The sequence below is a fragment of the Coffea arabica genome, chromosome 1c, assembly GCF_036785885.1.
Source record: "Coffea arabica cultivar ET-39 chromosome 1c, Coffea Arabica ET-39 HiFi, whole genome shotgun sequence".
Taxonomy (NCBI): Eukaryota; Viridiplantae; Streptophyta; class Magnoliopsida; order Gentianales; family Rubiaceae; genus Coffea; species Coffea arabica.
This window is the reverse complement of record NC_092310.1, coordinates 37,636,718-37,708,806: the sequence shown is the minus strand read 5'-3', so window position 1 is coordinate 37,708,806 and position 72,089 is coordinate 37,636,718. Positions and strand designations below refer to the sequence as shown.

Here is a 72,089-nt window from a genome sequence, read left to right as displayed (position 1 = left end):
CCCTGTTTTATGGGTCCGACAGCAGGCAGAGAGTTTAAGAGATTTTCTTCAATTCTTTCGGACGTCCGGTAGGTTGGTTTTCTGCGTCTGAAGGTATGATGTAAAACTGGAAATTTTTCTTCAATTCCTTAGGACGTCCGGTAGGTTGGTTTTCTGCGTCCGAAGATACTCAATGGTTGTCGGACGTCCGATGTAGTCTTTTTGAGCGTTCGACAGCTTTCAGCAACCTTTGTCTTCTTTCAATAGCACTTGTTCATGGAATCACATAACTTCATGACTGAAAATATTTCTTGGAGAGATATTAGTATCATCCATTTGTTTTGTAAACATCAAAAGATAGGGATTAAGATCAACATTCTCCCCCTTTTTGATGATGACAAAACAATGGATGGAAAGAAACAAAAATAAGTATAAGCTCCCCCTCAATCATCGCAACCAAAACTTTTAAGAGCCAAACTCATAATCTCAGAATAACTCCCCCTTACACATTGCATCCATCCCTCCCCTTGTTTGTCATCATAAGATGAGAGTAATAACCAGCAACCATAATCCAACAACAATAACAGAGAATTGATACCAGAATTCAGCAATACCAACATACCAACATATCACATAGAGATTAGCAAATCATCGTTAGATCAGAATAGTTCTTTTTTCTCCCTTTTTGACATCATACAGATTCAGTAGTATTCAAAAATATCAGCAAAAACTCAGATCAAAGTATCAGAAATATCAAAAGAAAAAAATATTGTGAACAAGAATCACTGCAATGATTAACAAAATCTCCTACTTGTTAAAGTTAGCATCATGTCTAACTATCCACATGCATTTCATGCCTTTTTTCATATTTTTTCTCACATAGCAATCACTTTTCATGTGACCTTTTTGACAACAGAAATTACACATAACCAAAGGGTTATTTATATGAACAGATTTAATAAATCTTACTTGTCTTCTCTTATAAATAGCAAATTCGTTGGAATTAGAATTCAATCTATTCTTTTGAAAACAGACTTGTTTCTTGTGTTTAAGCAACTCATTTAGACCATCCATTTTTCTTTTCAAATCACTTTGTTTCTTTTTGAATAATTCACAAGGCTTTGTTTTTCTATGAAGCTCAAAATGTAAAGCAGTTTCACTCTTTTTGAAAAAATCATTTTCAGCTTTCAACCTTTTATTTTGTTGAAAAATATTTGCATTATCTCGAAGTAAAAAACTAATTTTCTGTTTTAACTCCTTATTTTTAGCGTAGGATTCTGTCAAACTATCATGCAATTTTATAATGAAAGATTCAAGATCATCATCAGTTTCATCATCACTTTCAAACTGAGAGATAGAAGATGTTACCTCATCATCTCCAATGGCCATAAAAGCCAATTGAGCAGATTCTTCACCCTCTTCAAATTCACCATCGGAGTTGCACTCATTTCATGTGAATTGAAATTTATTGAATCTTGGTTTTCTTCCTTCATTCTTCTTCATCATTGGACATTCACTTGCATAGTGTCCAGGTTGGCCGCATTCAAAACACTTATCAGTTTACCTTTTGTTGAACTCTAGCTTCCCTTTATTTCTCGAGTTGTTGAACTGATTTGGGAATGAATTGCTAGGTCCACCTTTTCTGAATCTCCTCTTGTTGAGTATTCGTTTTAAACTTCTTGTGATGAGTGCGATATCATTGTCATCACCTTCCACATCTTCTTCATTTAGGGAGGCAGAATCATCTTCATCTTGTGAGTGCATCCTCTTTCTCTTGCACCTTAATCTTAAGTTTCAACTCATAAGAGAAGAAAATTAATAAGAGATTCAATAGGCATAGTATTCAAATCTTTAGCCTCCTCAATAGCAGTCACTTTATTTTCCCAATCATTGGACAAGGCATTCAGATTTTTTCTATTTTTCTCACCTAGAGAATATTCTTTTTTCAGCACCTCTAAATCTTTAATGAGATCATTGAATCTACAATACATTTCATCAATATTTTCATGAGGCTGCATCTTGAAAGATTCATACTTTGTAACTAGAATGGACTTCTTTTGTTCTCTAACATTCTCACTACCTTCATGAATTTCTCTCAGTTTATCCCAAATTTTCTTGGCTGACTTGCAGCCTTTGACTCTAATAGATTAATTTGAGTCTAAAGCACAATATAATACATTCATGACTTTTGCATTTAAGGTGAGATGAATTCTATCTATAGTAGTCAATTCACTTCTTGTTTTTGGTCTAGATCTCTGAGTATTTTCATCTATAAGAGAGGCATCATATGGACCTTCACTAATGATAAACCACAGTTCAATATCAATAGATTGTAAAAAGATAATCATTCTTTCTTTCCAACTCACATAATTTGACCCATTAAACATAGGTGGTCTAATGACAGAATGTCCTTCAAAAAACATAGCATTGTTGGTTGTCATCTTTACTCCAAAGTCGATTGAGCTTAATCTCTAGGAGACCAAGCTCTGATACCAATTGTAAGGCCCGAAAACAACCCTTTTCTAGGCGACCACACAATGGAGCAGTTGATAAGAAAGCACAAGTGCTTGTGAGTAGAAGAGATAAACAATTTAAAGATCATGAACGTAAGAATAAGTAAATAAAAAGGAAAGAATTGCAAATCAATTAACTACCCAACTCTTTTTAAGCTTGTAGATTGATTCAAACGAGCTATTTCAAGTTGATGAATTACAATTACTCTTGTGTACAAAGGAAGGATCACTTTCTCCTCGCCCCAAGCCGCACTTGGTCAAGCAAGAAAGTTTTACTATCACTCGGATAACCCTCACAGAGCTACACTTATGAAGTATTCACTCACAAATGAAAAGCTTACAATGAACCTCACACCACTAAGACTACAAATCTTCTTTGAAGAGTATTTTCTCACTAAAATTTCTCTAGATCTTTTGTATCTTCAGTGTACCAAAGTTGTTTGAAATATCTAACCAACCACTATTTATATAGAGTCAAGAAAGTGCCTCATAAATGCTTCCAACGGATAGAAAGTAGCTGAACAGTCAACTATCCGTTGGCAGTGTCGGACGTCCGATAGCCCTGTTTTATGTGTCCGACAGCAGACAGAGAGTTTAAGAGATTTTCTTCAATTCTTTCGGACGTCCGGTAGGTTGGTTTTCTGCGTCTGAAGGTATGATGTAAAACTGGAAATTTTTCTTCAATTCCTTAGGACGTCCGGTAGGTTGGTTTTCTGCGTCCGAAGATACTCAATGGTTGTCGGACGTCCGATGTAGTCTTTTTGAGCGTTCGACAGCTTTCAGCAACCTTTGTCTTCTTTCAATAGCACTTGTTCATGGAATCACATAACTTCATGACTGAAAATATTTCTTGGAGAGATATTAGTATCATCCATTTGTTTTGTAAACATCAAAAGATAGGGATTAAGATCAACATTCTCCCCCTTTTTGATGATGACAAAACAATGGATGGAAAGAAACAAAAATAAGTATAAGCTCCCCCTCAATCATCGCAACCAAAACTTTTAAGAGCCAAACTCATAATCTCAGAATAACTCCCCCTTACACATTGCATCCATCCCTCCCCTTGTTTGTCATCATAAGATGAGAGTAATAACCAGCAACCATAATCCAACAACAATAACAGAGAATTGATACCAGAATTCAGCAATACCAACATACCAACATATCACATAGAGATTAGCAAATCATCGTTAGATCAGAATAGTTCTTTTTTCTCCCTTTTTGACATCATACAGATTCAGTAGTATTCAAAAATATCAGCAAAAACTCAGATCAAAGTATCAGAAATATCAAAAGAAAAAAATATTGTGAACAAGAATCACTGCAATGATTAACAAAATCTCCTACTTGTTAAAGTTAGCATCATGTCTAACTATCCACATGCATTTCATGCCTTTTTTCATATTTTTTCTCACATAGCAATCACTTTTCATGTGACCTTTTTGACAACAGAAATTACACATAACCAAAGGGTTATTTATATGAACAGATTTAATAAATCTTACTTGTCTTCTCTTATAAATAGCAAATTCGTTGGAATTAGAATTCAATCTATTCTTTTGAAAACAGACTTGTTTCTTGTGTTTAAGCAACTCATTTAGACCATCCATTTTTCTTTTCAAATCACTTTGTTTCTTTTTGAATAATTCACAAGGCTTTGTTTTTCTATGAAGCTCAAAATGTAAAGCAGTTTCACTCTTTTTGAAAAAATCATTTTCAGCTTTCAACCTTTTATTTTGTTGAAAAATATTTGCATTATCTCGAAGTAAAAAACTAATTTTCTGTTTTAACTCCTTATTTTTAGCGTAGGATTCTGTCAAACTATCATGCAATTTTATAATGAAAGATTCAAGATCATCATCAGTTTCATCATCACTTTCAAACTGAGAGATAGAAGATGTTACCTCATCATCTCCAATGGCCATAAAAGCCAATTGAGCAGATTCTTCACCCTCTTCAAATTCACCATCGGAGTTGCACTCATTTCATGTGAATTGAAATTTATTGAATCTTGGTTTTCTTCCTTCATTCTTCTTCATCATTGGACATTCACTTGCATAGTGTCCAGGTTGGCCGCATTCAAAACACTTATCAGTTTACCTTTTGTTGAACTCTAGCTTCCCTTTATTTCTCGAGTTGTTGAACTGATTTGGGAATGAATTGCTAGGTCCACCTTTTCTGAATCTCCTCTTGTTGAGTATTCGTTTTAAACTTCTTGTGATGAGTGCGATATCATTGTCATCACCTTCCACATCTTCTTCATTTAGGGAGGCAGAATCATCTTCATCTTGTGAGTGCATCCTCTTTCTCTTGCACCTTAATCTTAAGTTTCAACTCATAAGAGAAGAAAATTAATAAGAGATTCAATAGGCATAGTATTCAAATCTTTAGCCTCCTCAATAGCAGTCACTTTATTTTCCCAATCATTGGACAAGGCATTCAGATTTTTTCTATTTTTCTCACCTAGAGAATATTCTTTTTTCAGCACCTCTAAATCTTTAATGAGATCATTGAATCTACAATACATTTCATCAATATTTTCATGAGGCTGCATCTTGAAAGATTCATACTTTGTAACTAGAATGGACTTCTTTTGTTCTCTAACATTCTCACTACCTTCATGAATTTCTCTCAGTTTATCCCAAATTTTCTTGGCTGACTTGCAGCCTTTGACTCTAATAGATTAATTTGAGTCTAAAGCACAATATAATACATTCATGACTTTTGCATTTAAGGTGAGATGAATTCTATCTATAGTAGTCAATTCACTTCTTGTTTTTGGTCTAGATCTCTGAGTATTTTCATCTATAAGAGAGGCATCATATGGACCTTCACTAATGATAAACCACAGTTCAATATCAATAGATTGTAAAAAGATAATCATTCTTTCTTTCCAACTCACATAATTTGACCCATTAAACATAGGTGGTCTAATGACAGAATGTCCTTCAAAAAACATAGCATTGTTGGTTGTCATCTTTACTCCAAAGTCGATTGAGCTTAATCTCTAGGAGACCAAGCTCTGATACCAATTGTAAGGCCCGAAAACAACCCTTTTCTAGGCGACCACACAATGGAGCAGTTGATAAGAAAGCACAAGTGCTTGTGAGTAGAAGAGATAAACAATTTAAAGATCATGAACGTAAGAATAAGTAAATAAAAAGGAAAGAATTGCAAATCAATTAACTACCCAACTCTTTTTAAGCTTGTAGATTGATTCAAACGAGCTATTTCAAGTTGATGAATTACAATTACTCTTGTGTACAAAGGAAGGATCACTTTCTCCTCGCCCCAAGCCGCACTTGGTCAAGCAAGAAAGTTTTACTATCACTCGGATAACCCTCACAGAGCTACACTTATGAAGTATTCACTCACAAATGAAAAGCTTACAATGAACCTCACACCACTAAGACTACAAATCTTCTTTGAAGAGTATTTTCTCACTAAAATTTCTCTAGATCTTTTGTATCTTCAGTGTACCAAAGTTGTTTGAAATATCTAACCAACCACTATTTATATAGAGTCAAGAAAGTGCCTCATAAATGCTTCCAACGGATAGAAAGTAGCTGAACAGTCAACTATCCGTTGGCAGTGTCGGACGTCCGATAGCCCTGTTTTATGTGTCCGACAGCAGACAGAGAGTTTAAGAGATTTTCTTCAATTCTTTCGGAGCTGATTTTCTGCGTCCGAAGGTATGATGTAAAACTGGGAATTTTTCTTCAATTCCTTAGGACGTCCGGTAGGCTGGTTTTCTGCGTCCGAAGATACACAATGGTTGTCGGACGTCCGATGCAGTCTTTTTGAGCGTCCGATAGCTTTCAGCAACATTTGTCTTCTTTCAATAGCACTTGTTCATGGAATCACATAACTTCATAACTGAAAATATTTCTTGGAGAGATATTAGTATCATCCATTTGTTTTGTAAACATCAAAAGATAGGGATTAAGATTAACAGAAGTAAAAACATTACCTATATGAGGTAGACATGAGGCCGATTAGATTGCCCTATGACTCGAAAGTTAAAATGCCTATTGAAAAAAAAACAAGATTTGATTGCTAATTGAATGAATAAAAATTGTGAAGTATCAGTCGGAAAAAGTAAGTTAGTGATTGATCTGATAGGCTTAACCATGAAGGGAATGATATTGTCCTAAATGTGAATTTTGAGAGCGAAATTCTTTTTAAGAAGGGGAGGATGTGAGGACCGGAAAAATTTCTTGTTTTTATCGAACATTATTGGTTTATTTAAATATTTATTCACCTGTTTTCTCCAAATAATTTATTTCAACCATTCTAAATCCATTCATATGAAACAATGTCTTCCTTATGTTTTTAAAACGTCCCGTTAGCAAATTTAATTTTCAGAGGTTCGTTTAAGTGAGAAATAATGAGTACATATGTTTCGAGGTGATAGTCTATTCGAGAGTGTAATTATCTTGGAAAAATTAAGAATGATCAATAGTAGATTAAGAAAAGTTAATTGAGGAATTAAAGGTGAATGAGTTCTAATTAAGTGCATACCGCTCGCGCATCAATAGTTTTTCGAAAGACGCGCAGATATAAATTTATTGAAAATTTGAGAAAGTAATACTAGACTCATGTGAGGACCCGCAAATTTACTTATTTTAAATTCCTATTACTGGCTTATTTAAATATTTAATTGGCCGTTTGCTCCGAATATTTTATTCCAACCTTTTTAGACCTAATTACATGGAACTATGGCTTACATGTATTTTTAAAATGGCTCGTTACAAAAATTAATTTTTGAGAAACTCGTTTAGTGAGAATAGTGAATTCGCGTTTGGAGATGATAATCGAATCGAGGATACAATAAACTTGGAAAATTGGAGACTTGTACATTAGTCTTGAAATAGGTATTTTTTTATGTTTAAATGTTCAATTATTAGTTAGTGATATTATCGTTATAAGAATTTCTTGGAAATTCTACTTTATCGCATACAATCCGGAAATACGCATTTTCGCGTGCGTGATTAATTGAGAGACTTTAGAACTTTATTTTTAGACTATTAAGAGTGAATAATAATAGTATGAATGGAAGTGCATTAGAGGTTTAGTGCACTAGTGAAACAAACCCGAGAAGAATCGGGCACGAAACGCGCGCGAACGCACACTATTCCTAGTTGACTTTTGGGACACTCTTAGCCATACATTTAAGCTTCACAAGGAAGGTTTATTTCAGCACAACTCTCTCTCTCTCCTTGCTCAAAGCAGTCGTGCACCATAGGAGGAAAAAAAAAAAGAAACCAAAGCTCTTCAATTCTTGCTTCATTCCTTGTCCAAATCATCTCAAAATTCACACATAACTTGCAAATCACTTGGTGATCAAGTTAAGTTAGGAAAGAGTCTTCATTTGCACGGTTTTCTTGAGTTTCATTGGACCAAAATTTTCTACCTTGCTCATCCAAAGAGGTAATGAACGATCAACCTCTTGATTCTTGATTAATGGAAGTTATATTACACTTCTGATCTCATAAATTCACATGGGTAGCTTTAGATGGTTGGAAATTTGGTGTGTGGGCTCTATGAACTCCTACTATGGCTTGATGGACTGATTTGATGAGTTTTGATATTATTAATGTTGGATTAGTGCTTAATTTAGTAGAAATAAGTGATATTGTGGGCGGAAACTCAAAGGAAGTGAAGAGGGGAATTTTTCCGTTTCTGCCCCTATCAATGCCGTGACCCTTAGAGCATTTTTTTGAGGTTCAATTGACTTGTTTACGATGTATATATGTTGTGTGGGTTGTGTGGAAGGTTTCCATAAAAAATTACGTGATTTGGTTGGCCAAATGTTGTGATTTCGAAAGTTCATCAAAACTGGAATTTTTCCCGTATTGCTCTGGCAGTGTTTTTCAACTAGCTCTAACTTTTTGCTCCGACGTCAAAATCGAGTGCTGTTTGAAGCAGTGAAAAATAGACATTCCCAGTTTTCCAACGGTATAAAATGCACATCCTGATTCCACTTGAGTAATCCGTACCAACCTTGTAAAGTTGCCTATTTTGTTTCTCATTTTACTGGAAGCTCTGTTTTAAGCAGCGACTTGATGCTCGAATATGAGCTAGTTGTGGACAGATTTTCAAAATAATTTCTTCTGAGAAATTGTATATTTATGAATTTAGTTTTCAACGCCACTAACTACACTCAATTCCAAGTTGAATTGAGTGAGTTGTGGTCAAAGTTCGAAACTAACTCAGGGATTGAAAACCCTCTTTTTGACTAGTAAATGCCTAAATCTTGATTGGGACTTGTTGTTTTGAAATTCTTGGTGTTAATCACCTACCAAATACATCTTGGATGTTTCTTTGACATTGTCTACATAAATAAACCATATTTGAGATGTTTTCATTAGCCGAATATTTAGAAAAGGAAAATTTACATACCAGGCAGATTTGCCTTGGAAACTTGTGGGACTTTAATGATTTTATTAATTGATTTCGTACGTATTTTTCTATGAAAGTTTGCAGAGGAATAGCCCTTATATGGTAGTGTAATACTGCCAAGTTTGGTATCATTCCGAGTCCATTTTGAAATTCAATCAAAGTCCTAAAGTTCGTGATTTAAACCTGAAATTTGCTTAACAATTTCACTTTTGCAGCAACTTTGAGCTATCATATCTTGGTGCTCAAAACTCTGATTCTTGTTTCGCTTATTTTGTTTTAAACTTTGATTATAACTCTAATTGAGTTCAAAATTTTAGAGGCTAGTTCGCATTGTGTGAATTTTGCTGAATTTTCAAACTTTGTCGAAAATCAACCCAAATCTGTCTTGGCATTCCAAAACAGCAACTTTGGGCCAAATTTCGAATATCTTTCAATTGGAATCATGGAAAAGTGTCTTCTAGGAACTTTTAGTACTTTGGAAGTAGCTTCCAACGGTACCAAGTTTTTCAATTTTGGACTTGTGGGGAGAGAGATACGATTTTTCAAAGTACGTACGACAAATCTGAAATTTCCTAACTTAAGGAGAATGGAATTTTTCAAACTCTCTCTCTTCCTTTGATATCACTTGATCGTTTTACACTTGATTTCAAAGATAAAAATCAGATTTCTTTTGTGTTTTAAAATCCCACCATTGAGTCTCGATTTACGAGTAATTAAGACTCGTACTTGCGAGATTTTCTTAGATTGCACGCTAGTGCAATCTTTCTTGATACTTAGGAATTTTAAGTGATTTTGAGTAATAATGCATTATTAATTGCTCAAACACCCAAGAGGACCTTCAAGAGGATCCCACGGTGGATGCCTGAACTTCGAGTAACATTTCTTCTTTGTCTCTTGTATTGGTAAGTGTCAAGTGTATGAGTACTTGATACATGCTTAACTGTTATAAATGATTGGAGATTTTGAAAATGGAGTCGAGTGTGTACTTTACCGCACTCGTTCTCATTTAAAATAAATGGAATGAAATATATTGAATGAAATGAATGATTGAATGATATTCAATGATTAAATGAAATGAAATGGTATGCTATGGCTGCATACGTCGTTGAAGTGAATCTCCTCGACTCACAAATGAACATGGGGGACGCCCAAATTCATAGGCCGACCTTGAGACTCGAGCTGGCATGGGTCTGGTCGGGAATCTCGGTAAGTCATGAGAACAACGTGATAAACTTGATCTATTGGAGAGATCTTGTTTGGCATACTCGTGGAGTATCGCCTTACAAATGATGTTCGGACCCGGTGCGGTGTACGGTGGATGGACATGAGAAGTAAGTGGATTTCTACGGATTTGAAATACCAACTCGGTTGATGGAGTGTCATCACGGGAAGGTATATGAATGAGACTAGTAAAGCAAGTGGAAATTAGCTCCTGAGAGCTACCATATCCTTGAATTGTTTCTGTTTAATTTCTGGCTCGAATTGTCAATTACTTAAATATTATGGTTTACTCGTTAATTGGGATTGTTACTTGGACAATGTGCTTGCATGTGTGTTCTTGGCCTCACGAGCAATCGCTCACCCCGTAGATTTGTTTTCCTTAACAGGAAAGGACCTAAAGTGAATCTTGATGGAACCCGTTGGATATACGTTTGTATTAGGTTTCAAATATAAGTGACTAGACCTTTTGGCTGTTGTATATTTTGGGATCCTGATGTAAGAATTGGGTACTTGTTATATTTTGGAACTCGTGGTGTAAGTTTGAATGTTAATTGTGGAAGCGACTTCTTTTTCTTACTTTATCTTGTTGTTATGGCTAGTATTGTATTAAGTTTGAACGGGAATTGTATCGAGTCCTGGCGAGAGTTGGGCAGACATCCCGCAGATACTCTTTGGTTTGCTTTAGGGAGAAGTGGGGGCGTCACACACACTCGCCCTTTGAAAATCTATTTAACGATCATTGAAAAACATTTAACATCCAAGCAAATATTCACAACATTCCACATAGTCATTGGAAGCACAACATGCAAAAAGCACTCATCGATATCAGTAAATTAAATGTCAACTCTCTGGATGATAACCTTGATCGCTACCACACCTTGAGGCAAGATTCACAATCACAATAGATTTAAACTTATTAGATTCAACTAGCCAAAACATGCGTGTCTAGTATTCCAAGGTATTCCATATGCTTCTCACTTTGAGCTCAAGACTTTAAGATAAAATCCAACACAAGCATTCTAAAAGTGAGGAGAGCAATTTAAACATCCAAAATGATACCAAATTAAGGTTTAAAACCTAGAAAAATTTTCCCAAAGTTTTCCAATTCCTAATCAATTCATTTGACAAAATTACCAGTTTTAGTGACATTTTTGGAAAAAGCATAACTTGAGGTTCGTAGGGCAAAAAATCACAAAACTTACACCATTAGAAAAAAGACTCGAAGTACTAATAGACTTTAGAAGACATCTTCAAGAAATTCAGCACATAGGTTAGTCAAATTTCAGTTCAAACTCACTGCCGTCTCATGTGCAAAAACAGAACAGTCATGGTTTTCAAGAAATTTTGCAGATTTGCTGGTATTTATAGGAGTTGAACCAAATCTTGAATTTTATACCGTTGAAAGCCCTATGAGTCTAGTTTCAAACGCAACAAATGGAATTCAATTTTGACTTTTTTATACAAAATTATAGCCAATTTCCCAAAGCTGTTCAGGGCTTCCTGTGAAAATTTTCCAGCAAGAAATTAGCTTGGAAAACTAGATTTTTCCCCTTCTTAAACCTCTTTGTTTTGGCTCAAAACTAACACAGATGTAAAGAAATAGATTGTAACAAGTGTTTTTAATAAAATCATAGGTAAGAGAAAAACAAAATATCCTAAATTCACACCTTAACCCTTACTTGACCAACAAGGAGAACATCCAGCAATATGTCTCCATATCTCTTCAAGTTAATCATCTAATTCAAATCTTAATTTCATAGTAAATGAATCTCAATCAAGGCCACAAAACTATCAACTTTGAACATATATAACAAGCTCCAAATCACTTACACCAAAGCTGAAATATTTTTATCTCAAAACTGGAATTTCAAACCAAAGCATGGAAATATTCATATCAAAACTAAAATTGCATACCAAAACTTGAACATCTTTTAATAAAGCTAAAATTGGCATTCCAAGGGTGTAAATTAACATAGCAAAGCTGGAAATTAACTACTAGAACTGGAAAAATCGTATAACAAAGCTAGAAATGCATATTCAAACTAGATATCTTCATATCAAACTCACATCTCCATATCAAAGCTGGAAACTCTCAACTCAAGGCTGGAAAATATCGATCAAAGCTGGAAATTAACCCTAAACCTGGAAATTCGAATATAAGCTTGAAAATCATGAAATCTTCCATAAAAGTCATGCCTTTTTCACCCTAAAGCAACATACATTAAGTAAACTAAAAATCTAGTAGTTCATCAAGTAAACTTAGGAAATCATCATATATCAAGAAAACCTAGTAGTTCCTCATGTAAAACTAGTAAATTATCATATAAACATCAAGAAAATTAGGTTTTCTAGCAAAGTTTACCTCTTGGCCTCCAACTCCAAAGATGACAAGCAGATCAAGAGGGATGCAAGATTTTCTTCTTCCAAAATTTCACCAAAAGCTTCCCTCCAAACTTACCTCAAGATTGATCGGAGTATATTAGGATTTTTCGTTGGATTTTTCATGATTCAACCAAGAAATCAAGGCTGGATTTTTGTGGTTTTCTTCCTCTTTTCTCATCTCCAAATTCGTCCAAGGCCAAGGAACAACAAGAAGAAATAGTGAAATGATAAGATGTCAAGTTGAATAAGAAGAAAACTTGGTCTTGGTCAAACTTGGTAGGCTAGTTGACAAATGGCAAGGAAAGATGTATTGTCTATCTTTTTGTCTCTCTATTTGTCTCCAATCACTAATATATCTAATGCTCTTCTAATTAACTCTTAACACCTCTTGTCACATAATCCCTTGTACACAAAATTCCTTCTAATCTACCAAATTTATTGCACACACCTCATTAGTTGGTCACACTAATGTTATGCACTATGAAATTTAACATGCACCAAGCTAAATAATACAATAAGAGAAAAATCATGATTCAACCATAAAAGCAACCAAGAATTTAAAACAAGTAATTTCAAATAAGAACTATAAAGACAAGTAAAATTTCGGGGCCTCACACTCTCTCCCCCTTAAATGAATTTTTTTCTCGAAATTCTAACCTTAACTTGCAAAAACTCGATTCTATAGAGTTTTCTCCGATTTTCAAGTAGCTTCACCTTACTCATGGTGCTATCACAAACTTGCCTAGTGAAAAATCTTACTGACGTAATAGCTAAATTAACATACTAAAGAAGGTCAATGAAGGTATCAAAAGGTGCAAGATGCTATAAATTTAGAACTCGATACCATAACTATGAAACTTAACTGCTCTTGCTAGATCTTGAAAACATACTCTACACATTGACAAAGAATCCACAAAATACATCTCCACTCATGTCTACAATTAAATTACTAGCCACACATCACCCTCTCTAATCAAAATTCCTTCCTTACTAATCACAAATGAAGAATCCCCACTTAAATTCGAGACTAAATTGCAGCAATTAACTCATGGGTAGGAATTTAATGCCAACAGAATACAAACATTTAATATTACTAATGCAAACATTAGACTTCAATTTCAAGGTTTATAATTGAAATCCAACTTACTACATAAAACTTTCGGTACATATAGTCCAACAGATACAACTCTTCCAGATAAAACACCATAAAGGGCTAACTTCGACTAGGGTAGCAAATTCCCCATAGCTTCATTCATTTATTTTGGGCAATCTCTCACTTAATGTCCAAGTTTACGACATTTAAAACCTGCACCAATTTTCAACTCACACATTCCAGTATGAGGTGTGTCACAGTGCCCATTCTTAACAGCTACAAAATGTTCTTGTTCTTTCTTTCCCTCCTCTGTTCTTCATAGCAAGTTCTTCTTCATTATGCTCTTTGCGTTTCCTTTCGATATCATTCTTGGTTCCATCGTCCCTCCAATGTTCCCCCAACTTTCTTCTAGACCTATCTCTCCTCCTGAAGAATTTCTATTTCCTCATATATATCTTCCCAATGTGTCATATCATCAATTCGCTTAATCTCATATGACAGCTTGCCAAACAAATTAAAGTATCCAATGAGTAACTAATCACACAATCATATACCTCGTAAGTTCATTCGATTCCAAGCCATCCATGAACAACTATTTTTTATTTATCAAATTAGCTAAGCAAGAAATGTAACACAAATAGGGATCTCGAGATACTATGACGTGTATTCCTGTTCTTGGTACTGTACGAAATGGTTACCCTTCTCGCATAGAAATTAATCCCATCTGCTTGATTTAAAAGGGTCTCACCCTAACTCACTCTCCACTTTACCCTCATTGTCAAAAGCCATGTCCAAAAGATACCATGGCCACTTACCCTTGTAGTGTCTTCCTTTATGCCCTTTTTCCTTAAGAAAAGTCTCAAAACTCTCAATTTTGGAAGGATAGGATTCAAAGCCCAATCCATACTTTTACATCAAGAACCAAACTACTGGTATCTAATATCACAAGAAGGGTAAAAAGACATATGTAGTTGCAATTAAACCACCCTAAAATAAACACCTAACAAGTCCGCACAGTCATAGGAGAAGGGATACAGGTCTACAATGCTAGTTTCTCAAACACACACAACAATCTAGCCACCATCTACAAAAACCCTAGCCAACTAGTTAATAGACTAGTTTAGGACGGCACTCCTCGATCCAATCCCCTCGATCAGTTCAATCTCAAGTCCAATACTAGAATCCTTCGTACCTTGACCTTTGCCATTAAAGCTTACCACAATTTCACTCATGATATCGACTCATCATAAAGGTATCAACTCTTTGGTACTTGGGTACAAGAATCCAAAAATAGGATAATTCACCACTCGAGCTGGCCAGTCCCAAGGGAAAATCAACCATATTTAAATTTCCTACCCGACATGCACATCTAATTTTCCTCATTAACAGAGATTCATTCCACACTTACAAGTCAATTCCCACAATCCGAAAATCCTCTCCCGACATGAGCTTAATAAGAGTTCTGATACCACTTGTGACGACCTCACCTCCCCTTAGGGTGTACCCAAGGGTTTGGCGGACTACTTGCCTAACTCTAGCCAGGACTCATTCACTTATATTTTTTAAATAGTCTTTCACGTCTCTAGATTAACATAAAAAGATTCATTCATCTAAGAATTTCAACTTAATTTACAACTCAAAAGTGAAAAATAGGAGTACATTACCAAAGATCCCAAATACATTTCATCTATAAAAGTACAAGTACATGAATATTATACACACTATTTTAAGCTTACTTGCTCCGGCCTCCACTCCTGTAAGGAAAACAAAACTAAAAGAATGAGTTAAAAGTCCAGTGAAGTTCCCAAACAACCAATCAGGTAGATAAAACATGGAAGTATTACATTTAACAATTTGCACATTTTGCACAGAAATAGATAGTCATTCAATCATTGGAAGGATACATGCTCATTTGGAGTCATTTATTCAGTCATTCAATTACCGACCATTTCTCCCTTAGTCCTCCGACATGTGAAAACATTTGAAAATAAAACTCTAATAGTGATCATTTCGTTTAGTCAGTCATTTCATTCATTGCATTTCATTCACTGGCCAGTACTCCACCAGACTTTATGGTCATACTCGAGTATACCAAAACAGTGTCCCATGGTCACCAGCTGCCGACCGAGCCCGCTTCTGACTCAAGTCGACAGGCAACAAAGGGCAAGGGCCCAGTTCAGTCAAAGGCTTGCATTCATGCACAAGTAATATTCAATCACTTGATCATTGAAAATTCGTATTCACTTAGATCGAGTGCGATAAAGTCCACACTCGCCCATTGAAAATCTATTTAACGATCATTGAAAAACATTTAACATCCAAGCAAATATTCATAACATTCCACATAGTCATTGGAAGCACAACATGCAAAGAACACTCACCGATATTAATAGATTAAATGTCAACTCTCTGGATGATAACCTTGATCGCTACCACACCATGAGGCAAGATTCACAATCACAATAGATTTAAACTTATTAGATTCAACTAACCAGAACATACGCGTCTAGTATTCCAAGGTATTCCATATGCTTCTCACTTTGAGTTCAAGACTTTAAGATAAAATCCAACATAAGTATTCTAAAAGTGAGGAGAGCAATTTAAATATCCAAAATCACACCAAATTAAGGTTTAAAACCTAGAAAAATTTTCCCAAAGTTTTCCAAATCCTAATCAATTCATTTGACAAAATTACCAGTTTTAGTGACATTTTTGGAAAAAGCATAACTTGAGTTTCGTAGGGCAAAAAATCACAAAACTTATACCATTAGAAAAAAGACTCGAAGCATTAATAGGCTTTAGAAGACATCTTCAAGAAATTCAACTCATAGGTTAGTCAAATATCAGCTCAAACTCACTGCCGTCTCATGTGCAAAAACAGAACAGTCATGGTTTTCAAGAAATTTTGCAGATTTGCTGGTATTTATAGGAGTTGAACCAAATCTTGAATTTTATACCGTTGAAAGCCCTATGAGTTTAGTTTCAAACGCAACAAATGGAACTCAATTTTGACTTTTTTTTATACGAAATTATAGCCAATTTCCCAAAGCTGTTCAGGGCTTCATGTGAAAATTTTTCAGCAAACAATTAGTTTGGAAAACTAGATTTTTCCCCTTCTTAAACCTCTTTTTTTTTTTGGCTCAAAACTAGCATACATGCAAAGAAATAGATTGTAACAAGTGTTTTGAATAAAATCATATGCAAGAGGAAAACAAAATACCCTAAATTCACACCTTAACCCTTACTTGACCAACAAGGAGAACATCCAGCAATATGTTTCCATATCTCTTCAAGTTAATCATCTAATTCAAATCTTAATTTCATAGTAAATGAATCTCAATCAAGGCCCAAAACTATCAACTTTAAACATATATAACAAGCTCCAAATCACTTACACCAAAGCTGAAATTTTGTTATCTCAAAGCTGGAATTTCAAACCAAAGCATGGAAATATTCACATCAAAACTAAAATTGCATACCAAAACTTGAACATCTTTTAATAAAGCTAAAATTGGCATTCCAAGGGTGTAAATTAACATAGCAAAGCTAGAAATTAACTACTAGAGCTGGAAAAATTGTATAACAAAGCTAGAAATGCATATCCAAACTAGAGTTCAAGTTAGATAAGAAGAAACTTGGTCTTGATCAAGGGTCTTGGTCAAACTTGATAGGCTAGTTGACAAATGGCAAGGAAAGATGTATTGTCTATCTTTTTGTTTCTCTATTTGTCTCCAATCACTAACATATCTAATGCTCCTTCTAATCCCTTGTACACAAAATTCCTTCTAATCCACTAAATTTATTGCACACACCTCACTAGTCGGTTACACTAGTGTAATGCACTATGAAATTTAACATGCACCAAGTTAAATAATATAATAAGAGAAAAATCATGATTCACCCGTAAAAGCAACCAAGAATTTAAGGCAAGTATGTTCAAATAAGAGTTATAAAGACAAGTAAAATTTCGGAGTCTCACGATTTACTCAATTAATCACTGATACTAGAAATAACTCAAATGTTCACAAATAAATTGGTTGTAGCAATTCAACAACTATCAAATCACCAATCTCTCCTTAATTTCTTGGTAATCAAGAGACACTCATTAACTACTTCCTTTGTAAAATAGATAACCCTAGAGACACTCATAGGATTTAATCTATTCACAGCCTTAAATATTAGAGAAATCCAATTCTAGTTAATAGACACATATGCAGGTTCATTTAAAATAGATTAATTATTTTCACAACACAAATTAAACTACTTGTGAAGTAAGGAAATTGTGTCATCTGCCACTAATATTAAACTATCAAGTATTACGAACTTGATGTCTTAATTGGCAATAAATCATTTAGACAATTAAATGGTTGGTCAAATTATTCAACTAAACCCAAATGATAGTAACTAGTCAAATACAGGAAATAATTAAATACTCATGAACATATAAAATTAAGCACAGAAGAAATTGAAAGATCTCACAATTGATCATGAAATCGTCTCTTGATTACTCGTCAACTAGACATATATTTAGTTCTGCTCTATGAAGAAAATGCAACCACTACTACGAAAATGACCTTTAGTCACACACTTAATATGGCATTTTCCTAAAAGTATCATAACAAAAAGTTAATGTAACATGCAGTAGGGAATGTCATTAAAGTGGCAAAGAAAGCAACGAGTACGACGTCGTGTCACTCTAACTTGTCCAAATAGAAGTAAAAAGTAAAATACAAAAGTGGGAAAGAAAATGGCGCTACACTTCAACGCCTTTTTTTTTCAGGAAAAATTCTAGCTACTCCAATGAACTTTACTATTTGTTCACCCTAGTTCTCTCTCCTGAAACCTTTAACCACTTTAACTCTCTGTTTTTGTAAAAAATCAAAATCCTTCACCCCTCTCACAACTGAATCCCTTGTTTCTTTCTCTTTCTTCCAGCCAATTTTTAATTCTCCCCAATTTGAAGACAAACATGTAAGCTTTTAAGAAGATAGCATAATCAACAATGATCTGTCAGGCCCAGAGTGCAACGGTGGAGCCACAGTATTCATTGGAAATCACCAAGTCTCAAGATTTCTTCTCTTGCTTACAACGGCATCTGAAGGAAGATTACTACCAGGTAACCGATACATTTTAGACAAAATTGATAGCTTTTTTTGCAACCTAATACTGATAATTACTCACATGGGTTTCTTCCAAGTTGCCATTTTGGTTCAATCCCACTACTGATAAAGCATTTCTTTTCCAATTCTGCATCTGGATTTTCTTCAATTTTTTGAATCTTTGTTGAAGGGATCGTTGACTAGGTTGTCAAAATGTAGCATTAGTAATAGCAGCAACAGTATTTATTTCTATTTAGTTGTTCATAGATCATCTTTTATTGTGCAAAAACCATTTCATGATGGAAGAAGGTTTTGTGGTTGATTATTTTCTATTGTTCCATCTTTTGGTAGTAGTGGCATGACTTTGTTGGTGTCTAAAGTAGAGAATAGCAGAGATTGTAAGAATATTGAAATTTTAAAAGATAAGAAGTGGAAATGGAATGGGCTTTATAGGATTTATAGACTGCAATATTGATTCTTGATTCTTGCTGTCTTACTTAATCAAATTGATTTGTTTTGAAATTTGCTAGGCTTAGAAAGTAAATTGCTTTAAAAACAGCATTTTTGGGTTGGTAAAATTCTTTTAAAAAGCTGCCTTTTGGTAGCTTTACTATTGTAATGTTTCATGAGTGATTTGTGTCTTCTATTAATCTCGCTGAAATTAGTTTTCTTATCTAAGTAAATGTTTCATGCAAAAATCAGTTATAGTTTATGTAGAATTATCTTGTAGATGCTAATGAAGCTTTTTTTTTTTTATAATTAGAATCTGTGTGAATATGGATAAAAGATGGATGAATATGACACGATCAAGTGATGAGTATAAAGTTGGTTTAGAAGATTTTCTTGATTTTGCATCTACGAATGAGAGTATTGACAGGTTGTCGATCTTGTGCAGTAATAAATACCTGCTCAAACAAAATATAATTTCTGTAGATGTGATAAAAAATGTCAAATCCACAGTAGCTGGGGATATTTGTCTTTTTCGAAATTCAAACTAACAAAGGGGGGGTTTTTTGATAAAAATGGTAATTATTAAATGGTTCATGTAAAAATAAATAGCCAACTAAAAATTAAATGACAAATTATTAAAACCAAATTAATAATAACTAAGCTCTAGTCAAGAAATAACTTCGGCAATAGTTCACCTAATTGATCATCGATGTAAAGGTAATTCCAATTATTGACTAATAAATAAGTTATAACTGCCAAATAAGCGATGACAGTTAACTCATCCTTACTGTGTCGGTGATTAAGGTACGCCCGTTATTTACTACTTTAATCGAGAAATAATTCTAGGCATGACCATAAGATTTAGTTCCCCAATTGCCTTACGCATTAGAGGAGCCCTATTCTAATCAAATAAGACACTACCAGGGTTATTTTAGATTAGCCTGTGTATTCCCCTGACACAAACCCAATCATGTCGGTTGTCACTATTTTAGAACAATTAAATAATTACGGATTTAACTGTCTAATTGACATTAGGTTGCTAAATTAATTCAACGTCCGGACCCAAGATACTCAATTAATAAAATAACCATAAGCACTACAATCAGAGAATATGCAAATACCAGTAAATAAGATGAATAAATAAAATTAATTCGATCTCACAATTTTTAGATGAACCAAAGCCTCCATTGTTCCTTGACTAGAAAAAGAGATTTAGTTCATTTCCGTCGAAACAATCTCATGTAAAATTGCAGAAACAATTGTCACGTACATCGTCTCTTCAATTGAGATGATTAGGTCCAATGGAAATAAGAATAAGCAAAAGAACTGCCAAGTCAAAAGAATGACCGATGTTCCTCCTAGTTGCCTACCTGAAGGAATAAGAAAAACAAGAAAAAGTCCAAGTTCTTCTATTATGGCCCTCTGATTCCTTTTTGAAAAGCTACCAAAAGAAGAAAAAGGAAGTGTCCTAATTTGACTCCAAGTTTGCCGCACTAGATATGGAAATAGAATTGAATTAGTCTCCTCCTTCCTACTACTACTCAAACTCCTTTACTTATTGCCATAGGAATTAATCCTGCGCATCTCATGTTCACCGAGGACATATGGCCAGCAATTGTATCAGTTAGCAGACTTTGTGACCCCGCTTTGCAACTCTGGATGTCCCGCTTCAATTAGCAAATGTAGCGGGAAATTTGCGCCTTTTTACCATGTTTTATTCCAACTCCTTGCAATAAGCACAAATGCCAAAAATGAATAGAATCCGCTAATTAATGCATATTTGTTAAGACAATAGGAGGGAATTAATTATAAAATAAATGACAAAATTGCGACCTATCAAGTATAGGAGAGATTATTTTATGCCCATGCATTAGGTGTGGAAATGGGATATTTGTCACGAGCAGGCCAAATCACACTTGATATGGAAAGGGTTTTTTAAGGGATATACTCAATGGTTAGCTCATGGAGAGCTATCATCGAGTGTGCATCGTACATCTTCACATGGCTCATCAAATGAAGTTCCACCACTCAATCCCATAGATGATATGTAGGGGTTGTTACAACATGCATTAGGAGTTCTAAACCAAGACCTAGATATGGGAGAAAGATTAGAAACAGAATAGCCAAATATTGATGCTGAAAAATTCTACAAATTAATAAATGATTCGAAATAGCCCTTTTATCCAGATTGCCCGCAATTCTCTAAACTATCTTTTTTGGTGCGCTTGTTGCATATTAAATGTCTCAGCAAAATGGCCGATTCTGTATTTAATATACTTCTTGATTTATTGAGGCAAGCACTCCCAGAAGGTGTAAATCTACCAAATTCTTATTACGAAGCAAAAAAAAAAAATAATGAAAGAACTAGGATTTGGATACGAAAAATATGATGTCTATCCTAATGATTGCACATTGTATTGTGGAAAAGATGAATCAAAGATAAAATGTGACACTCGCAAACATCTAAGGTGGGTGCCAACAAAGGATGATCCTACTGGTGAAAAAAGGAAAGTTCCCCACAAGGTTTTGTGGCACTTTCCACTTAAACCTAGATTGCAGCGTCTGTTCATGTCATCTAAAACAGCATCGTTCATGAAATGGCATGTTGAGGGCCATGCTAAGGATGGTCGCATGAGACATCCTACAGATGCTCCAATTTGGCAATCATTTGATTACCTTGCAAAAGAACATTGTAATGTCAGATTGGGTTTAGCTTCTGATGGATTTAATCCATTTAAAAATATGAATGTGAACCATAGTACATGGCTGGTAGTATTGATGCCTTATAATTTGCCACCATGAATGTGCATGAAACAGCCATATTTTATGTTGTCACTATTCATTCCCGGTCCATATGCACTTGGGAATAATATTGATGTTTACCTTTAACCTCTTATAACTGAGTTGAAGGAATTGTGGGACATAGGTGTGACCACTTATGATGCATCATCAAAGAAAATTTTTTAGATGCATTCTGCTTTACTTTGGACCATTAGTGATTTTTCTGGTTATGCTAAGTTATCTGGTTGGAGTACTAAAGGTTATTTAGCATGTCCAATATGTCATAAGCACACCGTTTCACACCATTTAAGGCATTGTTCAAAACAATGTTATATAGGTCATTAGTGATTTCTTGAAAAGGAGCATCCATATCGAAAAGATAATTGTTACTTTGATGGAAAGGAAAAACATGGAGTTGCAGCACCTCGTTTGACAAGAGATATGATCTTGGAGAAGTTGAGGTCTTATAAAATCAAATTTGGAAAGCAGTCAATGATAACACTGAATTACCCTTTAATTGGAAGAAACAAAGTATTTTTTTGACTTGCCATATTGGAAGAACAATTTGTTGCTCCATTGTCTTGATGTCATGCATATTGAAAACATTATTGAATGTGGATGGCAAGTATGATAACCCTAGTGTACGGCATGATTTGGAAGAAATGGGCATACAAGCAGGTCTTCATCCTATTACAGATGAGTTTGGGAGAGCATACTTGCCTCCAACATGTTTCTTTTTGGATAAGAAGGAGAAAGAGTTATTCTGTAATATTCTGAAAAGGTTGAAGTACTAGATGGTTATTCAGCCACAATTTCAAAGTCCATGCATTTGAAACCTCCCAAACTATCTGGACTTAAGAGTCTTGACAATCACATATTATTGCAGCAACTGTTACTATTATGTAATAGAAAACTTCTTCCAAAATCGGCATGATCTCCATTGATAAAGCTGTCAAATACTTTAGAGATTTATGTTGTAAAGCTCTTTGTCCTCGGGAACTGCTTCGCATGGAAAAAGAAATTGCTGTTATACTATACCATTTAGAGCACGTGTTTCCACCATCTTTTTTTTGTTATAATGGTGCATTTTATGAGTCATTTAGCAACCGAAACAAGAATAGCTGGTCCAGTTTATTATCGTTGGATGTATCCAATTAAAAGGTAACTTTCATAACTTTACAATTTCTATTTTATTACTATGTGAGTATCCTTATTAATCACTTACTACTTTTGTAATTGTCATAGGTACCTATGCACTTTGAAAAATTATGTCCAAAATGGAAGTCGGCCTAAAGGTTCAATTGCAGAGAGGTACCTAGTTGATGAGTGCTTGACATTTTGCTCTCTCTACGTGTCTGATGAAGTGATAACCAAGTTCAATCAACCAAGTAGAAATGAAGATGAAGGTGAACTTGGTTATGGTAATATGCCGTTAGCTGTTAGCTATACATTTTCTTGATGAATTTTCATGGTAATATGCTGTTAGCTGTACACTTTCTTGATTATTTCTATAAATTTACAATTTAAAATTTTAGTTATACAAATATGGCGGAACAAGAGGAGGAAAAAGCTATCGAGGAAAAAGGAGTTTTCTATTGCGTGATGAAGATCCTAAAAATGAATACAATTTGAAAAATGAGGAAGGCACTGGTATGTTATTTATTACTAATTATTTTTCAGTTCATTTAAATATATCTATAACAATAGTTTCTACTTCAAAAATATGTCATAATTGTCTATTATATTTGCAGGTGGTGGTTCTGATGACGAGGAGCCTAAGAAGACTCGAGGACCAACATATATGAGACATATTTGGGGTAGACATGGTACTAACAAGCGAATTAAAATGAAATTCAATAGACTTGGTGAGCCAATAGGTACAAATAGAAGCAAATTCAATAAATTTTTGGGAGCATTGGCAAGAATTGAAAAATATGCACCTTTTGACGTTGATAGTTGGCATAAGGTTCCCAAGTCTTTAAAGAATGACATGATAAATGTAGTAAAAGTATCTATTTCTCGAATCTACTATATTAGTTGAATGCTTGTACTCTTTTAATGAAGTATTCAATATTATAGGAAAAAATTTATCTTCCTAATGGTATAGAAGAACGAGTTAAGGAATCATTAGGAAAGAAACGGAGAAGCTAGAAGCATGCTCTCAAAAAAGCTTATTTCAATCCAAATGAGTCAATTGAAAGTCAGGTGCTTAAAAGACCAAAACGAGTTCTTCCATAGCAATGGAGAAATATCTTGACTAAATGGCATTTCGAAAGAGTTAAAGGTATGAAATGATGTCATAGTCATGATCCTTTTTTCTATTTGCCTATACTTAATTATTTTGTGTTATGTTTAACTATGTAGAAAATATCTGCAACAAACAAGGAGCACCGAGGGAAGAAAAAGATGAATCCTAGTACAAGGAAAAAGCTATTTACTCAAGTTTGAGTAGAAAAGGTATAACATATAAATTGGTAACAGCATCTAATTTTTTATTCTGATATATTCTTTGGATGTACTATTATATATAGGAAAAAGAGATTAGGCATTCTCTCTCTAGAGCATATATGTTCACCATATGCTACACTAATTCTAATGGGGTGCCATCTAGTTATGAAGTTGGGGAAAAAATGGTATGCTATTGCTGTTTATTCCCTCCATGCATAAACAGACTTTTTCTATTACAATGAGAACGAGCATATAGTAACTTTGAATTGTTAATTTTAAGATGAGATGGAAAGCTTAAAAAATTAACTTCCAGAAGGAGAAGAAGATAGTATGGGTAGGAATGACGTGTATGCAAAAGTAATGGGTGAAGAAAGGAGTGGAAGAGTTCGTACATATGATTTAGGAGTTACACAATCTGATTTGTGGGGTGATATACCAAGTCGTTCAACATGTTTTCGCTTGGTTATGGAACAAAGTACTGCATTGTCAAAAATGGAGCGAAGAATTCAACAACTAGAATCAATTCAATAAGGAAGATCACAAGGACAAAGTTCACCATCTCAGCAAAGATCTACTTCACAGTCATCAAATGCTATTCTTTGGTCGATAAAGGTAATAAACAGTTCAATTATGACTTTCTTTAGATGCTGCGTTCACAAATGGTTTTCATGAATATGTTCGTAATTGCTATATGTTACTTAATTGTTGAGATTCTTGTTCTGGATATCATTATTGATTGTAATGGATTGCACTTTGGTTGTGGTACTTGTTGTGGCTGTCATTTTTGCTAGGATATCAAATTTGTTGGTTCTTGTGGTGCTATGTATTGAATTTCTGTTCAAGGCCTACTCTCTTATATGTAGTTATATGCTTTATAAAATTTGTTTTCAAGGTTAGGGATAAAGTTACAATAAGAAGCATGGTTGATTCAAACAAAATTTGTGCTGTTGGAGTGGTTAGAAATTTGGATCCAACTGCTGAAGTTGGTGACACACCTTTGGGATCACATTGGTGTGAAATCCATGTGAATGTGCCTGTGGAGAATGATGAAGAGCTAATGAGGCCATACCATAATTTTCTCAAAATTGGCGATGCAATTGGAGTAGCTATTCCTTGGCCAATAAACCTAGTAATCTTTTTATCTTATCTTTATCATTTGTTTAACTTAGTTTTTATTTATTTTCTAACATTAAAACTGTAAAAGAAGAGCTATAGATGTGATTTGTAATTCCTATTTCTTGGTTTATGACACTTGTAGGTGAATCTTGAAGAAAACTAAAGGATCCTTAGGTCAAATGGTTGTTTTTTTAAGGCATTGTCAATGCGTTTTTGTTGAATTCTTGTCGAACTACTACTTCTTTGATATGTATTGGCAATGCTATTGCAATACTCATGACTGTTGAAAAATCTCTGAATTTGCATGTAATTTGTTGACATAGTAGCCATGTGAGTTGCTTGGATGATGTACTTTTGCACCAGTTTGGCTGATTGTGCTAATTACTATGAAAATGTAAATCACTTTGGTTTTCCTTTATAAGGTGGTACTAATAACTTTATTATTCCAAAAATTAGAATCTACATTGTGCAGGCAGGATGAAACGTTATTTCTGCTTTTGGGTATAAAAATCCAAATGGTATACAGGGCTAATGCAATATGATGTATTGACACTTAAAAGCGTCACTACTTCGACTTTTGCTGTTCATAATATTCACAAAATTTCATGTTAACAAGTGTCAGAACAACATAATCTAGTTACACAACAAAAGTGTCATAATATTTCATTCTACTTATACTGCAAATGTGTCATAATATCTTATTGTACTTACACAATAAAAGCATCAAGATAGATCTAATATATGACAATTAAGAGTATCACTTTAGATTCATGTAACCTCAACTGTGCTCTAGCGTTTCTTATCATTTGAAAGTGTCATAAAAACTAAGAATAATGACGTTTATAAATGCTAGCAGAACTATAAATTAGGACTCGTGGAACTATTATAAAACTTATAGTGACGTTAGAATGGACATCACTTTTAGCAGAGCATCATTATAGATCAAACGTCATTACATCGAGCTATAATGATGCTTTTAAATGTCATAAAAGGACATTTTTGTAGTAGTGAGCCAAGAAAAATAAAATTAGAACCAGAGTTTCTTTTGTTCTTGAGAAAAAGTTCGAGTGTTTAGCGATATCGATCTCTATTTTTCCTCCCTATTTATTCTCCTAAACTTATCGTTTAAACTAATTTCCTAAAAAGAAGAAAATCTATCCTCAACTATCTCTCACTACATAAGATAAGTAGATAATATAGTTGTGGAACAAAGTTTATCAGAAAACATCGATACTTCAAGTACTTCAAATAATGAGCAGAACCAATTGTGGCCCCCATGATTCTTCTAAAGATAAAACAATCGTTAGATCCTAAAATTTCCTGATTTCACCGACACACCCACGTCCTTTCTTAACATATCTTCTGAAAATTTCTTTTTTAAACTTCTTTTAATCACAAACCCGTGAATTCAGCACAAAGACAAATTATAAGAAAAATTGGCAAAATAGCACAATAGTTTGCCAAAATTATGAAAGTATTTTCATAAATAAAACACCTACTAAATTCACTATTGGAAGACTTCAACTTGCAAAACCACCAAATCCAAGTCTTCAATTGGAGGAAGAAACACACCCAATGTGTTGCCTTTTTAGATGGCTTGCTCACAAGATTGCATAGGCAAGAAAGCTTTCTGCGGCTCCCACAGACCGCTTGGGAAACAGCCCACTGGCCACTCGGAAGTGGAGTTGAACCAACTACAATGTACAAGGGTAAAAAACAAAAAGCTCCCTATGATAAATCTCATATACAGTAAAGTCTTCCATAGTTTTAAAACATACAACCCGACACTTCATACTTTGAACCAAATTGTAAAGGTGACAAAATCCGTTAAAATTAACAGGAATGGACGAAATGATAAAAATGTCCTACTATAACTAAGCAAAAAACAGCTCAACAAAATCATCTGTTTCATTCTCTAGAGAGAGAGAATTGGGGATAAGGGGTAGAATAGGTATATTTGTGAAAAATTAGTTATAAAAAATTTATTTTTAGGTCCTAATAAGTCATTTCCTTTAATTTTAATGGATTTTGTTATACTTTTACAATTTAGTTCAAAGCATGAGGTACTGTTTTATATGTTTTGAAACCATGACAAGCTTTTCTGAATATTAGGCTTATCACAGGGAGTTTTTTTTATTTTTATCCATTATACAATGAAGATAGACGGTCTTAGTTTGGGAAACCAAACAAGCACAAATGCAAAAGCCACTAAAACTAACCAAACACACACCTTAAGCACAAATGCAAAAGCCACTAAAGTTACCCATAATTACCAGATAACCGGTCCATGGCCCTATAGTAGCTCCAACTCGCGCTTTTAGTATAGTAAGAAAATGCACTGATGTGAGACCCCGAAATTTTACTTGTCTTTATAACCCTTATGTGAACTCACTTACCTTGATTCTTGGTTGCTTTAATGGTTGAATTTGAGTCAAGGGAGTGAATTTTGTTAAGAAAAGTTTCATAATGTCAAGTTGTTAGAAAATCTAGAAATTTTCGCAGGAGACTCTGCGCAGCTTTGGAAAATTGGCTATAATTTCGTATAAGAAAATCAGAATTGAGTTCCATTTATTGCGTTTGAAACTAGACTCATAGATCTTCCTACGGTGTAAAATTCAGAATTTGATTCAATTTCTATAAATTTCAGAAAATTGGCAAAGTTGACTGAAAATTCTTCTATGCATAAGTAACAATAGGAATGTTGTAGTAACTTATGACTCAATTTGGACCAACTTATGAACTGAATCTCTTTGAAATGTCTTCTAAAGATTATTTGTGACGGCCCCACCTCCCCCTAGGGCATACCAAAGGGTTCGGCGGGTCGCCTGCCCAACTCTCGCCGGGATTCAGTCGTTCACTATAGTCCTCAATTAAATTACAATATAAAAATCAAATATGCATCAAATTCTTCAAGAATTACATATCACGAACCCACTTAAGTCCAAACGTTCATACAATCCCTAATAACAATTATTACACAAGATGAAATCCAAAACTCAAACCATACATGAGATAATCCATCCGGTCACATGAATACGTGTTACAAGCACTTCCTTCGTCTCGAGCCCTGTGGAGGGGAATAAAACATTTTGGGGGTGAGCTAAAAGCTCAGCGAGTAACCAATAAAATCGGTAAGCAAATCAGTTTCACAGTCGTTCATTTCAGTGATGTCATGATTCTAAGATCAAATGTACATTTATTGCTCTCGTGAGCCAGTGAAATCGTTGTACTTAAATACCCAACGCTCCAAACAAACATTTAACAGTAAACAGTCAGAGGGGGAGCCATTTGCTCCAGATGAACAGTACACAGGTGGAGACGTTGGTGTTCAGCACACGAATTCCAAGTACTCATTTAAGCCAAAACATGTCATGAACTCACATGCAAGCACGCATGATATGCAATCGAATAAATAATGCAAGAAGCATTTCACAAGTACTTTGGAAATAGTTTAGAGTCACTCACCTCCACGGCTCAGAACCCATCCGTCATATACCATTATCTTGTCCGAATCCAAGCCCTAAACCCAAAAACAGATTTGATGTCATTTAGCGGTTTTGGCACCATTGGCACTACGATTATCGGATGGAGGTGTAAGATACACCGTTTCGAAGCTAAGAAATAGGGCTACAATATTCCAGAAGGTCACTCAGTCCAGTTTGCAATGTATCTAAGTCAAAATTGAAATATACGAAACCAGAATCTCACAAACAGGTTGGCTAACCGTACAATTGTTAAACAGAAATAACTCAGGCTACCGAAGTCCGATTGAAGTGTATCTTATGGTGTTTTGAACCTAAAACACAACCCTACATTTCTTATGAAGACCTCCAAGGCCAAATCATGCATTTTCATGATCAAAAATGGAAAACTACACGAAAATAGAATTCTGGGCGCGAAACAGATTTCATGGACAGTCAAGGGTATTTTGGTCATTTCACATGCTGCAGTGGTCGGATTAAGCTGAAATTTTGTAGGCAACCATTTTATACTATTGGCTACAACTTTCATGTTTTGGCTAAAATCTAATTCAGTAAGGATCATGGTGAAAAGTCACGATCAGATTGGGTGAAAAGACAACCCTGTTCGCTGAACTCCTACCTAGACCAGTCTGGGTATTTCCGTCTTATCTCAGGCTACCGAGCTCAGATTGGACTGAAAATTTACAGGCAACTAGAAAACATCATTCTCTACAACTTTCATGTTTTGTGTTAAGGCCAATTCGGCCTCTATAATAGCCAAACAGAAACGGGCAGAATTGGAAACAAAATGAAACCCTAATCTGAAACTCATGCATTCAAGTGTTAATCCTCCATACAATCACATCTGTAACCAATACAAACCATTAATTTGACATCATCAAGACCAAAGAAGGAATCCATTAGCTACTCACCTTGGAACCTCAAGAAAGGAAGCAACTTAGCACCACTTTCTTCCAAACCACTTCACAACCAACCTCACAACCACTAAACTAAGGGTTTTTATGGAGAAATTGGAAGTTTAAACGGTTGATTTGCTAGATCCAAGCAAGAAATTGAAGAAACAAGTTGAGAGCTTTCTTTCCTTTTCTTGTAGAGAGAGAGAGTCGGCCAAGGAGCTAAAATGAAGAAATATTTGGTCAAAATTAGCTTTAAGAAGATATAAATATCTTGGTCAAAAGTCCAAGGGTGAATTGGATGGTGACACTTGTCACCTTTTGGTTTAAAACTTATCTTTTGTCTCTCCAATGATAATCCATATAAGTAACATCTAATTATCTCTTAACATCTTGCAAAATAATATCACTTAATACAAAACTCCAACAAGTTATCAAAAATATATTGCATTTACCGCACTAGCGGGTCCCACGTTCAAAACGCACTTCAAAATTAACTTGTACTAGAAAAATGATTGGAAAACTATATTCCCTTACAATAAATGTATAGGAAATTAATATATTAAAGAAAGGCATAAAATTATAGACAAGGAAACAAAATAATGTCTCGAAAATATATAAATATTTTGGGTTCTCACACGTATCTTTCGAGGCATCACATTATTAGTATTTGAAATATAGTTTTTAACAGGCCAAATTATATGAATTTTTGATATTTATAAGTCAAGTTATGATTTTTCTAAAGGAAGGGCATAAGTTAGGGGGTTTTGTACATACTAGGGTTTTTGGTGTGTTTTTGGTGCATTTTGGCCGTGTGATCACTTGATGAGGTATGTGTACTAAATTTCATGGTTAAAAGTGAGTTTTAGATAAGAAAAAGTGTGTGGTTAGAAGTGATAATAATAAGTGAGTGAACCATAAGTAAAAACACAAGTACGCGCGAGTTAAGGAAAAACGGCTTGAATCAACGTGCACCGTTTACTACCGATTGAGTGCACCACTTGAACACTACTTTATTACCTTAATCTCCTTGTTATTAATTGAGAAAAATAGCCCTAAAATATATCCTAAAGCAGCTGAAATTTGCGACTAAAGAAAAGGGAGAAAAGAAAAAAAATAAGAAGCCATCTTGAGCTGACACTTGTTGGCAATCTATGGAACTTTGACCAAATGATTTTCCTTCCTTCTTATCTTTCTTCTTGGCTCATTTTTCTTCATTTTCCTTCATGTTGACCGAAATTCTTGGAGAGAAAAACAAGAGAGGAGAAACCTTCCATGTCTACCTTGATCTTGCTTGTTTGAGTTGGAACCAAAAATCTAAACCGATTAAACTTCTCTTTTGGTGGTTGAAAGCTTTGTGTGGTAAAAGTTTTGGAAGAAAGAGGTGTGGATTTCTCTTTCAAGCATCTTGGTAAGGTATTATGGCTGTCTTTTCTATTTCTCTCCCTTAATATTGTTTAAGTTTGGCTAGCAACTCATACTCTTGGCTAACGATGGTTATTTAAGTAGTTTTGATGGATGTGGTGGATTTTTGAGCTAGGGTTTAAGTTGTTCAGTTGCATTTCTTGTTGTTTATATAGCATATGATGTTTATAAATTTGGATAGGGAGTTGGGATAGTGGTTCAAGATATGAATGAGAATTTTAAACCTTGAATTCATAAATTTCCAGCTTTAAGATTGAAACTGTCATGCTTCTGACATGTTTAATTTGTCCATGTGAGAGGCCAAATCAGACTTAGGTCAAAACATGAAAGTTGTAGGAAATGGTTTTATATAGCTTCCTGTAAAATTTCAACTCAATTGGAGTACTGTAGCATATGATATGACAAAATACCCTTGACTGCCAAATGTACTGTTTTGCAAATAGTTTTGAAATTTCACATTTTTGGCTTCATTTTTCACTTTGATCCATATCAAATCAGCATCTAATCAAAACATGAAAATTTTAGCCCTATGTTTCAACTTTCCAACACATCTGAAAATGCCTCAATCGAAATTTTGTAGTTTGAGTTATTGTCATTCAAATCCAGTGCTAACAACCAGACTGACATTGACATTTTGGTTCTGTAATTTGCAAATTCGACCTGGATCAAATGTGAACTAAGTTGACTTGTCTTCATGAAAGTTGTAACCCTTTGTCTTAGCTTCGAAACAGTATAAAGTGTATCCCAATCTGATAAATGTAGCTCTAGTTGTGACCAAAATGCTATAAGATGTCAAATCTGTTGTTTAGCCTTTTGTCTTCAAAACTGATTTCCAGTTGTATTATTAGACTTGTGTTATAATTGGATGATTTTGGAGCCTAATTGAAAGGCTATTTTGGTAAGATTATTTGTGTGAGACTTTGGACTGATCTGAGAAAATAATGAAGCCATAAATGACTAGAAAATAGGTAAATACAAAGAGCGTGCTGCCCAAATTTTCATTCGAGAATTAGACGTGTGCACTTGTAGTTTGAGCGAAGAATTGGGGTTGAATTGAGCTTGAATTGTCTAGATTATTCAAGTCCTCTTTCATGGAGGTATGTAAGCTAGAATTCAGTGGAAACTTGTGTGACAGCCTCACCTCCTCCTAAGGCGAACCAAAGGGTAAGGCGGACCGCCTGCCCAACTCACGCTGGGACTCAGTCGTTCACTACAATCCTCAAATAGATTACAATATAAATCTCAAATATACATCAAATTCTCCAATAATTACATGTCATAAGCGAAGCATTCACGCTTAGAATTAGTTTCCGCTTCATACATCCATGCGATCCTTAATACCAACTATTATACAGGAGGAAGTTCAAAATTCAAAGTACACAAACATCCACTTCAATTCCAAATCTAAACTGTACAAGATATAAGCCATCCAACCACGTGAATAAGTACTACAAGCCTTTCCTTCGCCACCAGCCCTGTGGAGGGGAATAAAATATTTTTGGGGTGAGCTAAAAGCTCAGTGAGTAACCAATAAAATCAGTAATCAAATATATTTCACAAGGAAAATTTCAATGATGTCATGAATCAGTAATCAAATGTACGTTTATTGCTCTCATGAGCCAGTGAAATCATTGTACTTAAACACCTAACGCTCAAATAGATTACTTAACGTTAAATAATAAGGGGGAGCAACGTTGGTGTTCCAGATCATGTCATGAACAATAAACAAGAGTGGAGATGTTGGTGTTCAGCACAAGACTCCCCAAGAACTCATTTAAGCCAAATCATGTCATGAACTCACATGTGCGCACACATGATATGCAGTCGAGTAAATAATGCAAAAAACAAATCTCAAAAGTACTTTGGAAATAGTTTAGGGTCACTCACTTCCACGGCTTAGAAACTATCCATCATATATCATTACCTTGCCCGAGTCCAAGCCCTAAATCACAACTCAAAGCAATCATACATTCTCAAAGTTCGGACAGCATTTCCCCATAAATGCTTCATTTCCAACCTACAATATATTACCAATCACACATACGGTTAATAAGCAATAAAATATATCCAATTAGGCCACAATATCCTTCAATCAAAGCTAATTAGAAGCTTAAGAGCCACCATTAGAAAAATCCCCAATTAAACCCTAGAAACCAGAATTCATTCCCTCAAGTGTAAATTTTCCGCAACGATCGCAATTAATGTAAGGGTTAAATACCAAAAACCCCCCTGTGGTTTGCCTAATGTTCACTTTACCTCCCTATGGTTTGGAAACCTACAATTTGACTCCCTGTCGTTTCAACTAAAGTAAAAGTCTAACGGAAAACATCTAAACTAACGTCTGAAAGGAAAATGTCAAAATTGCCCCTCTATAAGGGTTTTGCATTAAGTACCAAAAACCCCCCTGTGGTTTGTCAAATGTACACTTTACCTCCCTATGGTTTGAAAATATACAATTGAACTCCCTGTCATTTCACCTAAAGTAAAAATCTAACAGAAATTCCGTTAAATACACTTTAGTTGAAACGACAGGGAGTCAAATTATAGGTTTCCAAACCATAGGGAGGTAAAGTGAACATTAGGCAAACCACCGGGAGGTTTTTGGTATTTAACCCTTAATGTAAAAAGTTCCGTTTAACACCTTTCGGCACAATATCCATAACTGAAGCTACCCTTATCGGATTGAAACAAATCTTATGGAGTTTCGAAGCCAAGACATAAAGCTACATTTCTTATGAAGACATCCAAAGCCAAATCATGCATTTTCATGGTCAAAAATGGAAATTTCCACGAAAATAGAAATCTGGGCGCGGAACAGGGTTCATGGACAGTCAAGGGTATTTCAGTCATTTCATATGCTACAGTACTCGGATTGAGCTGAAATTTTGTAGGCAGCTAGTTAACACCATTTTCTACTATTTTCATGTTTTAACCTAAGCCTGATTCGGTCACTAACATGCTCGAATAAATCCGGTCAGAACAGGGCAAATGTAAACCCTAAACCTGGAATTTCGTATCAAACCAGAACTTTTCCGCAACCAACTTCAACTAACATATACAAGCTTCATTTTACACCATTACCAGCATCATACCATGATCAAACCATGATCCTCATACAAAATAGAAAAATAACAATAATAAATCAAAATTCATCAAACCTTCACTTCCAACCATAAACAAACCATAATCACACCATATGTCATCATATTAAACCAATAAAGCCACCAATTGAACATTATCAAAGCTAAAGGGAAAGATTCTCAACAACTCACCTTGTAACCTCAAGACAACAAGCAACTTAGCACCTTTTCTTCTCAAACCACTTCACCACTCACCTTAATCCTACCAAGAGAAAGGTTTTTATGGAGCAAATCAAAATTTTAACGGTTGGTTTGTGAGATCAAGGCAAGAAATGGAAGAAACAAGTTGAGAGCTTTCTTTTCTTTTCTTGTTGAGAGGGCTGGTCAAAGGAGCTAAAAATGAAGAAATAAATTGGCCAAAATTAGCTTTAAGAAAGTAAAAATATCTTGGTCAAAAGTCCAAGGATGAATTGAATGGTGACACTTGTCACCTTTTAGCTTAAAACTTATCCTTTTGTCTCTCCATAATTAAACCATCTAAGTCACCTCTAATTATGTCTTAACATCTGATAAATTAAACCCAGTATACAAAACTTAATCTAGTTGGCCGAATTTATCGAACTTACCGCACTAGTGGGCCCCACATCCGGTATATACTTCAAACTTAACGTGAACTAAATCATATCAAGGAAATGATTTGAAAACTATATTCCCTTATAAAAATGTATAAGAAATTAATATATTGAAAAAGGTATAAAATTATAGACAAGGAAACAAAATAATGTCTCGAAAATATATAAAAATTTTTGGATTCTCACACTCATCCTTTCGGGGCGTCACAAACTCCCCTCCTTAAAAGAATGTCGTGCTCGACATTCCATCTTGTACCAATCAAGTCGAGACATCCCACAAGAATCACTAATATTTCAAACCAAACCCACAGTCCGGCATCCTAAATTTCAAGCCTAAGATACACTACAGGAATATGAAGCCTAAGCTCTGATACCAACTGTGACAGCTCCACCTCCCCCTAAGGCGAATCAAAGGGTTCGGCGGACCGCCTGCCCAACTCTCGCCATCAAATCCGGAATACAACCGAAGGAATAACATACAACAATCCAAAACTTAAGTGAAACTTATATATACTTTGCTATCTCAAAAGGAAGTACAACCATCAAATGTACAAAGGTTCTCACTTCCATACAACCAACCCGTGCCAAGCACTAGGGCGAGGACCATTACAAAAATGAAGAGTTAGACCGAGCTAGTTTATACCAAGCTCTCATCCTTGCGTGCCTTCCCCTGTTAAGAAAAACAAAACTAAAGGGATGAGCTAAAAACTCAATGAGGTTCCGAACACATAATCAAATAATCAATCCATTACATTAAACATTGAGCATCAATAATTCAAGAAACATTTACCATGGAAAGCGATATTAACACATACATTAAAAGGATACGGGCTCACAAGGAGCCATAGATTCGTTCATTCGTTCGTTCTCCTGACATTTCCCCTTATTCCTCCATTCTTTTGAAAAATGCATTTTGTAATTAAAACCCTCGTTCGTTCTTTCATTCATTCACCCCTCCTGGACGTTGGCCAGGCTCCACCAACCTACAAGGTAATACTTGAGTATATCGACGTTCACACCCAGAGTCACCATATCACCCGACCAAGTCCGCTTCTGGCTCGAGTCGATCGGTAATGAAGGGCAGGGCCCAATTCAGCCAAAAGGCTTACATCATGTGCAACTAATGTATTAATCATTAAATCATTGAAAATTTCATGTTTCATTTAGGTCGAGCGCGATAAAGTACACGCTCGCCTAGAAAATTCATTTTGGAAATCATTGAAAACACTTAACACATTATCAAACAACAACAACAAGTCATGAAATCAAGGAGAATATAACAAACAAGGAACACTCACCTATGTACGCAAAACAACGTGCAAAATATCCTTTCGGATATTATCTTTAGTCACCGAGAAAACTTAAGATTAAACGAAAAGAATATTACAGCTCATCTAGTACAAAAAATTAGGTGAAATCAAAGAAACTCGACAAATGATGAGTAGAACGTATAAAAAGACTTTAAAGTGAAACGAGGACATTTGGACCCGTGGACAAAAATAACTAGGGTTTCATAGACCAAACGTAAAACCAAACTCAAAAGGGTTATAAAATTTTCTAATGGAAACACTTGAACTAAAGACAAGTCGGAATCCAACTAGATAGGCTAAAAAATACTGTTTTCGGAATCGTTTATATGGTTCAAAATCATCTCATATTCAAGTAGATATTATAGACTAAATGTTTTAATGAAATTCATGAAAAAGATAGGACAAAAATACTCAAGAAAACCCTAAACCACTCCTTTTTATTTGGTAAGAGTAAGTAAACATTTGGAGTTTCCAATTGAAGAAGGATCATGTTTTAAGATGGAAAAATGATCATAGTATTTGCCAAACGAAAATATACAAGTTCAAATAGAAACTTAGCTCTGGAGCGAAAATTTGGGCAGCACGCCCTTTGTATTTACATATTTTTACAGCCATTTATGGATTCATTGTTTTCCTCAATCAATTCCAAAGTCACACACAACATAAATAGCCACTCAATAGGCTCAATGTCATATGATTACCAAATCAAGCTAGGACATGTGCCAAAATGACGTTTAGGTTGGAAAACAAAAGGCAGATTTGCTTTTTGTTTTCCGCTAAGCAACAGCAAATCTGTCTTTTGTTTTCCAACCTAAACGTCATTTTGGCACATGTCCTAGCTTGATTTGGTAATCATATGACATTGAGCCTATTGAGTGGCTATTTATGTTGTGTGTGACTTTGGAATTGATTGAGGAAAACAATGAAACCATAAATGGCTGGAAAAATAAGTAACTATAAAGGGCGTGCTGCCCAAATTTTCGCTCGAGAGCTAAGTTTCTATTTGAACTTGTATATTTTCGTTTGGCAAATACTATGATCGTTTTTCCATCTTAAAACATGATCATTCTTCAATTGAAAACTCCAAATGTTTACTTACTCTTATCAAATAAAGAGGAGTGGTTTAGGGTATTTTTGGGTATTTTTGTCCTCATTTTTTCATGAATTTTATTAAGACATTTAGTCTATAATATCTACTTGAATATGAGATGATTTTGAACCATATAAACGATTCCGAAAACAGTATTTCTTAGCCTATCTAGATGGATTCCGACTTGTCTTTAGTTCAAGTGTTTTCATTAGAAAATTTTATTACCCTTTTGAGTTTGGTTTTACGTTTGGTTTATAAAACCCTAGTTATTTTTGTCCACGGGTCCAAATGTCCTCGTTTCACTTTAAAGTCTTTTTATACGTTCTACTCATCATTTATCGAGTTTCTTTGATTTCACCTAATTGTTTGTGCTAGATGAGCTGTAATATTCTTTTCGTTTAATCTTAGGTTTTTTAGGTAACTAAAGATAATATCCGAAAGGATATTTTGCACGTTGTTTTGCGTACATAGGTGAGTGTTCCTTGTTTGTTATATTCTCCTTGACTTCATGACTTGTTGTTTAGTGTTTGATAATGTGTTAAGTGTTTCCAATGATTTCCAAAACGAATTTTGTAGACGAGCGTGTACTTTATCGCACTCGACCTAAATGAAACGTGAAATTTTCAATGATTTAATGATTAATACATTAGTTGCGCATGATATAAGTCTTTTGGCTGAATTGGGCCCTACCCTTCGTTACCGATCGACTCGAGCCAGAAGCGGATTCGGTCGGGCGATATGGTGACCCTGGGTGTGAACGTCAGTATACTCAAGTATTACCTTGCAGGTTGGTGGAGCCTGGCCAATGTGCAGGAGGGGGTGAATGAAATGAAAGAATGAATGAGGGTTTTAATTACAAAATGCATTTTTCAAAAGAATGGAGGAATAAGGGAAAATGTCAGGAGAACGAACGAACAAACGAATCTATGGCTCCTTGTGAGCCCGTATCCTTTTAATGTATATGTTAATATCGCTTTCCATGGTAAATGTTTCTTGAATTATTGATGCTCTATGTTTAATGTAATGGATTGATTATTTGATTATGTGTTCGGAACCTCACTGAGCTTTTAGCTCATCCCTTTAGTTTTGTTTTTCTTAACAGGGGAAGGCACGCAAGGATGAGAGCTTGGTATAGACTAGCTCGGTCTAGCTCTTCATTTTTGTAATAGTTCTCGCCCTAGTGCTTGGCACGGGCTGGTTGTATGGAAGTGAGAACCTTTGTACATTTGATGGTTGTACTTCCTTTTGAGATAGCAATGTATATATAAGTTTCACTTAAGTTTTGGATTGTTGTATGTTATTCCTTCGGTTGTATTTCGGATTTGATTAAGGAACGACTGAATCCCGGCGAGAGTTGGGCAGGCGGTCCGCCGAACCCTTTGGTTCGCCTTAGGGGGAGGTGGGGCTATCACAACTTGTACTCTTGGAAAAATGAAAGTAACGACTAATAGAAATACGTTTTCCTCGTCTCTTCGACTCAAATGGTGATTTCAAAGTTTAATCGCTTCAAAGTTTTAAGAGCGAGCATGAGTTTTCTAGGACATGATCAGTAATACGAATATTCCCCAAATGAGTTTCAATTACTTGATTTTCGTTAAACAAAACGTTTAAGTGTCGAACCTCAGTTGATTTTCTAAGCTCTTAAACAATGTTTTATCGCAGATTTGGACTCCCCAACAAGGAGTAATACCTGAACGTGACCCGTAAAGGCACTACATCTTTGGTGAGTGCTTTCAAATACTTGATTGAGCTTGACACTTGTTTTCAATACTTGACCAATGTGATCTAATGATATTTGATTGGTATGGTCGGGCAAGAGTGTACTTTATCGCACTTGCCCTAATGTGATATGTACTTATTTATTGTTGCAATTGACTTGATATACTTGTACTTGACTTGTAAGTGCTGAGCGGCAGCATGTACCACACTCAATCCGAGTGAGAGGTGCCTCTCATTCCCGTCTCCATACTTTTATCTTGATTCAGTCGATTGGAGATGTTATCTCATCGAATTCTTGGGAACCCAAACCCCACTGGCTAGTTAATCGAGTCGAGCCGGCAAGGGTTTGGTCGATTAGATAACGAACCATGGGTATCTAGTGTTGTCGAGTGGAGTGTTATGAACTCGACTAATCGGTATATTCGAGTATTACCACCAGTTTTTATTGAGGATTTTGGGTCCAGTAGGGGGTTTGGATGGTGGACGGAGATTGTAGCTAAGTGGTGCTCTACCGGATTGGTTACTTTGCTTGAAAGTTGATGGTGTGTCAACTACTACTTGATCAAACTCTGGTGAAGCAATGGGAACTTGGCTCCTGAGAGCCATCCGTATCCTTATACTTTGAAATGATTATTGCTTATTGGATTATTGTTTCTTTTGAAAAAACACTTTACACTCGCTCATCTTGAGATTTGCTATTTGAAGTGTTATTGCTTATTTTCTTGACTTGTTATGCTCGCTATTTTCCTATTCTGATATTTTCACTTTGAAATAATGGTCAGCTTGCTATTTGGAACCTCATTGGGCTTTTAGCTCATTCTACGCTATTTGTTTTCCTTACAGGGGGTACGAGTAAAGCGTGAGACTTGTACAGACTAGTGTAGTCTAGTTTTTCTGAATTTTGTAATTGTACTCGCACTAGTCGCTCGATTAGGGTTGAATGTATGTAGAATTCCAATCTTTTGATGTATTTGGGGTTGTATGGATGTTTGAGACAGAAATGAATGTAATTGTACTTTCCAAAATTGGTAACCGTTATTTCCTTTATTCTTGAGGTTGTACCCTGTTTGACTTGAAGTGAGTGAGTAAGTCCTGACGAGAGTTGGGCAGGCGGTCTGCTAAACCCTGGTGTACGCCCTAGGAGGAGGTGGGGTCGTCACAACTGACATGAGCAAATTACAATGATGGCAGTAGCCTTCCGCTTGGATTTGACCACCTCTCTCGCCCCAAACCTTAAGCATAACCTAATCACTTCAATTAATTAGATGCATGCAAAAAGCACATGAGTAGAACATTATCATTTGCACTACGTAGAGAGCAGATAATGTACAAATAAAATTTTTTTAAAATATGATTGTGTACAAATTATTTGTCAATTGTATATATTAATTAGCATATATATATATATCTTGTATTCTTATGCATAATTTTATATCATTGGATGAGCTAAAAAATAATGAACTTCAAGTTCCACGTTTACAATAACAAATATTTAGTTATTCCAAAAATCTACAAACCGACACCTTATAAGTCTAAGTTAATATCATTACACATAAAGGTCGTGACTCTTTCGCTGCATTTACTATTGTACATTCATGCTAATACTTTTCCATTTCCATACTCACACATTTGTAACAACAAGTTTCCATTATAGTATATGTTTTGTACTTCAGTTATTTTAACCACACTCATTGTTCCACTTACATTATTAAAATATATTTTAAAAAACTCACTCATTGTTATGTTATATTCCCATTAAATTTTGTTGATTTGGTATTGAATTTTAGGTCCACACTATTTTATTTTTCATTTATCAAATTAGTGATTTTGTTTGGGGAGCTGTTGCAAAGTCCATCAAGTTATTGAGTTCCCTGAATATACCATTCCTTGAAAGTTTGCTGTCTCTTCATTTTGAATTCCTGATAACACATTGAAGGCTCTAGCTTCATCAATTGTAAATATTAATTAGAATATTCATCTTGTATTCTTATGCATAATTTGATACCATTGGATGAGTTGAAAAATAATGAATCTCAAATTACATGCTCAATATAATAAATATTTAGTTATTTCAGAAATCTACAAACCAACACCTTGTAAGTCTAAATTAATATTATTGCACACCTGAATAAAGGTCCCGATTCCACCACTGCATCTACCATTATACATTCATGCTAATGCTTCTCCATATTCATACTCACACATTTGCAACAAAGAGCTTGTAAATGCGTACTTGTTAGCACATGCTTTCCCAAGTTGGTCAGAAGACTAGTTAAATGTCCTTTTTCCTGTTCAAAATCGAATTGATTGCATATCCAAATTCCTCCTAATGCTTCTATATATATTATATCACTTCATGCCGGCCCTTAGTTATATTTGTTAAAAAAAAAAATTGGAGTTTGCTCTACTGCAGCACCGGAAGAAATACCATATCAATCTTATGTTTTTATGAGGTACAAGTATTTTTTTTTAGTACAGTGAAATGTATAGGAGTGAATCTAGATTGTTGAAGTATCTAAATTTGCTATTTTCTTTGTAAATGCAATTAAAATGTGAATATGCTCATCTAAATATGAATATGTTATTTACTTAATTTTGGCATGTGCAAAAGTCAAAACTAAGAAAGTGAATTATTTGCACACTTTTATCTGGTTACATCATTAATATATTTTTCAACCAGTATTTTTTTTTCAAATCATTTGTTTTTATTTCTCTGAAACGAAATACAACTGATGGAAGGCGTAGAGCAATGCTTCCTACCCAGCTATGGTTTAACTAATCGAATATAGGGGAGCTGGAGCCTATCTAGCCGTGCCAGATTGAGAGCGTTGGTAGGGAGTTGGGGTGCCGAGAATGTCGAGGTCCATTGTGAGGAGCTGGCTAGGTTGGCTAGTGCATTAGCCATTGCATTGGCTTCCCGAAAAGTGTGTTTGAAGGAGAATTGCGTGCCACGGGACAGCTCCAGGGCGCGGGAGATCGTCTGCCACGGGAGATCGTCTGCCACACCCTCCAAGGCACTTGACATTCTCCATTCAGCATTTGTACCAAGATTCGCGAGTCCATTTCAATTTCGATGGAGTGCAAGCCTAGCTCCAAGCAAAACTTGATACCTTCAAGGAGCGCCATAGCCTCAGCCTCTATATTGGTTCTAAAGCCAAAGGCGGTTGAGAAGCCCACCAGAACGTTACCAAAGTGGTCCCGAATCACTCCTCCCCGACCTGAGTAACCAGGGTTGCCTATAGATGAACCGTCCGTGTTTAGCTTTACGAAACCGGGGGGCGGAGGACCCGAGCTGATGGCAACTGGGATCTTGGAACTAACTCGAAGCAGTTGAGGTAACAGTCCTGACTGGATCAGGAACGCGTCTTCTGTGGTAACTTGAGTGAATGGAAAGGCCTGCGAGATGGTCCAAAGTGAAGCTTGGATATTCCGACAAGCTTGCGCAGGGCGAGAGCGGGTCCCCTCGTAAGTCCAGAGGTTTCTAGCTTTCCATAGCTCCCAACAGATAAGTGCCGGTAGAAGGGCATGGAGCTGCCCCGATGCTGAGCTGGATGTATGAGACCACCAATGCTGCAGCCTCTACCAGAAATCCATTGGTTGCCGAGCCGGGAGATGGAGGGCCTGAGCAAAGAAATCCCAAACCTCCGAAGCAAAGGAGCAGGCTAATAGCACATGATCCCGAGACTCCTCATTATAGCAAAAAGGGCATTTTGACGGAAGGTGAAACCCAAAGGAGGCCAATGTCTCTGGAAAAGGCAAATAATCATTCAGCAATTTCCACATGAAAACAGAGATTTTGACTGGGATGCGTCGATCCCAAATCAATTCCCTGGAACCTAAGCCTGAGCACTTAGGCCGTAGTAGTTGTACAGCCGAAAAGATCGAGAAATGTCCAGGTGGTGTAAGAGTCTAGACCCACTTCCAAATAATCTACTTTCCAAACACAAATTTTTTGTTTGGTAAGCTTAAATATGTTAAACAATCTAAAAAACTATGAAGTATACACAATATAATTGTTAAACAAAATCATTGCATGCAAAAAAAATTCTTTTCTGTTTTCTTATTAAGAAACATATTTGATAACGAACTCCTTTTTAAATTCGTTTTCTGAGAAAATTAATTTTGAGAGCTTGTATATTGAGCTAGTGAAGTAAAGGGTGATTTACTGACAAACTGCTACATTGGCTGTGAAATCTGCACACCAATTTGCAGCTCTCGAAACATGCCTAATCGGTGACTCGTTAAAATTTGTACATCATCCAAGGTGGTGCTTTTTCTACAACCTTTGGCATCCATGGTCTCTAGCTCGCCCAACAACTGGTTCATGACTTTACTTTGAAGTACTATTCTCATTCTTTGTATGGAGTGAACTATGTATGTCTCATCCTTCTATCTCCCTTGTTTTGAAATGTAGATCTGATAAGAATAAGGATTCTCGCTAATTAAACCTCGAAACTTTTCCTCCATTCTTCTTCTGATAGATGGGATTCTAACACTAAGTTAATTTCATTCAAGAACACTTTATTGAAGATTCTAGTTATGCAAAAACAATCATATACTAGAGTTGATAAATCTTTTGTAGTATCTCATGGTACAATTTTCTCATAATTTTGACTAATTTCCCTCGTTCATAACATTGCATGCAAATCCTATATCAAAATACTGTTAATGAAAGCGGGCCTCTAAGTTTGTCCATGTAAGGCCCAAAAACAACCCTTTTCTAGGTGATCACACAATGGAGCAGTTGATAAGAAAGCACAAGTGCTTGTGAGTAGAAGAGATAAACAATTTAAAGATCATAAACGTAAGAATAAGTAAATAAAAAGGAAAGAATTGCAAACCAATTAACTACCCAACTCCTCTTGAGCTTGTAGATTGATTCAAACAAGCTACTTCAAGTTGATGAATTACAATCACTCTTGTGTACAAAGGAAGGATCACTTTCTCCTCGCCCCAAACCGCACTTGGTCAAGCAAGAAAGTTTTACTATCACTCGGATAACCCTCACAGAGCAACACTCATGAAGTATTCACTCACAAATGAAAAGCTTATAACGAACCTCACACCACTAAAACTACAAATCTTCTTTGAAGAGTATTGTGAACAAGAATCACTGCAATGATTAACAAAATCTCCTACTTGTTAAAGTTAGCATCATGTCTAACTATCCACATGCATTTCATGCCCTTTTTTATAATCTTTCTCACATATCAATCACTTTTCATGTGACCTTTTTGACAACAGAAATTACACATAATCAAGGAGTGATTCACATGAACGGGTTTAATAAATCTGACTTGCCTTTTCCTGTAGATAGCAAATTCATTGGAATTAGAATTCAACCTATTCTTTTGAAAACAAACTTGTTTCTTGTGTTTAAGCAACTCATTTAGACCATCCATTCTTCTTTTCAAATCACCTTGTTCCTTTTTGAACAATTCACAAAGCTTTGTTTTTCTATCAAGGTCTAAGTGTAAAGCAGTCTCACTCTTTTTGAAGTAATTATTTTCAGCTTTCAACTTTTTATTTTGTTGAAAAAGATTTGCATTATCTCGAAGCAAAAAACTAATTTTCTGTTTTAACTCCTTGTTTCTAGCATAAGATTCTTTCAAACTATCATGCAATTTTATAATAAAAGATTCAAGATCATCATCAGTTTCATCATCACTTTCAAATTGAGAGTTACAAGATGTTACCTCATCATCTCCAACGGCCATAAAAGCCAATTGAGCAGATTCTTCTTCCTCTTCAATTTCACCATCGGAGTTGCATTCATTCAATGTGAACTGGAAGTTGTTGAATCTTGGTTTTCTTTCACATTTTCTCTTCTTTATTGGACACTCACTTGCGTAATGTCTAGGTTGGCCGCATTCAAAGCACTGATCAGTTTGCTTTTTGTTGAACTCTAGCTTCCCTTTGTTTTTCGAGTTGTTGAACTGATTTGGGAATGAATTGTTAGGTCCATTTTTTCTGAATCTCCTCTTGTTGAGTATTCGTTTGAAACTTCTTGTGATGAGTGCAATATCACTGTCATCACCTTCTATGTCATCTTCATCTAAGGAGACTGTGCCATCTTCATCTTGTGAGGCTTTTAGAGCAATACTCTTTCCCATCTTTGTATCTTCTTCCTCCTGCACCTTGAACTTGAGTTTCAACTTATAAGAAGTTAGAGAGTTAATAAGAGATTCAATGGGTATAGTATTCAAATCTTTAGCCTCCTCAATAGCAATTACTTTATTTTCCCAATCCTTCGATAAAGCATTCAGAATTTTTCTGTTTTTCTCACCTAGAGAATATTCTTTTTCCAATAGCTCCAAATCCTTAATGAGGTCATTGAATCTACAATACATCTCATCAATGTTTTCATGAGGTTGCATCTTGAATGATTCATACTTTGTAACTAGAATGGACTTCTTTTGTTCTCTAACATTCTCAATACCTTCATGAATTTCTCTCAGTTTATCCCAAATTTCCTTGGCTGACTTGCAGCCTTTGACTCTAATAGATTCATTTGAGTCTAAAGCACAATATAACACATTCATGGATTTTGCATTTAATGTGAGATGAGCTCTATCCGCAGCAGTCAGTTCACTTCTTGTTTTTGGTCTAGATCTCTGAGTATTTTCATCTATAAGAGAGACATCATATGGACATTCGCTAATAATAAACCACAATTCAATATCAAAAGATTGCAAAAAAATAATCATTCATTCTTTCCAACTCACATAATTTGACCCATTAAATATAGGTGGTCTAATGACAGAATGTCCTTCAAAAAACATAGTATTGTTGGCTGTCATCTTTACTCCAAAGACGATTGAGCTTAATCTCTAGGGGACCAAACTCTGATACCAACTGTAAGGCCCGAAAACAAACCTTTTCTAGGCGACCACACAATGGAGCAGTTGATAAGAAAGCACAGGTGCTTGTGAGTAGAAGAGATAAACAATTTAAAGATCATAAACGTAAGAATAAGTAAATAAAAAGGAAAGAATTGCAAACCAATTAACTACCCAACTCTTCTTGAGCTTGTAGATTGATTCAAACAAGCTATTTCAAGTTGATGAATTACAATCACTCTTGTGTACAAAGGAAGGATCACTTTCTCCTCGCCCCAAGCCGCACTTGGTCAAGCAAGAAAGTTTTACTATCACTCGAATAACCCTCACAGAACTACACTCATGAAGTATTCACTCACTAATGAAAATCTTACAATGAACCTCACACCACTAAGACTACAAATCTTCTTTGAAGAGTATTTTCTCACTAAAATCTCTCTAGATCTTTTGTATCTTCAGTGTACCAAAGTTATTTGAAATATCCGACCAACCACTATTTATATAGAGCCAAGAAAGTGCCTCATAAATGCTTCCAACGGATAGAAAGTAGCAGAACAGTCAACTATCCGTTGGCAGTGTCGGACGTCCGGTAGCCCTGTTTTGTGCGTCCGACAGCAGGCAGAGAGTTTAAGAGATTTTCTTCAATTCTTTCGGACGTCCAATAGGCTGGTTTTCTGTGTCCGAAGGTATGATGTAAAACTGAAAATTTTTTTTCAATTCCTTAGGACGTCCGGTAGGCTGGTTTTCTGCGTCTGAAGATATTCAATGGTTGTCGGACGTCCGATGCAGTCTTTTTGAGCGTCCGACAGCTTTCAGCAACCTTTGTCTTCTTTCAATAGCACTTGTTCATGGAATCACATAACTTCATAACTGAAAATATTTCTTGGAGAGATATTAGTATCATCCATTTGTTTTGTAAACATCAAAAGATAGGGATCAAGATCAACATTCTCCCCCTTTTTGATGTTGACAAAACAATGGATGGAAAGAAACAAAAATAAGTATAAGCTCCCCCTCAATCATCGCAACCAAAATTTTTAAGAGCCAAACTCATAATCTCATAATAACCCCCCCTTACACATTGCATCCATCTCTCCTCCTTTTTGTCATCATAAGATGAGAGTAATAACCAGTACCCATAATCCAACAACAATAACAGAGAATCCAATATTCCCAACAAAAATAGAGAAATGATACCAGAATGCAGCAATACCAACATACCAACATATCACAGAGAGATTAGCAAATCATCGTTAGATCAGAATAGTTCTTTTCTCTCTCTTTTTGACATCATACAGATTCAGTAGTATTCAAAAATATCAGCGAAAACTCAGATCAAAATATCAGAAATATCAAAAGAAAAAAATATTGTGAACAAGAATCACTGCAATGATTAACAAAATCTGCTACTTGTTAAAGTTAGCATCATGTCTAACTATCCACATGCATTTCATGCCTTTTTTTATATTTTTTCTCACATATCAATCACTTTTCATGTGACTTTTTTGACAACAGAAATTACACATAATCAAGGAGTGATTCACATGAACGGGTTTAATAAATCTGACTTGCCTTTTCCTGTGGATAGCAAATTCATTGGAATTAGAATTCAACCTATTCTTTTGAAAACAGACTTGTTTCTTGTGTTTAAGCAACTCATTTAGACCATCCATTATTCTTTTCAAATCACATTGTTCCTTTTTGAACAATTCACAAAGCTTTGTTTTTCTATCAAGGTCTAAGTGTAAAGCAGTCTCACTCTTTTTGAAGTAATCATTTTCAGCTTTCAACTTTTTATTTTGTTGAAAAAGATTTGCATTATCTCGAAGCAAAAAACTAATTTTCTGTTTTAACTCCTTGTTTCTAGCATAAGATTCTTTCAAACTATCATGCAATTTTATAATGAAAGATTCAAGATCATCATCAGTTTCATCATCACTTTCAAATTGAGAGTTACAAGATGTTACCTCATCATCTCCAATGGCCATAAAAGCCAATTGAGCAGATTCTTCTTCCTCTTCAATTTCACCATCGGAGTTGCATTCATTCCATGTGAACTGGAAGTTGTTGAATCTTGGTTTTCTTTCACATTTTTTCTTCTTTATTGGACACTCACTTGCGTAATGTCCAGGTTGGCCGCATTCAAAGCACTGATCAGTTTGCTTTTTGTTGAACTCTAGCTTCCCTTTGTTTTTCGAGTTGTTGAACTGATTTGGGAATGAATTGTTAGGTCCATTTTTTCTGAATCTCCTCTTGTTGAGTATTTGTTTGAAACTTCTTGTGATGAGTGCAATATCACTGTCATCACCTTCTATGTCATCTTCATCTAAGGAGGCTGTATCATCTTCATCTTGTGAGGCTTTTAGAGCAATACTCTTTCTCACCTTTGTATCTTCTTCCTCCTGCACCTTGAACTTGAGTTTCAACTCATAAGAAGTTAGAGAGTTAATAAGAGATTCAATGGGCATAGTATTCAAATCTTTAGCCTCCTTAATAGCAGTTACTTTATTTTCCCAATCCTTCGATAAAACATTCAGAATTTTTCTGTTTTTCTCACCTAGAGAGTATTCTTTTTCCAACACCTCCAAATCCTTAATGAGGTCATTGAATTTACAATACATCTCATCAATGTTTTCATGAGGTTGCATCTTGAATGATTCATACTTTGTAACTAGAATGGACTTCTTTTGTTCTCTAACATTCTCACTACCTTCATGAATTTCTCTCAGTTTATCCCAAATTTCCTTGGCTGACTTGCAGCCTTTGACTCTAATAGATTCATTTGAGTCTAATGCACAATATAACACATTCATGGATTTTGCATTTAATGTGAGATGAGCTCTATCCGCAGCAGTCAGTTCACTTCTTATTTTTGGTCTAGATCTCTGAGTATTTTCATCTATAAGAGAGGCATCATATGGACCTTCGCTAATAATAAACCACAATTCAATATCAATAGATTGCAAAAAAATAATCATTCTTTCTTTCCAACTCACATAATTTGACCCATTAAACATAGGTGGTCTAATGACAGAATGTCCTTCAAAAAACATAGTATTGTTGGTTGTCATCTTTACTCCAAAGCCGATTGAGCTTAATCTCTAGAAGACCAATCTCTGATACCAATTGTAAGGTCCGAAAACAACCCTTTTCTAGACGACCACACAATGGAGAAGTTGATAAGAAAGCACAGGTGCTTGTGAGTAGAAGAGATAAACAATTTAAAGATCATAAACGTAAGAATAAGTAAATAAAAAGGAAAGAATTGTAAACCAATTAACTACCCACCTCCTCTTGAGCTTGTAGATTGATTCAAACAAGCTATTTCAAGTTGACGAATTACAATCACTCTTGTGTACAAAAGAATGATCACTTTCTCCTCGCCCCAAGCTGCACTTGGTCAAGCAAGAAAGTTTTACTATCACTCGGATAACCCTCACAGAGCTACACTCATGAAGTATTCACTCACAAATGAAAAGTTTATAATGAACCCCACACCACTAAGACTACAAATCTTTTTTGAATAGTATTTTCTCACTAAAATCTCTCTAGATCTTTTGTATCTTCAGTGTGCCAAAATTATTTGAAATACCTGACCAACCACTATTTATATAGAGCCAAGAAAGTGCCTCATAAATGCTTCCAACGGATAGAAAGTAGTTGAACAATCAACTATCCGTTGGCAGTGTCGGACGTCCGGTAGCCCTGTTTTGTGCGTCCGACAGCAGGCAGAGAGTTTAAGAGATTTTCTTCAATTCTTTCGGACGTCCGGTAGGCTGGTTTTCTGCCTCCGAAGGTATGATGTAAAACTGAAAATTTTTCTTCAATTCCTTAGGACGTCCGGCAGGCTGGTTTTCTGCATCCAAAGATACTCAATGGTTGTCGGACGTCCGATGCAGTCTTTTTGAGCGTCCGACAGCTTTCAGCAACCTTTGTCTTCTTTCAATAGCACTTGTTCATGGAATCACATAACTTCATAACTGAAAATATTTCTTGGAGAGATATTAGTATCATCCATTTGTTTTGTAAACATCAAAAGATAGGGATCAAGATCAACAGTCCATCTACCAGTTAAGAGCGCATTCATGGTGTGATCACCTAATTTCTTCGGACTGAATTATTCAAGTAAAAAAATTGGATAAGTAAATGAAGAGAAAATAGCTTGAGACAAAAATTTTTTAAAAAATAATCCATATGATGCTATAATTGCTTAGTATCTTTGTGTTTGAATTCTCAATTACTTTTCCACCAATTCTTGTGTAAGCACTCTGTATTCGTATATGACCTCTATTTATCTAAATTCAAAGAAGATTTCCCCATTGATTTTCTCTCGATTAGGGCTTCCCCTACTCCTTTGCTCGTTGTCTTTACAAATTCCTTTTTGGAAGGTTGTAATTTCGTAAATGAACATGCTACTTGTTTCCTTTCACATTTGTTTGTATACATAATTTTCAATTGTTAGATTGAAACAAATAAATATGTCCATTGGCTCGCTCTTTTTTTTTTACTGCAATTTAATTATCTAAGCATATGACTCGTCCGGTGATTTGATCTAAAACCATGATCTTTAAAGATATGCTTTGCCTTCAAATTTTATTTTGTTTTCCCATTTTCCTTTTTAAAGCAAAAATATAAAAGAACTTCAGCAAGAAACGGTGGAGAATTTAGCATGAACTTGGTGCCCGCCGTGCATTAAAAACACACTAAAGCAAAGTACAAAGCTATGCAGCATCCCCGTAGGCTCAAGCATACTTTTTTTTCACCCCCTTGAAAGTATGTTTTTAAACCATTGGGCCGTCGTTTGCATGAAAATAGATTATGGAGAACCAATTGTCCTTGGTCTTTTTATTGGCCAAGCCATGGTTTGGAAGAGTACAAATCCGGAGATGCAAACCTTGTGGAATTGACATAATCCAGAGGAGCATGTGCTGGGAGGCCGGCTATGGTGAAGATGCCCGCAAATCAAACCGCTCGCATAAGCTTCAATTCCTTGTATTCAGATCCCATAAACATTCCCATCCCAAATCCTCTCATAAGCTCCCAAACACAATTAATTTTTTTGGGCATGAACATGAAGACTGAAAAGTAGTTCTTGTTTGGTACTTCATCAACAATCTGCAGCACATGGAAAATTAAAATATTTAATCCTAGGTACTGATATATACACATTGCAGATGAGAGAAAATTAGAAATGAATTTGGCAATGCCAAGGGATTAATTACATTGCCCCTGTAAAGGCTGTTGAAGTAGATACACTTCCCAAAGTGCTGAAAATCGCTCCATGAATTGTCCCAAGGGACTCTAGGCACAAGATCGTTGCAATAAACGATCCTAAAGTACTTGCGCGTCCTGCTCTCCAGGTTGTCTTCCACGAATGCTCCAAATCTGGAATCTCCAACTCTTGGTTGACCAAAAGTGTAGACCCCGTCTAACCGCTCCAACAACTCCTTTTCTTCGTGATACGCCAAAATAGATGGAAACAGAATTGCTAGTGCACCACCCAAGCTGTGACCTATCACTATAAATTTAGCCTTGGGATTGTTTTTCAAAGCATCTTTCAGAATTTCCCTGATGGTATAGTAAGCGTATTGCCTATCAGATTGGGGTATGTTCTCGGGCCAACCACTGCCCCTCTGTAGACCAAGAGCTTCCATGAATCCAGAATGCACCCTTCCCACTTTGGGAAGTTCAAAATAGGAGATATCCATGTCTGTAATCCAATCATCAGCAGCAAAGGGTTCTGTACCTCTGAAGGCGACACATATCAGTTCCGAGTCCGTGTCCTTGTTTTGTCGAAACAATATTGCTTGTGTTGTTGGTTTCCTTTGGAAAGCTAGCCACCACCACAAAAAAAAAAAGAGGAGGATCAGTTCCGATTGAAAGACAAATAATTAACCATCAAACTAACTGCAATTTAAAACACCAGATTGACATTATTTGGACCCCATATGTAGCCTTTTAAGGCCGGAATATAAATTATTTTCACATGGTATATTACCTATTACGATCGAGGAGGATAGGGTTTCGAATGCTCAAAAGTTATGAAACTCGTGCTTAATGAAAAAGCTGTATATTCCCAGCTAATTTTTGTAAACAAGTGTTCTCGGATAACTAATCGTTGCAAATTCCTCTCTGATAAAGCAGCCATTAAAATTTAAAAGTAAGGTAGGAATAAGGAATACTTACCGTTCCAGAACTCGTAAAATCCCATGAATTCTATCTGTAAAAAGTATTTTAACGAGGTCATCAATTGTCACTACATGATATCTAAAGAGATGACTTGTGAGAACCCGTAAATTCCTCTTAATAATTTTCCTAGGGTTTATCCCCTTTAATGGCATGTTTTCTGCATTTTCTGGCTTAGGAAAAAATTTTTCCTGGTGAATATTATGAGTAATTATGTTTTTAGATGATTTTTCTAGTATTGGAGAGTTTTTGAAAAATTAAGGATATATATTGGACGTGGGACCCACTAGTGCGAAAAGTTCGAAAAAATTCGGCCAATTAGGTTAAATTTCGGATACTGGTTGAAATTTATCGGGTGTTAAGAGATAAGTAGAGGATGTGAAGTGATTGATGTGAGAGGAAAAGAAAGGGATAGGAATGCATTTAATGAAGTGACAAGTGTCACTCTTCCATTGGTTGGACTTGGTGGACAACTATTCACCCTTTTGACTTTTTTTTTGACTAATTGATTAAATACCCCAAAAATCACAAAAAATTCACTCTTTTCTTCTCCTTGTTGGTCAGATCTCTCTCTCTAGCAAAGGAAGGAAGAAAACTCTTCAAAGGTTGGCATCCATCTAGCTCAAATCATCCCAAGCAATCCCTTAAACTTGTTTCTACTCCATAAAACCTCTTCATTTGGTATTGTTTAGTGGTTTGGTGAAGTGTTTGGAGGAGCTAAGGTGTCCTACAACTCTCCCTCTCTTGTTTACTAGGTGAGTGGTGATTGAACTTCCTCCTACACTTAATGAAGCTTAAGTTATGCCTAGTGGGAGCTAAAGTGCTGAAATTTGTGGTTTATTTATTGGTTTGAGATGAATTGGTGAAGTTTTTAATTTATTGATGATTTTTCTGGTTTAATTTGATCATGATGTTGTGGCTGTCCATGATGGTTGGAAATGATGTTTAATAACTCTAGTAGGTGTAAATGATTGGTAATTGCAACCAATTTTGGGTTTGGAAGAAATCTGGAAAATTAGGGTTCCTTGGTTCTTCATTCTGTCTGAAATTTTAGGTCATAGATAGAGGCCGAATTAGCCTTAGCTCAAAACATGAAAGTTGTAGGGAATAACATTTTAGAGGTGCCTACAAAATTTCAGATCAATCGGAGTAGTGTGGAATGAGATAAGTCGAAATTACTATTGCTGTTCTGGTTTTACCCGAAATTGAGATTTGCGACTGTAATTGGGTGTTTTGGTCTGAATTACTTCCGAATTGGTTGTTGAGGACTTCTGATGAAATTTAGCCCTGTTTATTAGCTTTCAGCTGGTTTTGGAATTTCTAGATTTGGACTTGTAGAGCCTGAGTTATGATGTTTCCTCTAGAATGCGTTTTGGTGAATCTGTTTTACGTTTTTGATGTGGTATCTAGCATTTTTGACCTGTTTGCACTCAAAAATGGGTTGAGTGACCTTCTGTGATGTTGTAGCCCTATCTTTTAGCTTCAAAATGGTGGGTCTTTTACCTTCATCCGATAATTCTAGGGCATTTGGTGCTATTACCGCAAAAAGAGGTCAAAAACTATTTTTTTCAAGGCCAAAGCTAATTGCATTTCCGAATTTTCTGGTTTTCTCTAATGTTTGTATATGTTTATGGAACCCTATTGGGGTCATATTTGGCATTGATTTATGATTAGTTATCGAGTCCCATTGTACTTATTTGTATGTTTTAAGGCTTACTTTTATTCCGGTCATTTCCTAGTTAACTTTTACTTTGAGCCTAGTGAATGGCTTTTGGAAATGAGGTGAATTTTGTGTGAGATGTTGGGACTGATTCGAGGAAATAATGAAGCCTTAATGGCTGGAAAAGTAAGAAATTTTGGGGAAGTGCTGACCGATTTTCTAGGCCGTTTGGTTCTTTTAAGTTGGATTTGCCTTTTGGCAGAAATAAAAGGGCTTTTGGGTTGTTGAACCTAGGTCTTTATGCTATCTTTTTGTTCCCAAAAATCATGTTTTGTACCCTTGCATTAGTAATTATTTGGCGAGGCATACGACTAGTAGTCGAGCCTCATGTGCATTTTGTTTACCCGATTATGGATGTGAAACCTTCAATTGGTTTATTTTGGTTATTTTAGGGTTTCTTAGCGATTAAGGCCAATCTGAAGTGAAACTTTTTGAAGTTGAGCCTGTGAGTGTACCACTCCCCTCCATTGCTGTTTAACTTGATTTCTGCTCTGCAATCTGTTTATTTGTTTGAGACGAGGGTGTACTTTATCACACTCGTTCTCTTGTCTGTTCATATGCAAATTTACTATGCAAAATTTGAATCTGTTATCTGTGTCTGCATATGTTCGGATTTCTATGACCTATGAGCTCAGTCCTGTGGCTAAGTTATTCGAGTCGGGCCGGCAAGGGCCTGGACGATTAGATAACGAACCACGGTATCTGTTCGGGGATTTTGGGTATTGAGACCCTTGATTCCGAGTATACTCGAGTATTACTATTTTGTTCGTTTGAGGTGAGCGGGCCCGGTAAAGGGGTGTTTGGTGGACGAAATTCAGTGCGAAGTGGGTCTACGGACGCGTTGGTTCTATATACGTTGACGGAGAGTCAACCGGTTTGGATCAAGTACTGCGCTGGAAATTTGGCTCCTGAGAGCCACCTGTATCCTTCCTATGTGAATCATTAGTTACTTTACTTTACATCTGGCATGTGTATCTGATTTGTTAAATGTGAAATGCCATGATTTTTCTGCTATATGTTTGGTACCTCATTGAGCGCAAGCTCACCCCTTTCTGTTCCTTTTGTTTTCCTTACAGGAAAATAAATACTTTTGGACTGGATTTGACAAATGGCTGCCAAATTGAGCTAGTTGAACATATCTTTTGTATAGCTCATGTATTAAAATCTTAAATGTACTTTTGGGAACTGTTTTCCTTTTGATTTGGCAAACCAGACATGTATCCACTTTTGAATACTTTTGTATGCCACTTTGGCTTGTAAATGCTAAGTTTCAAGATGGGAATGTTTGCTTGGTATTTGGTTGGGTTCTGACGGATCGGTTACTATTCATAGCCGACTTCGATTTTATTTTTTATTTTTTATTTTTTTTACCCGCGTTGGTAAGTTTCGAGATGTATTAGCTCGTTCTATACCGAACCGTTAGTCCTGGTGAGAGTTGGGCAGGTGACCCGCCGAACCCTCTGGTTCACCTTAGGGGCAGGTGGGGCCGTCACATGACTACACTAGGTTGTCGAATAAGTAAGAAACAAAACATGCACACAAACACGTAACATATATAGAAAATTGAAACTAAAACTGTTTTACCTTCCAGATTTGCGAGACTACATATTCAATATGAGCGGGGTTCTCGTAAGCTATTTTGGCAGCCATTATTGCGAGAGCCGAATTATATCTCGGATCGTCAATTAGGATGTTCTCATCCAGCTCTTCCCTATCATCTGAAAGTCCAATCATCGTCTGGAACTTGGGCGAATCTCTATCTGGGACTTTTTCTGGTCGGCGCCCTACAAAAGATAAAAATGGATACAAACCTCCTTACAGCCTTAATTAAAGGAACAACCATGCACACTCGTAATCTTTAATGACCTAATCGATAAAATATAGTGAAAAAGAAATCCTATCTAGAATGTTATGCTGTACAACAAAACGATAACTGATTTCTTATTCCCTTCACACTACAAGTATGTTAGATCTGTTAGCTAGGCGCAAGTCAGACACCAAGACCTTCTCTAGCACCAGGTATCAGTTTAGGGATCTTAATTTACGTTCATGCTTTTCATTATTCAAGTGTAACTAGAGTCACTGCTGCAATTTAGTTTGATATCCAGTCTGCGTTTGTTCAGGAGGTTTGTTCTTGCTGTGTGACAGTGTACTAGGTTTGGAGACTTGCGTTTTGAAGAAACCCGACATAATCGAGGTATTAATGGGGAACAAAGGAGTACTGCTCCTATCACAACTCGCCTCGCCCTGGTTTCTAGGATTTGGAAGATAGTGGGAGAACTTCCACGTAAAATGTTGGAATGAGACCTCGCCCACAGATTAACGCACCCATCCACACACGCACGATAGCATGCCCTTATGTTTGGCATTTTGATAGCTCTATTCTTATCGATCAATGTTCATGAATTATCCAAAAAGCAAATAATATTTGCATTCAGCAAAGTAGGTAGCAAGAAACTTGGAAAAAGTCAGGCGAATGAAAGAAAAGCAATAGCAATAACTAATTAGAAAACTAAGTAGCAGAGTCTACCCCGAAGGATTTTGAAGATAAGCCCCATAAAACCGCCATTCACGTGCAGCAGGTTAAGCCAGTTCTCGATTGCATACCCCAACAATGCTAGTGGTCTTGCGAATATGGACAAGATAATTTGCATCACGGCAGAGCAACCTATGACCACCCTTTTAGGGAATGGTAACCTCGTCCCTCTTGGGGTAAAAATAAATCTTCTATTGTCTGCACGGCTGGAGAGCAAGAAATGAAGGAGATCGAAGATTGTGGCTTTCTCCGGAGCTAGCACCATAAAGTTGCTAGCAAATGACGTCTCCTCATTGGAAGCCATTGAAGATTCAACTCTAAAAGCTCGGAGATTAATTAATTGATAAAAGGTTCAGCTAGCAACTAGTATATGGTAATATGGTCGGACAGCGATACAGCGATGCATTTTAGTGGACCAGTATATATAGAGAGATCAGCGATTTAAGGCATTGGGATTTTCTTCCAAGTTCATTCCCTCGATCGACCGGTTAGTTTCTCGAGAGTAGGCTGCAAATGAATCGAACCGCTCGCGAGTGATTCGAGTCAAGCTCGATCAATTTCAAGCTCGAGTCAAGTTCGAACTGGTTCAAGTTGAAATCGAGCTCGAACTCGAACTCAAAATATTAATATATATATATTTAATATTTTTCATTTTAAGTATATATTTTTTTATTTTTTAAATTTTAATAGTAAAATTACATATATATCCTTAATATTTTATTAAGAAATAAATATTATTTTATTTATTTTTTTAAAAATAAAATAATAATTTTTTATTTTTTTCGAGCTCGAGCTTGAAATTGTCAGCTCGTTCAATGAAATTATGTCGAGACTCGATTCGATTAGGCCAAAACTCGATTTGGCTCGACTCATTTGCAGTCCTACTCGAGAGCACAGGAAATTAGCTGTGTAGTTTCTCTCTCGAAGTTTTTTTTTTTTTTGATAAGATCTCTCTCGAAGTTAAGACAAGTGAGAAAGCCCTAAACATTACAAATAGTCAGACACCTACGTACTACGAGATACTAAAATTAGTAATTGTCACTAATATCCTCGGAGTTGTTTAAAGATCCACCCACCCACCCACTTAGAAGTACGGGGTTTGTGCAAACCAACTCCTCCCTATCCCTCTATAGTAAATTAGATGGGCAAATATTTGTGTAGACTCGGTCTACAGGTGGGCCTGTAGATCGAGTGGTGGAAAAATTGCCACATCATTCAATCTGAATGAAGCCACAAAACTGTTTCAGGCTCAGGCCTCAATTGGAGTTGCAATACTTTTATGTGTTAAAAATATTTTTAAGGTGTTTGGTGAATATTATTCCATAAAATTAAGAATGAAACTTTTAATGTAAAAAAGTATTTTTAGTAAAAATTCAAATTTTATATTTTTAAAATAGTTTTTTGATTTAAAAAAATTAAATTAAATTATTTTATTCTATATTATAAACTAAATAAAGAAATAAATGGACCTAAAATTTTTAAATTACATATTATCCAATACAATAAACACTTATTTAACTATGTTTCTAAATAATATATTTAAAAGTACTTGAACGTTTAATAATTACTTTTACTAAAAGTTTTATTGAGAAAGTACCGCAACCCCAAAGAAGCACTCACCCTATTCTTCCAACCCACCCTACTCTTCCAACCACAAAGAGGCCGTCACCCTATTCTTTCGGTGCAGCCTCTCAAATCCCAAGTGGTCAAAACAGATCCTCTATCCCCACCGTCTTAATCCCAACTTCCCAATTTCCGTCACTACCACCACCATCACTTCCTCCTTGTACTGTGCCGCCACCAAAAACCAAACACACCATTCCCTTCCCCTTGTTCCGTGCCGCCACCACCACTGCTCAATCCACTTCCATCGAAACTTGCCGTCGTCTTCTTCTTCGTTTTCCTTTTCCAAGTCTTCTTCCCCTCTTTCTCACAAAACAAATTCTTGTCTTGGTTAAGTTCATGAGTTTTGAAGAAAACCCAAATGCACAAATTACATATGAAATCTAATCAAAAATTACAGAAAATGAGAAAAAAAGATAGTGGTGAGGTCAGGTTTAGAAATCTTACAAGAAAGTTGATATGAGTATGGGAACGAAAGCAAACAGACAGTTAAAAGATGGGATTTTGAAGTGTACTAGTATTGTATTTTAAAACAAAAAGATCGATTAAAAAGAAAAGAGAGACAAATGCAATTGCAGAGTTATGCAGTATGCCATTCCAGTTAAGCAAGAAGTTATGAATAATTTCATTAATTAATAATGTGACACTCTTTCCTCTCCTACTCATTCCTCCATCACCATCCAGCACCCATATCATTGGAGGAGACGGCAGATTATATCACTGGAGAAGGCAGCACCCATATCAGACATTCCCTTCCTCCTCCTCTTAAACACCAAAATCCTCATTCTTTGTAGTATATTTAGGAAAACTCTCCCTTACATTTTAATTGATCCTCAGTCATCCTCCTCTTCCCTAACCAAATCCTTTGTTGGCAACGGCGGAGATATTTTCATGTCATTGTTGTAGAAATGGTTACTCGGTGGAACTCCACCGAACCTCGTTACCACAGCTTTCAGATTCTCCTCGTTTTTCTCGCAAAACCTAGGGTCTGAAATTGTTCTTTCAAAAGCAAAACAAAGTTTGAAGAAAATCAAATAGCCAGAAACTAATAGATCAATGAAAAATAATTAGTTTGATTGGATTACGCATTATTTGCATGTTATTTGTACACATTGAATCATTTGCATCGTCAACACATTTTTCAATAAATTTTCTATTTCACATACATCACATAAAAAAAGTGCTAGATATTTTTTCAAAAAATTATTCGAAGTGATCTCTTATCAAACACACTCAATGATTGGGAGAGTTTGGAGATCTTAGCAAACAGTTAGATGGAGTTTGAGGAGGAAATCTGACATTTTCTTCTGCAGCACAAAAACCACAAATGGAAATAGGGGGAAAAAAGACAGTTTTTGGATTTTGGATTTGTCAGCCTAGTGATGACATGGAAAATTTTGAGCCATTTGACCTACAGATGGAGCCCTAGAATAAGTATATCTAAATTTTTGTCAATTAGATGGGATGTGTAAACCATTGAATTTTGGTTCAGTAATCATAAAAAAAGGAGTAAAGTCTCTCTTTGACCTGTAGGTCAAAAATTCAAATTCTATCTCCAGTGAAAAAATCAAAAGAAGATGCTCCTGTATATAGAGTCTCTTTAGACTCCCCTTTCTCTAGATTAAAATAGATTAGATTATAAAAATATTATCATTTTTTTAAACAAAAAATGGGACGTATAATTTAATTTCCCTCTAAATTTGGCAAAAGCGTGTAAAGCGTTACACATGACTAGCCGTAATTTTTTTTTTTGGAAAAAACCGTACATTCAATAGTACTGCTAAAGTATAGAATCAAATAATAGAGGGCCCATCAAACTTTGATCCTCATCGAAGGAGTCTAAAGTAAACAATAGAAGTTGCATAAAATGACCCCAACCCTCTTTCTTTCATTTTGCCCTGGGAATCATTTCACGTGCACGTCGTCATAGTCAAATTTTCTCATTTTTATTTTGTATTTTCATTTCTTCTATGTTGGGTCCTATTATTGTAACTTGTACGGCTACCATTGGGCAGCCGTGACTCATCATCTCCTTTGCTCTGCCAAAATATTCCTGGGAATGCGATTCCTTTATGGTAGGAACGTGCCGTGGCACCTCTTGCGTGTCCCAGCATTACATGGACATGTGAGACGAGGAAAAATGTGCCGGCATTAGTGGTCTGAAACGAGTAAACAGTAAGTTATGAACAATAAACTCTTAGAATTTGTTTGGATTGCTGTTTTCGTTGAAAAATTATATCGTTTTCCGTAATCACATTTTTCTATTATCTTTTTTTTTCACATACATCAAATTGCTACAGTAATTTTTTCATGAAAAATCATAAAAAAATGCAATCCAAACAGAATCTTAGTATTTGTTCTTCCCTGTAATCCCAACTCTTAATGGTTTACTAAGCACGACCACCTCGTAATCGTTTTACTCTAAATATTGAACAACAAACTTGTTCACTTATTCATTCGTAATGTCTCTGTGATAGAACCGGTATTGCAACTTTTGTTTCCACTATTCTTTATACTTTTTTTAAAAAACAAAATTAACGTATTTCAGTTGTATTGTTTCATTTCACCTTTTTCCATTAATCATGTTGTACTGTGTACCCTAATATTTCCTTGTATTAGGAAATATACAAAAATATTTTGTATATTTTCTCTAAGTTAATTCAAGTTATAAATTCTCCCTATCACATTTCTTCTTTTTTTTTCTTTTCTATTTAGTTTTATTAGGCCATCCCAGCACAGTGTCCCATCTCAATGGACAAACCACCCTACATAACAATTTCCTTCCACTTCGACATTTTATTCCTCAAAAGAAGAGCTAAATTTGTTGTGCAAATCTTTATGCCAACATATTTATTTGCAAGAAAGATCGCACTAAAACATCAGTTGGCGCCTAATGGATTTTAAATGACAACAATCTTCCTAACAATTCATATTTTCCAAACAATTCCCTTCCAGTTCAAGATTTTATTCCTCATACTAAATTAAGGATTTTTTTTTCAATACTTTATCTTAATATTACATTTTTTAATATGATATTCTATTAAACCGCCACGCACTCTTTATATTTGCAACCTATTCCTACCAAAGTGTTAATTGCAATTTATTACCTTATGATATACCTTGATTCTCACTTTACTCCCTAACATTTATTTTATGTCACTTAACACTTTGAGAGATAAAAATACCCTTCTACTATGTAAGTTTTTTTTTCCTTTTTCTTCTCTCCTCTCTTTTTTATGTCAAATTAGTTTTCTATTCTCCAATTTTTATTTCTAAGAAACTAAAAAATTCCTCTAACAAAAAATTTAGGATGTCCATTCTCTAATTTATAAAATTGAAAAAACTATATATATTTTTTACAAATCAATTTCATCTATTTTCCAATTTAACAAATTAAGCAACAAAATTTTATTATATTTCCTTGTAATTGTACTATTCATAGTTAGTTATCCATTTTTATGATCACACATTTACATGTCAACACTGGAATTTTTTTTTGTTGTTTTTCCTATAACAAGTTCATGCTTATTAGGATCTTTTTTTTGTCCTTATTTAAAAATAATCAATTATTAGTATATTCCCTAATAAATGTACTCATCTCATGTGTAATCATCATCGATTAGAATGGTGGTCAAAATCAAATCGCATAGCAGGTTAAAGCTCAATGAAGTAATAAATTTAAAAATAAAATCTTAGCATAATAGTGGGGTATTTTTGTCTCTTGAGGGGTTAAGTGACAAAAAATAAATGTTAGGTGGTAAACTGTGAATAAGAGTGTACTTTAAGAGGATAAATATTCATTAAACCCCTATCAAATTGCACATCTTGCTTCTATATAAATCTAACCAGTCCCCCACATATAGTATTGTATATCATTCACACACGCGCGCATGCGCACATGCACACACACACACACATATATATAATATTCAGTTCCGATTTTAATAGGTTGTTGAGTTGGTTATTCTAAGTTTCTACCAAGTTGATTATCTATCTTTTCTGGAAGTCTTTAATGTTTGTATTTTTTATTTTTTATTCTTTTTCTTTTTTTTGGTAAAAATTAATTCCCTTCCTTTTTTACTTCCTTATTTATAGCATGGTTTCTTATTTATAGTCAATTGCAACAAATCTATTAATGACCTACCTTATATAAATTTGTATTAATTGTACCTTCTTTATTATTTTTTTGTCAATCAACTCATATCTTTCCTTTTCTAATCATCTTCAATCATGTTCTTTATTCATAGAGATAATATCAAAAACCTCCCTTAAGGTTTTTCCTAATATCACTTGGCACCCCCTGAGGTTTCAAAAATATCACTTATCTCCCCTAGTACTTGCAAAAAAACTATATTAACCCTCATAATACATAATTCACATATCAAATAAATGGAGTTTGAAAATTAAACAAAGAAATAAAAGTCACTTTGTTCTCTTTCCCTTTTATCCAACATTCTCTCTTGCTCATTTTGTGGATGACCATGCAATTTTTTGTTTGTAAATTATAATAATTGAATTTTGCTTATCTTTTATATTGCATGATTGTGATAGAGTGGTTATTTGCTTATTTTGAATTGATTTATATAATGATTAGTACAATTTAAAGATTTGGGCATGGGTTGAGAAGAAGTTGGAAAAAAATATAAAATTCATAAGAAATCGGTTTTGAACATGTAAAGTTAAATTAGTTAAGTGTATTTCTTTGCAAATATTTTTTTTATTTTTCAAATTTATATTTTTATGGACTATAGCATTATAATGTGGTAGTACTACTAGAGATTGTTTTTTAAGTGATGGTTTTCTTGAAGTAAATGAAGTGATTTAGGAGTATTTTTATTTAGCAAGTAGAAGGGTAGTTTAGGATTTTCAAAAATTTTACTACACAAATGACAAAAGTAAGAGAAATAGGTGATTTTTTAAAACCTTAGGGGTAACAAGTGATATTAAGAGAAACTTTAGCGGAGGTTTCTGATATTATTCCTTCTTCATAATATTCATTTGAGTATTTATTGTTATTACTAAAATTTGGATAAAGTATGCTACATTAATACTCATTCACATAGATAGTTTTTCCATACACCTTCATCTTTAGAAGATTCATAGACATACATACATAATTACATACACTCGCACATATACGTGCACGCGCATGTGTATATATATTTATTGATATAGAGATATATATTAATTCGCTATTCACTTTTCATTCTAGTGAGTTGCTAAATTAGCTATATTTTGTTGTCTTTTTCCCATACGGAAAAAAAGTTGTGTTTGCTTATGTTTCTTGGCAGATTTTATTATTTATTTATTTTTTATAACAGTAGATCACGGTCCTTTTTTACTCTTGTATTTACAGTAAATTTAAAAATTCTATTAATTACCTATTTTATATACATTTTTATAATTTATGCCTTAATTTATTTTTTTGTCAATAGTTTTCCAAGTTTAAGTCTTTACAATCACATTCTCTATTCCTATTATTGGATTGATAATTTATTACCATTACTAAAATGTGGAAAAACTTTAAATTTTTTCCTATTATTCTATATTTCCTTATTTATAGTAAATTTCAATTTATTAATTCCATACATTACATACGGTTACATTTATTATTTATTACCATTACTAAAATAAGAAGAAAGTTTTATTTTTTAATCATTCTATACTTCTTTATTTGTAGTAAATTTCAATCCATTAATTCCCTACTTTATATACATTTATATTTATTATATATTTCATATTTTCTATCAATTAATGCATGATTTTCTTTTCTTAATTGAAGATATTACATTCACTCTATCTCTATTATTATACTTGATTATTTATTTACAATTGTAAAGTTTTGACAATTTTTATATTTTAATGAATTTGTATTACACAATTTTATTATATTACTCATACAAGTCCATTTAAATTGAAAAAAAAATTCCATTTTTTTTGTATAAATAGACATTCTTTCTTAAAATATTCTATTAATTTTTATACTCTCTCCATTCAAATTTGATTTAGGCCAAAGTAGTATTCATATAAACACATGATTGTAAAAGTTCTTTCAAATTATTTTCTTAGTTTTTAATAATTTGAACAAATAATTAGTTCATCATCTATTAGTTTGCCTTTAAAATTTTTTTTAGTCATGAAAGAATCAAACATTTAATTGCACTTATTTCCCGATATATCTCCTTCATTTATATATTGATTTTTTTGGTAAACCCCATCCTTAGGGTGAGCATTCTAGCCTCCAATTTATTAATAAAAAGCCAAGTTACAAAGATCTAGTGAAATCCAGAAACAAGAACCTCTACACCCTTACAACTTGCATACAAACAAAAGAAAATTCCTTACTATCCAAAAGTATAGCGGTTTTAATGACCCCAAGAAGTTGTTGACTTCGTAGTACTGAGAAAATCATCCTGAGCCTCCATACTGGTTACGTTGTCTGCTGCACTATTTATGATGACCCCACCTTCTTCTAGGGTGTACCCTAAAAGTTAGCAGATCGTCTACCTGACTCTCGTCAGGACTCATTAATTTCACATTAACTTCAGAGATACTATTTGATAAACACTCATTAATCTTACATTAACTTCAGAGATAACATTGTGGTTGTGAGGACTCGCCAAATTCTTCTTATTTTCTTAAAATTTCTTTTTATTTTGAATAAATTACTTTATAATAGATTTACTACTCATTTACATCCTCCATAGTTGCAATAAATCATAGAATCAAGAGTTTCATCTTTAGTTTCTTAGTTAGTGTAAATTAAGGTTTTTGTGTATTTTGGTGGTGTGACTAATTGGTGAGATGTGTGTATTAAATTTGGTGGTTAAGAGTGAGTTTTAGATAAGAGAAAGTGTGTGATTAGAAGTGCTGATAATAAGTTAGTGAATCATAAGTTAAAACACTAGTACGGGCGAGATAAGGAAAATCGGCTTGAACCGACGTGCACCGTTTGCTACCGAATGAGTGCACCACTTGAACACCACTTTATTACCTTAATATCCTTGTTATTATTTCAGAAATATCAGCCTTTAATTATCCTAGAAAGGTCCGAAAATTTTGACCAAAAAGAAAGGAAAAAGAAGAAAATTAAAGACTTAATCTTGTAGTGACAAGTGGCAACCATCCAAGGGTTGTTTGACCAACCAATTTCCTTCATTTTTATCACCAAATTCACTTCATTTCCTCTTCATTTCTGCACATTTTGGCCGAGCTTGAAGAGAAAAAACACCAAGTGAGAAAACTCCAACTTCCACCTTGAATCATCTTAGTTTGAGAGAAAACAACCAAACCAAACCCATTAACCTTTCCTTTTAGTGCTTGGAAGACTTGGGGTGCTGAAAGTTTGGGGAGAAAGGGGTGTGCTTTGCACTTACAAGCAATTACTGGAAGGTATCATGGCTGCCTTTCCTTTTTCTCTTCTTAATCTTGCTAAAGTTTGGATGGAAGCTCTTAATCTTGGTTTATGATGGTTAATTAGTGAGTTTTGCATGATATGGTGGAATGTTTAGCTAGGGTATGATATTTTCAGTTGTGATTTTTGGTTTTCATCTAGTATATGATGTTGATGAGCTTGAATAGGGACTTGGGGTAGTGATTCAAGACATAAATGTGATTTTCAAGCATTGAATCATCAAATTCTAGAAATTGTAGGCCAATCTGTCCTGTTTCTGACCTGTATATTCGAGTATGATAGAGGCTGAATCAGGTCTAGATCAAAACATAAAATTGTAAGGAATGGAGTTATATAGTTGTCTGTAAAATTTCAATTCAATCTGAGTACTGTAGCTTGTGAAATGACTAAATTACCCCTGACTGCCAAATGCCCTATTTCTTGGGCAGTTTTCTGTTTTCTCTGAGATTTCACATTTTGACTTCGAAAATGCACGAATTGGGTGTTGATGTCTTCATAGGAAATGTAGTTCTCTGTCTTGGCTTTTTAAACACCATAAAGTGTACCCAATCCGATAAGCGTAGCTTCAACTGTGACCAAAACGCCGGAAGATGTCAAACCTGTTGCTTAGTTATTCTTCTTTACTACTAGTTTCCAGTTTTGATTTTTATAGTTACATTGCTAGAATTTCCTTGTATTAGGATGACATTGAGCCTAGTGAAGGGCTATTGTGTTAAAGTTGTTTATGTGTGAATTTGGGCTGAGTTGAGGAAAATAATGAAGCCATAAATAGCTGGAAAATAACTAAATACATAGGGCATGCTGCCCAAATTTCTATTATAGTAAGACGTAAGATTTGATTTTAGGTTTAGTTGGATCTTAAATTACATTTGCTCACTTCAATTTGGGATTGGTTATTCTTAGGGTTTGTCGGTGATCAAGGGCATAATTCGGAAGGAAACTTTTGATGTTATTTTGGCTTAGACTGGTGAGTGTTCTTCGTATATTGTGCTTTCAATGCCTATGTAGATTGTTGTGAATGTTTGCTTGAATGTTAAATGTTTTCAATGATTGTTAAATGAATTTTCGACAGGTGAGTGTGTACTTTATCGCACTCAACCTAAGTTAACGTGAAATTTTTAATGATTAAATGATTGAATGCTACTTGTGCATGAATGTAAGCCTTTTGGCTGAACTGGGCCCTTGCCCTTCGTTGCCAGCTGACTAGAGCCATAAGTGGGTTCGGTCGGGCGGCTAGTGACCTTGGGACAGTGTTTTGGTATACTCGAGTATGACCACGAAGGTTGGTGAAGAACTGGTCAGTGAATTGGCTAGTGGCGGGAAATGAAATCAATGAATAAATATCAAAAATACTGGAGGAGTTTTTGCTTGCAAATATTTTCTAATGTCGGAGGGATAAGGAAAATGATTGGTGAATGAATGAATGACTGATTTGAATGAATGGCTCCAAGTGAGCACGTATCCTTCCAATGATTTAGTGTTTATTTCTTGAATGACTGGTTCTTACTATGCAAAATATGTAAATTGTTAAATGTAATGTTTCCCTGATTTCTATACCTGATTACTTGTTTGGAAACCTCACTGGGCTTTTAGCTCATTCCTTTAGTTTTGTTTCCTTACAGGGGATACGAGCGAGGAGTGAGACTTGTACAGGTTAGCGTAGTCTAGTTTTTGGATTTTGCGATTGTACTCGTGCTAATGCTCGACTAGGGTTGGTTGCACCTAGATTGTAAACACTTTGATATATTTGGGTGTATATAAGTCTTGTAGCTAGATTTGAGCATTAATGTATATGTTAAGCTTGAAATTGTTGTTTTATTTCTTTTCTATGGTTGTAAGTTCTTTTCTCGAGTTCAACGTGAGTGAGTCCTAGCGAGAGCTGAGGAGACGACTCGCTAAACCCTAGGGTACGCCCTAGGGGGAGGTGGGGTCGTCACAGTGGTATACTAAAACTACACGTTCAAATCTTTTACAATGCCAAGTTTAATACAAAACCTCAGCCATGATATGATTCTATACAATTTACAATCACAAAAGACTTCATGTTAACTCCCTAAGCTCCCTTGTTCATTTTTTGACCACTAACTCCTATAAGGAAAACAAAACTAAAGGGTTGAGTTAAACCTCAGTGAGGTTTGCCAAACAAGTAACATTCAATAAACACTTAAACCAGTAAAATTAAGCAAGTAATAAATTAAACAACTGAGGAACACTTCACTGAATGAATTAGAGAACACGTCACTGAGCAATCACTTTTAAAAGGATACAGTGCTCATATTAGAGCTACTTCAAAAGGATACAAACTCCTCTTGGGAGTCATTTCAATATCATTGCACACTCATTTCAATATCATTGTACATCCATTTCAATATCATTGCACACTCCGCTAATTCACCTCCTTATCTCCTCCAAAACAATAAACAATCCCCTACATTCAATTATCAGTTCAATAATCTCCCAACTTCAAGGTAATACTCGAGTATACCAAAATAGTTACCCAAAGCTTTCGTCCTATCCGACCAAGCCCTTTGCTGGCTCGAATAGTCTGTTGAACAGAGAATTTTGGGGCCCAGTTCAGCCGATGCAGTAAAGTATGCACACTTATAGTAACATTTGGTCAATTATCAACCTTTAAACTCAACTAAGTCGAGTGCGATAAAGTATACCCCTGACTTAGAAGGCAATGGACAATTGAAATACGCTTTACAATGAATCACTAGCGATATTCCATAATAAGCACATTTATCACATAATTTCACTTAAATAAATATAAGTAGTTAAACACATAAATTCGGAAACACTCACCCTAATCAAAAGTTGCACTTCAATCTCGGAATTGCTTTCTTGCACACCGTTGTCTCGTGAGACAAGCTTAGGATCCTAAGGTGAATATACAATTCGTATGTAGCTACTTATCACTTACCAATTTAAGGTTTAAATTACTAGAACTCAAACCCCTTAACTTATCACACAAGATGCAACAATTCCAGCAACCTTCCTCACATTTCTCTTCAAGATTCATCAAATTTACCAACTCAAACAAGGGAAATATTCATGTATATCAAATTTAAGGTCTTGTGAGGTGTTTAAGCTAAGATTAAACCATTTTCAACCCAATATTCAAGGATTAAGGCTGGTGAACTTTTTTTTTTTTCCTTTGATCTGAACCAGGTTCTAGTTCACTTATGGTTTAAATTTTGCTCAAATTCACTAGCTTTTCAAGTTTTAAGTTCACTAAAATATCCATGAGAACTAAGTCAAGATATTATAAGATGTTTTATACAAAATCACACTCAATTATCCTGAGATTTTTTTCAAATATCTCATAAGAGTTTCAACTCCTCACTCTCTCGGTTAGCAAGGCAAATTTTCCAGTACAAACATTTCAAAATGTTCAACAACACTCTATCGTTTACTTGCTTAAAACACTAATCTCTTAATATATATTCTGTCCAACACAAACCAAGGCAAATAACACTTAATTCCAGAAAATGGTTCAGCCAAGAAATCATATGTATACTAATCTGTCATCAGCTAAGTGTAACAGTCATCAAAATGGCAACTTAACATTTGGCCACTTCCTTAATTTCTTCTATGTTAACTCCAATTCAACATGCCAAACATGATTATCAAGCTACAAAGTAGCCTTAAACAGAACATATAAGAGTTCACAACTAAAATTCGATGCAAAGACTGATCAAAAGTTCATTTCTCTCTCTCGGCCATCCTAGCAGGTTCCATCAGCTTTCTTCAACAATTTCAGCTAGGATTTCCAAGGCTTTTATTAGTTTCGAAAGCAAATATTTTTGAAAATATCACAACAAGTTGCATATTCTGTTCTCATTTCCTCGGCCAACCTATCCGCATTAGATTAAACTCAGCTTTCCTTCATTGTTCATTTTAGTTTATACTCGTTTCTATCTTACCTGATGGAGTTAAGAGACTTTATGACATGTTACAGCTTAACACATTAGTTTAGTAGCCAAAGTTTGCAGAGGACAACTAGAATTTCCTAATTTTTCCTCTCGGTTGAAGCCAACAGATTCCAGCAGGGCAGTAGTTTAGCATTTGATGTTTCCTCATAGTTTCCTCCAGTTTTAGGTTCCAACTAAACATGTAGAGAATGTTTATTCAACTACAGATTATCCTTAACAAAACATGGAAGTTTATAACCAGAATTCAAGATAAAAAACTGAATTAAAACTCATATCTTCTTTTAGCTGCAAATCTGATGCATAGCAGCTTGCATCAGATTTCTCATGCTGAAACCCCTCCATCTCATGTTCAAATTTCTCATGCATGAAGGAATCAAGATGTTGTGCAACATTTTACAGATTAACACAGGATTTTAGAGTTATTGTTCACAAAGCCAGCTGATTTCTTTCCATTACCCCTCGCGGATAAAGTTGGGAAAATTCCAGCAAGGCCTTCCATTGGTTCCTTTCAATTTTTCCAACTCTTTCCCAAATTCCTTCAACTAAACTTCTTATAATACCTGAGGTAACTATATAACAGGCTTTTCTTTTGTTAATTTTCCATTTTTACACTACTAATGAGCTGCAATTCCTATAGTTACCTCTCGGTTCCTACAACTTCAGTTAGATTATCATTTTAACCTCAAACCAGAACTTTTCTTCAGTCGAAGCTCATTTTCTCTGGTAAAACTTAACTTGCAGCTTATATATATTCATTTGTACTCAATAAATAAGGATTGATCACAGAAATTTTACCTCTTTCCTTTAAGATTTAAAAGTTGCAGATTGATCAAATTTCTTAGCTTTGTTTTCTCAAGGTCTGCACCAGCTCTCTCTCCCATTCTCCTTGCCTTCATTTGCTTGGTTATGATTAGTAGGTGTTATAGCTAACCAAATTTTCTCTCTCTCACTCTCAGTTCCATTCCCTCGATTTTGTTTTTGGAGAGAATGTCAGAATGCTGCCTTGTGTTTCTTTCCTCTCAGTCACCGCCCAACTTAGCAAGCCACTTTCTATTTGTTGCCTCACTTCCACCGCTTGACTTTGCAAATTATTGGCTGTGGATTTATCTTAGCTTTGCTTTCGGTCATCACCCAACTTATGAAGTAATCTCTATTTGCTCCACTGGTCACCGCGTGGACTTAGCAGCTCATTGGCAGCTGCCTTCCTTTGATTCCTCTTTGATCACCGCCTAATTATTTTGGCAATTGTTTTGCCTAAGTCTCACTCAGTTCCTAATTCTTTATTCGGTACTGGACACTTCGAGGCTCCTTCACTCAGTGACCGACCAGTCCAACATTTCCTCCACTCGGTTCCTATTTTAGGATTCTAGTAACCTGCTTGGTGGTTGCATGGTTATTTGTCCGAAAGGTAGGGTTAGTTATATCTTTAGTTTTAGCTTATTTACTTACTAAGGCTATAGGTTTATTATTTCATACACTCCTGACTTTGTTTGTGTTTTCTTGGAAAATTTTTTACATTGATCTAATAGATTTTCACACATTTAATTTTAAAGAAATTTAACTAGACGTGTAACTTATTCAACTATATAATATATTCAAATGACACAAATTACAATATGCATATCATATGTTTATTTGATTCATATAATAATTTTTTTTCTACACCATTCTAGGATATTTCTAAATTCTTAATTTTATAGAAATTCAATTATGCATTTAATTTAACCATTCATTTGTTACATGTAATATTTCTAACAACAGATTAAATGTAATGAAATAAATTCGAAGTGTACACATAAATTTCCTGAGTTCTCACACTATTCGCTTCCCTCAACATGTGATTGACTATAGAGTGCAAGCTCTGAAGTAAATCTTGAATTCATCGCAAGTAATTACATAAATGTCACCTTGACAGTATCCCCACATTCAGCAGATGAACCAAGCTCTCCAAGACCACTTCCACAAGAAGACCCTAGGTCCGAGCATTTTTGCACAACTGAAGGCCATGCAACAATGACAGACTTTCAGCAGTCAGTACATCAACCTCCCCAAATTCCTTATAAAAAGCAAAGATTAGCTGCCCCTTATGGTCCCTAAGCAACCCGCCTCCTGAAGCTTTCCCATTTGAGACATTGGCATCAGTATTTAGCTTGACAAAATCCTACCGGGGAGGTTTGCTAACAGACCGCGAACGTTCTAGTTACTTTTGGCAATCTAATGGCAAAGCTCGCCCAAGGATCGTCTAAATCACCCTTAAAGTGCAATGGAGAAAATTCTTTTGCCTACTGGAGAAGTACGGAACTTCCCTTGACCGAGCTGACCTGATGAGCCGGGTGTGCTGATGGAAGAGCTCGTCCCAAGCCTGCAAAACAGAGAGAAGTGAACCTACTAGGGGGCCCTGAGGTGGTCCCCGAGGGCACTCCGACGGTCAAGTTAGCTACCCGGTGAGTCGGGTTCACGGGAAGTAAAGCAGTCGGAGGTAAATTGCCAATAGTCTCTGTACCTCGCGTAGTTGGTGCGTGTTACCTTTTGTACCTGTGCGGGAGTCCGACCTCCGTACGTTCCGGGGCCTGCCCAAAATAGCCCTTATCCCGCACTCAGGGGGATTCTCCCCGACCTCTTCGGGACGGCTCCCTGGTCCCTCTGGAGCCGTAGGGGCTGGGCGGCCCAGATCAGTCCCAGGGGCCCACGGCCGGGGTGCGGCCGGGCTGGGCTGCC

At 35.3% G+C, this 72,089-nt stretch overlaps 2 protein-coding genes across 8 annotated transcripts; one reads left to right on the top strand and one right to left on the bottom strand.

The window, feature by feature from the left end:
- Nucleotides 1-18,379: 18,379 nt before the first annotated feature.
- Nucleotides 18,380-25,889, top strand: LOC140013778 (uncharacterized). 7 transcript variants are annotated; one of them, XR_011820679.1, is made up of 8 exons: nucleotides 18,380-23,084; nucleotides 23,169-23,344; nucleotides 23,459-23,573; nucleotides 23,675-24,207; nucleotides 24,288-24,380; nucleotides 24,652-24,983; nucleotides 25,264-25,500; nucleotides 25,630-25,889. XR_011820679.1 is itself a non-coding variant. In XM_072063910.1 (8 exons), exons 2-4 carry the CDS (start codon nucleotides 23,318-23,320, stop codon nucleotides 23,962-23,964), a joined length of 432 nt encoding a protein of 143 aa, XP_071920011.1. In that variant the 5' UTR covers nucleotides 18,380-18,709; nucleotides 23,169-23,317; the 3' UTR covers nucleotides 23,965-24,207; nucleotides 24,288-24,380; nucleotides 24,652-24,983; nucleotides 25,264-25,500; nucleotides 25,630-25,889. The 7 variants fall into 7 exon arrangements, 4 of the variants coding, with proteins under 4 accessions (XP_071920011.1, XP_071920061.1, XP_071920128.1 ...); XM_072063910.1 differs by having other exon boundaries at nucleotides 18,380-18,709; XR_011820689.1 differs by having other exon boundaries at nucleotides 18,380-23,344; nucleotides 24,685-24,983.
- A 24,775-nt stretch (nucleotides 25,890-50,664) lies between these two features.
- LOC113739244 (triacylglycerol lipase OBL1-like) lies at nucleotides 50,665-51,750 on the bottom strand. The gene is made up of 2 exons (XM_027266477.2): nucleotides 51,180-51,750; nucleotides 50,665-51,072 (listed from the first exon to the last, which is right to left on the bottom strand). The coding sequence occupies exons 1-2, from the start codon at nucleotides 51,663-51,665 to the stop codon at nucleotides 50,920-50,922; spliced, it is 639 nt and encodes a 212-aa protein (XP_027122278.2). The 5' UTR covers nucleotides 51,666-51,750; the 3' UTR covers nucleotides 50,665-50,919.
- Between the last annotated feature and the right edge of the window lie 20,339 nt (nucleotides 51,751-72,089).

Bases quoted from the DNA above. Each gene is read 5' to 3' on its own strand.
- LOC140013778 (XM_072063910.1), top strand. From the start codon at position 23,318: ATGAAGATGAAGGTGAACTTGGTTATG. The intron at 23,345-23,458 runs GTAATATGCCGT...TTAAAATTTTAG, and splicing joins TGAAGGTGAACTTGGTTATG to TTATACAAATATGGCGGAAC. The intron at 23,574-23,674 runs GTATGTTATTTA...TTATATTTGCAG, and splicing joins GAAAAATGAGGAAGGCACTG to GTGGTGGTTCTGATGACGAG.
- LOC113739244 (XM_027266477.2), bottom strand. From the start codon at position 51,665: ATGGATATCTCCTATTTTGAACTTCCCAAAGTGGGAAGGGTGCATTCT. The intron at 51,073-51,179 runs GTAATTAATCCC...CATGTGCTGCAG, and splicing joins ACAGCCTTTACAGGGGCAAT to ATTGTTGATGAAGTACCAAA.